Raw genomic sequence first — 60,948 nt, forward strand, 5'->3', positions numbered from 1 at the left:
GGATTGGAAGAATAAACATCCAAAGAGTTGAGCAAAAAGACAAAGAAACACAAATAGGAAAGAGACTATAACAATATTAGAGGACTGGTCCAAAAGGAATTATAGAAAAGGAGATCTGAGAAAGCCAAGGGGAAGAAGGGTGGAAAGAGTCTATGAAATGACTTAAGAGAATTTCCCAGGACTGAAGGACATGAGTTGGCCAATCAAAAGGGCCGTCACTTAGTATATGGGAGGCAGAAAAAAGATGCTCATAAAGGTTTATCTTGAGATGTCTGAATATTGGGACAAAAAGATTCTGTGAGTTTCTGGAAAGAGAAAGCACATTATATACAAAGGTTCAGGTATCAGAAAATAGCTGCATCTCTAAAATTTCTAAAGGGAAATAATATCCAAATAATAATTGTATGCCAAGCCAAATAATGAATTATAACTGAGCGTAGAATAGCAATATTTTCAGATATTTAAGGCCTCAAAAATCCATTGAAGGATGTACTATAACAAAATGAAAGAATGAATGAAGAGTGAGAGAGACGCGGATATGGCAGACAGCAGAGCCGAAGGAGCAGTGGGGAGTGGACCTCGCAGGAGCATGGTGGGGACCTGTCGCAGGATGGCAGCTGTGTCTCCGAATGAAAGGAGAACCACCAGATCTGAGCAGAGGCAGACCCACTGATTGCTGTTAACACCAAAGTCCTAGCTAACCTGGGGATAGAACACCCAGCAGAGCCTGGTCTGGACTCTGAACTATACCTGGCTTCTCTTGACCATATACTGAGGAAATTCTTGCTTTCTGCTCTATACGCAGCTGCTTGGATAAGCTGAGGACAATCACTTCACCCGGAGGAATGTTCTGCTTTGACCTAACTTTGAGAGCTGGACTTGGGCCATGTAAATTCAGGGCAGCCCCCTCTTCCTGACTATATTCCTTCCATGTGTCCAGTCCTTGGCCCTCACTGCAACCTTGCCTGATGAGCTGCAGAGTTCCTGAAGTGAGCTCTACGTTCTTGGGGGCTTGCTTGTGAACTCGTCCAGTGACTTCCCAGAGGGGCTCTTGGAAAAGCTCGTGCAGGGATGCTGAAGCCAGAGCAGGACCTAAAGACCCAGCGCAGCCTTTCTGCTCCTGTAGGTTTGCGCTGCCACCCAATTTCCAAAACTAAACATATTCTTTGGATCTTCATGCATAGGTGGGACACCAACACCAGAAAAGCTGGGGAATGATTAACACAGAAGGTGGGATTTTAGTCACTTCTGGGTTGGGGTGAAGGGCTGAAGGGAGAGGCATGTGACTGGGAAGGGGTACAGTGAGTGTCTAAGGGACCCCGAATGTTCTTGTTATTAGCTGGATTATAGTACGTAAGTACTTCATTAGTATCATTGAAACTGTCCTGGATATATGATCCATTTCACAATTCTGAAAAATGAACAGTTGAGCCAAGTAATTGTCAGGTTCCTTTCAACAGTGATGAGCCCTGAATTTATGAGGCTGTGAGTGGGATTAAGTGGACAGAAGGGATCGGATGGCACAATGCACTGCAGTTTATGCAGTGGCCCTGGTGGGGACAGGCTGATTTGGTTTGCAGGTCCTAGAGAGAAGGGTGACCTGCTGATGGAAAATAGGGGTCAGAGAAAACCCTTGGGAGGTAGGCGGTAGGCTGATCCTAAACTGACTTCATTCTTGCATTGCCTTCCCCTCACCTGATCCACCTTTAATAGATTGTCCAGAAAGATCCTTTAATAACTTAAGTCATATTGTTCCGCTTCTCTGCTCAAAACCCTCCAAAGAGGGCCTGTGTATTACAGTGTAGAATCCTGAAGGAGGCCCTATATTATCTAACCCCATGCCACCTGTGTGACCTCATCTCCAACTTTTCTTCCCCTCCCCCTACTTTCACTCTGCTTCAGCTACTGTAATCTTCTACTCCTTCTCAAAGAGGCCAGGCATGCCTCTGCCCCAGGGCCTTTGCACTTGCCTACTTCCCCTACCTGCTGAAGCTACGTGCTGATGTCTCTGGGGTTTGCATCCTCATGTCCTTCAGGTTCCTGCTGAAATGTCACTTTGTGAGGCCTTTCCAGACCTTCTTTGCGAAATTTCGGCCCCTTCTTTCATCTCTAACTTTTCTTTCCCGCTGTATTTTTCTTATTTAATGTATTTTATTTGTTCATTTGTTATTGCCACCCTGGCTCCCGTGACCCCTCCCTCCTAGAGTATATAGGCTGCAGGAGGGCAGGATTTTTGTCTGCTTTGTTCATTGTAGTAGTCCTGGTGCATAGAAGGAACGACAAGGCAACACCTCAGTTTTCCTGTTGGCCTGCCTGTCCCCAGGACTCCATTTTCTGGTCTGCAGTGTTCCCTTGCATAAGGAATAATTAATGGTATGGCTGACAGTTGATGCTGATAAAGCATCTTTACCCTGAAGAGTGTGAGGAACATCATGCACATGCCAAGGCTTTTTACCATTAGAAAAACACAGAGGCCTCTGAGAGGCCTGGGAATGACTCAACCTTCTAGGCTCCAATGCCACATTCAAGAGGGCCTGAGCTGCCCTGCTGGCATGCTTTGAGCCCTCCCAGACATAATTTAACCAATTACTTGACGTGCACACTCTTATTGCCTTATAATGCTTTCATCGAGTTATAACTTACAACAGATCAGGACAAGCCTAAGTAAAAACAGAGATTTGCTCTTGGGGTGGAGTGTGTCCAGGCTGACAGCAGAGCAAATGCCAAAGACTACTCAGGGCTTAACAGGAATTATTCCTTCTGTTTGATTTGGAAGGCTTTGTTGATCCCGAATAAGAAAATTCAAAGACTCCCTCAAGTCCCGAGATTGAGCTTTTGCTCCAATGCCCCATGAGAGATGGAAGAGCTGGGCTGAGTTTTTTGGAAGAAGACATGAAAAACAATAGTGAACTTTTCCTAAGCAGGCAAAGGGAAAATCTGCGACCTGTGAAACTCTTTGAATGGACCAGTAGGTTTACTATGTATGCAGCAGAGACCGTAGTTATGAAGGAGGGAAGAACATACCTGCAAAACTTCTTCACCTTAAAGTTATTCACTCTGAGCAAAATGTATACCTTCAGAAACGAAAGGTCTGGGCAAAAGCATTCTGGTTTCTTGGTGACAAAACAAGGCTGACGATCTTTGGTAAAGGGATTGGTCTGGGCTCTTAGACAGTCCGTAGGTTTGCATACTGTTTTGTATTTGACAAAGCACGCATACCACTTTGGTTTACCTTCCCAATGGTCCCAGAAATAGGACAAGACAAGAAATATCATCTTTGCTTTTCCATTGAAGAAATGAGGGCTCAAGGACTTTTTTGTCCAATGTCATCTATGGGGCAAAATAGTGTTGCCTAATTTTCTGTGACGATGGGAATATTCTATATTTACCATGTTGTCTAACATGGTAGTCACTAGTCACAGGCACTATTGGGCACTAAAGATGTGGCAAGTGTGATGTAAGAAATGAATTTTTGATTTGTAGAACATTTTAATGAATCTAGATTTAAATAGTTGTTTGTGGCTAGTGGCTTGAGCAAGTGACTAAGTTGAGACTCTAATCAAGAAGGGCTGGTTCCATGCCTGTGGTTTCTTAGTCTGGACAAGTTCGAATTAATTATGCAACATGAAGTGAAATTTGCTGAAAGTGCCGTAGCTTAGGGAAAGGGGTAAAGCGGACTCGGTCACAGGGGCCCCCGAATCCAGCACACCTGGGCTCAATCCTACTGCTGTTTTCCATGCAGGCAAATGCCTGCAGCTTGGTTTTTACAGTAAAGCACAGGATGAAATCTGGCTGCCATCATACTTGCTATATGATCTTTTTGTGGTTTCTATCTTCTTAAAACAAGAAAAAAGGCCTTTGCCTCCCAAACATATGCTAGGGTGATAAGCACCTATTTCATCTCTGTCACTGCGAAAAGAGCAAACTATCTCCTTTGAAGTGAGAAGAGTTGCTTTGTGAATTTGGGCAATTCTCTTGGGCAGGGGTGGAAGAGGTGGAGGGTGAGGCCAGGCCTCAGGCTTTCCGGCAAAATCCCAGATCTGAGACTGTGCTGTTATTCCATGCTGTGGGAGGAGAGGGGGAAAGGGGGGCTCCGTCTTAGAGGGAGCGAGTTGTTCATCTGTTTCTACATCAGTTTTGTGGGTTTGGAACTATTATTATAAAACAGTTTCTCAGCCTCAGCACTATTGATGTTTTGGGCCAAAACTTTTTTTTTGCAGGGGGCGGGTGGCAAAGGGCTGTTCTGCACATTGTAGCATGTTTAGATGCATCTCTGGTCCCTGTCCACTAGAGTAGAACCCCATTCCCGAGTTGGGACAACCAAAAATTGTCTCCAGACATTGCCAAATAGCTCCTGGATGCGCCCAGGTTGAGAACCACTCTTGGAGAGTCACCCTACATAAATCTGTCCAGTCTCACACAGCTAGAATTTTGCTTGGAGTATCAGGTTCTTTTGTCCCCCACCTCCAAATCTCATCATTTTTATGTTGTTTTTAACTCTTGGTGGAGTCTGGGAAAAGGCATTATAGAAAATTAAAACCAGAAAAGAGAGTAAGAGTCCTTAAGTCCTTCCTTTCTTCCCCAACCCAGTGACCATGTATCCCTAGTGTCTCAAATAGGACCTGTATAGAGAATGCATTAAATAAATATTTTCTAGACTGTGAGCATGGATGAATCAAGTTCAAAGACATCATGTCTTCCAGTTTGGGACAGTGGATGGGGCAGACAGGGCCAGGCCTTAGGTTCTAAAGGATCAGAGAGTAGAAATAGAAAGACTTAAAGGCGTTTGAATGGGGGAAGTCCTATGGGGTGAATTCAAATTAGAATCTTTGGAAGATATTCTAGAATCAGGATCCCAGAGATCAACTACAAAGACAAAACTTAAAGGGTGAGCATGTGAGGGGTTAAGAGCGTGAAATGGGAATCTGACAGACCTGGAGTGGATTCTGGCCTTTTCGACTGTTTGATATGTTACCATCATTTTTTTCTAATCATGAAGAAAGGGTAGATCCAAAGGTCAAGAGTCAGAAGAGAAGGGAGCAGAGCTGAGCAGGTCAGGAACCGAAGAGGAGATCCAGAGGGACCGTTGTTATAGACGGGCAGGGGCAGGAGAGGGGAGTGTGCTGGGCTCCCCAAAAGCATCCTGAGATGACGCTGTGTGCACAGTTTATGAAGGGTGTGCTCCCAGGAGGAACTGGAAAAGGGGTGAGGAAAGCAGGGCAGAGAAGAGAAAGAAGTTGATTACGGTGCAATTTCAGGCAGAGTTCTGGTCTCAGCCTGCTCTTCTGGGGAACTCTGGGATATAAATTTTGTCTTGAAAGTTGTCCCTTTGGTAAGGGCGCTGGGCTACTCCAGCCCGTCAGCTGTTGGCTAGAGGCGTCTGGAAGTTTGAGAACTTTCGCTTTCTGCAGATATGGAAAAATTGGCTCAAGCATATTTCCCTAAAGAAAGTTCTAAATAAAATAAAATAGAAGTGAAGCACACAGATGCTGGGATAGATGTATAAGCCCAGGATAAAGCAGATGTGAATACATCTGGGGTAGCACTGACAGGGTGTTCCTGGTGTTGAGGGCTACACTGAGTAGTTGCTCCTTGATCAATATAATTCATAGCCTTGTAAGTGACTGAAGCTGATGGGAACAAGAGAAATGGAGGTATCCAGGTGGGTGGGGAAGGCGGGATTGAGGTACAAAGCTTTGGAGGTAGTGGGACCTGGATCCGGATTCTCTTCAGATATTCCTGACCTGCTCCAGCTTCAGGCCCTCATAGCCAAGCACCCTTGGACTCTTGGCTCTCTTCATGCATTCAGGACAACGGCCTTTCTGGGCCCCAGCGATAGGCTTACAAGGCTGGTTCACAGGCCCACAGACATAGGTGGTTCACTGGCTAGTAGGAAACAATTTCCATTGGCCCAGTGAGCAAGATGAGAAGAACAATGACTGAAAGACACTGGAGCAGCTCCTAATGCCAAGCAATGTGCTGTGGACTCACTGTGCATTAACTCCCTCCTTTTTGCCATTTTATAGATTAGAAATTGAGGCTGGGAGAGGCTGCTCCCCCAGTTATACAGCTCTTGAACCAGAGCGCAAATCCAGCTCTGAATCCAAAGCTCCTTTCCTTAACTCCCAAGAGACAAACATCCTCCAGCTGTCACAGCTTTTACTGAGACTCTCTTAACACTCTCAGGGCTTTTGAAGGGTTCGTGATCTAATCAGAGGCAGGGGCAGATAAACAATTACCTGAGAGCTGACATATGTGCAGTAAATCAGGGCTCAGGCCCACGGCGTTAGACCCGTACAATGGTGTCAGATGAAGCTCTTGAGTTAGTGTGTGATCAGCAGCCCGCAGGAGCACAGCCTGTACAAACGGAACACCTCAGCTGTGACGTGACGGGGCAGGGAGGGGAGGCAGAGTGGGTCAGGGGCAGATGGGGACGAGTTTAGCAACCCGGGCTGGAAGGGAATTTGAGGACTAGCTCCCTTTCCCCTTTTTGAAGTGGTCCCTGGGAGGACAAAGAACATCTGGCCTGGGGTACAAAGAGTCCTGGAGCTGCTGAATGGGAGAGGCAGGCTCCCACAGTCACTGCCTGCCCCCCCCTTGCCTTTGCAGCCAGGGCAGGGACAGTCCCCTACCCTTGGCCTTGGTCTGTGAGGGTGCAGGTAAGTGGAGAGAGTGCCTGGACTGGTCTAGAAATGGATGAGGCATCATGGGGAGAGCACTGATTTTAGAATCCAGTGATTCGGGGTGACTGACTGACTTGTCACTTGCCAGCTGAGTGTTCTTGGGCAAGTCACTTAGCCTTTGGGATCCTCAGCTTTCGTATCTTTAATAATAATAGGGTAGCTAACATTTATGCAGTACTTACTAAGCCCCAGGCATTGCTCTGAGAACTACACAGGCAATATTCCACTCAATCCTTACAATGACCCTATAAAACAGGTTCTATTATTATCACCGTTTTATAGATGAAGGAATTGAGGTCAAGGAGGTTAAATAGAGGGGAACTGCTTGTTCTGCACCGTGTGGGGTTGTCCCCACCTACACCTGCTGTCTCATCCTCTCACCGCGAATAACATTTGCTCTCACCTTTCATGCTCAGAAGTGTGGATATTAAATTACATGGTCACGTAGGTTGAATAACTTGTCAGAACCATAGAACTGGTGAGTGCTAGAGTAGGTATTTAAACCTGGGAAGTCAGATTCCAGGGTCCATACCTTTAATCACCGAACTGTAGTATCTGGACATTTCTGTTTCAAAGGGTTATTGTTTTCCTACCTTCCCTTCTTCCTCCTCCCTCCCTCCATATCCCTTCCTTCCTCCCTCCCTCCCTTTTCTTCTTCCCTCCATCCCTTCCTTCCTCCCTCCCTCCCTCCCTCCATCCCTCTTTCCTTTCTTCCTTGCCTGTCTCTCTCCCTCCCTTCTGTCCTTCCACATTTTTTGGGTGCCCACTACTGTGCCTGGCATTAGAGGTACAGGAGGATCTGTGCTCTCAGTAAGTTCATGGTCTGGTGGGAGGGCAGACACATGAATCAGTACCTGCAGTACAATGCAAGAAGTGCAGTGTAACAGACAGGATGCCGAGTGCTGCAGGAGCGCAGGGTGGGCGACCTTAATCGTGGGTGCAGCTTCAAGGCGAGTAGAAGGACGAAGTGACTTTTCAGCTGTGTCTGGAGGATGGGTGGAGTTGTCTCCAATCTTCCCACGGCTGCTAAGGAAGGGGTGAGGTGCAGGGCCAAAGCAATCAGAGGAAACTGTTTGCTCCAGTGCAGACATGGTATATTGGTTGCGTGTGTTCAGCTACACACAGCCAAATGCCCAACTAAAATGGTTTCAAACTTAGACATTGTTTTCCTTGTACAGTAAGAAATGTGAAGGTAGGCAGATCTGTACTGTTCCATTTTCCTTCAGAGACCCAGGTGCCTTCCATCTCTCTGCCAACCTTAACTATCCTGGCTCTTTCTCCTTGAGTTCGTCACCTAATGATCCCGAGGTGGCCTTTGGAATCCGACAGGCCAGCACTCATGCCTGATTCAGCCACTCATCTCTGGAAATGCGGACAAGTCACATGGCCTCTCACTTTACTTTCCAGCCAAGTAAGGCCCGACCTCACAGGGCTGTCGGGCAGATGGCATGACATGGGCTACTGTATGGGCCGCACAAAGTAGGCCAGCCAAAGACAAGAGGGATTTGCTTTCCTCTTTCATCCATATTTCTTTCTTTGTCTTTTGTTCTCCATGCATTTGCATTGCTTTTGGGGGAGGGCGGGGAGAAAAAGAAGAAAGGAACCCGCATTTTGGGTTACTTTTAGGAACTGAATTTGTAATCATGGTAGTCAGATTCATCAGAAACCATCTTTACTTTCTAGGTAAGTATAGCTTGTATAATTAGCATGGCAGGCCAAGCCAAGCCAGCCACAACTGCTGACCCACTGCAAAGCCTGCCATGCGGTCAGCATCTTAGAAAGTAGGGCAGGCAGAAGGTTCTGGAGAAGGCCAAGGGACATCTGGGTCCCTCCTGGGCTTTTACCTTACGTGGGTGGTAAAGGCAGTTCAGCACTCTGGAGATTCATATCCAAGTTTGTTGGATTTCTGTTCAAAGCCAGAACTTGAGAACAGCCACAGTTAATATCGGAGAGATTAATATTTCATTAGGAAAGGGTGGCCATTAATTAAGTTCCAGAGGCTGTCAGGATGAATTATGGTCCATCAAAGGGGTGGGTACATCCTGCTCTTAAAGGAGATGGAGAGAAATGGAACTGGCTTTCTATGCACTTTCTGTAACTTTACTGGACACGTCTTATTTGCCCTGATTTACAAGAGCTTTATTTTTTCTTAATAAGTTTTTGTTTGCAAAGTCTATAAAAGCAAGACAATTTATTATTGGTTTAGCTATGATGGTGATCCCTGAGCCAATGAGTTCATTGTTTGGTATTTTGAAGAGTCAAATATGAAAGAACAAGTATTTTCCTAAATGACCCTGTTCTCCAAGTAGGTGATGTATATGTAAGATCTTATTTTTAATGGGAGCCTAAAAAGAGTTCATTTGAAACAAAGGCAAACCTGTGGTGCCGTGCAGAAGACACGGGGGCCAGATCAGTCTCTTTAGCTGCCAATGCTGGAATCACCAGGACCATATGGGAATGTTATTGTCATTAAAAATTCTTTAATCAGTCTTGCAGACCCTCAAGAGGAAGCTGAGATTCTACAGGATGAACTAGGTTCCCCTAGTGTATGTATAACTATCAATCAGACTGTTCTCTGGAGGGCCAGGCAGTATTTAGGTGTGCAGGTCTTATAGTCTCTTTTGTAACTACTCAAATCTGCCATAGTTGCACAACGCAGCCATGGACAACAGTCAATGAATGAGTGTGGCTGTGTCCCAATAAAACTTTATTTACAACAACAGGTGGCAGCCTGATTTGGCCCATGCCATTGTTTGCCAACTCCTGCTATAGAGGGCATATTGTAAAGGTGATTATAAATTAATGACACTTATTTAAACACCAACAGTTTTATTGGGTTAGAAGCAATACTTCAATAACAATCAAGCTACCATAATAATAAATTTAAAAAAAATTACTCTTTTTTAATAATAGAATACTCTTTATTATTGACAAACAGGGGAACATGTAACCTGTGGTGGTTGACAAATTGAGTTGGCTAATCTGATACCCATCCACCGGTTTCTTCCTTGGTACCCTCTATTATAGTAGTTGGAAAGCCAACACATTCCCTTTCCAGTTTCTCTACTGCTCATGATAGCCATTTGGTTCATAAATGCCCAGTGGAATATACAGGGAAGTCTATATGAGGGTCTTGGGGGTGTAGGGATGCCTCTAGGATAATTTTTCCTTCACTGATAAAAGGGGAAAGTCATTTCAGGAAATTTTCCTCAGCCCCCTTTCTTGTTTGTACTTGGAAAATGGATGTGATGTCTGGAGATATAGCAGCCAAATTGTTGCCTTGTGGTGAGAAGCCAATAGACTAATCTGACTGAGAGACAAGAAGGAAGGATACTGAGTCTATGGTGATATCACTAAACGGAGGCATATTGTCTTGTGTTGCCTGCCACCTTGCAATTCTTATCACATGAAATAAAAACAAAACTATTCGTTTCAGTTACTGACAGTCGGCTTTTTGTGAAATGCAGCCAAATACATGCCTAACTCATACTCCACGGAATTACTAAAACCTTGCAAAACAGCTCACATTGGGAAACCCTTGTCTAAAGTCTTCTTCATGTGTGATGTTCAGAATTAAACTTAATATTCAATGCATGGCTAAGAGTTATTTGCTTTCAGTTACTATGAAATGGATGTCTGTTTAATGTACTTTAAGCTCAGAATAAAAATGCCTTTGCATTTGGGGAGGGTTTACTTTAATTAAATCTTTAAATGGGCGGGCCCTAACGTTTAGTACATGCCCTGGGAGTATATACTGAAGAAAATTGTATTGCTTTTCCACACTGTAGCAAAAGTTGCCTCTCCTATTAAATGTATGGCATCCAAGGTAAGGTAAAAATTTAATATCATGATAAATCACTTGCTTGAAGGAAGCTGAGGTTCAGAGAAGCACTTGCTACCTGGAAGAAGTGGCAACAGGGTCATATTTCCACCTTGGACATCAAGGCTTAGGCAGCAGGAAGGCAGCCCTGTTGTTTCCTGCAGCAAGAACAGTTCAGACTCTCTGAGCAGGTAAATTGCGCCAAGTTGTGTCATCCATGTAAATTCGAGAAATGGCTGTCCTCCCCAGAACAAAGGAAACTTTTAGATGTCAGATTGGTTTGTTGCATTCTCTTTTCTTTTCCAGAGCCATTCCACACTCTCTAAAACAACCCCTTTCAAAAGCAATGATGATAATGCTCATTTGGAATCTGTAATTGTGGCTTTCCTGAGCTGCATTTAAAGCATAATATCTAAGAACAAAGACCAGTCACAGATGCTGAATTGCAATCCAAAATAGGGTTAAGGGTCAGGGAGGCATCTGGAAGCGAACTTCTGGTTGCGTGCAAGCCTTTGCTTGACAGTTTGAGTCATCTTGAATATTTTTATATGTAAGAAGAAACTTCTAAAGGAAAATGTCCAACTGAAAATGTGAAATTCTGAAGAATTTGCCCATTACCTATGACCTAGTTTGAAAACTAAATTATTTTGCAGTTTTATTTTACATTGGAGAAGTTTATTTTGGAGCTTTGGGTGAGACTGTCTTCTCCAAATTAGGCTGATGGAAATATTCATGTATTTCCTGAATTTGTAAGACAGAGACTGGCAAATTACAATTCATGGGCCTACAGTGGTCCACCATCTTTTTTTATAAGTAAAGTTTTATTGGAACACAACCATACTCATTTATGTGTTTTCTATGGCTGTGTGCTACCACAGCAGAGCTGAGTAGTTAAGACAAAGGCAATATGGCCTTCAAGGACTAAAATGTTACTCTGTTGCCCTTTACAGAAGAAATGTGCTGTGTCTTGGTTTAGAAGAGAACTAGAATTAAAACTTCTTGCAACTTCACATAAAGGTGGCTGAGTGGAGTATAATTGTTAGTAAGTGCTCAATAAATAGTTGATGAAAAAATGAATGAGGGAGAAGAAATGCAAAAAAACCTAGGTTTTTTGCTTCCTGATGCACTGTAAACTTACTACCTTTTGGACAAGGGCTGCCTGTGTAAGGGAAGATGATCTGTCATTTATTGAGAACATCTTAGGCATGTTACATCCACGATCTAGTTTAGGTCCCATGACAACCTGGTCTGTGCTCAGAGACTTTTTCAGTTCTCTTCTAGATGGTTGAAGTTGCTGACCATCTAATTACCTGATAAGTAATACAACTTTTTAAAAAAGTGTAGGTAGCAATTATGTTTTATTTGCACAGAAGTTGCAAAAGTAGGACAGAGTTCCAGTATACCCTTCATCCAACTTTTCCTAAATTAACACCTTACTTTCAGAGTACAATGATCAAAATCAAGAATTAACCTTGAAACAAAGCTTTAACTAAAACATAACTGACTTAAATTTGACCAGTTTTCCCAGAATTCTTTTTTCTCTTTTAGGATCAAATCCAGGATCCCATATTGCAGTTAGTTGTTATGTCTCCCTAATCTCCTCTAGTCTATGACAGACTTTGATATTTTCCTTGTCTTTCATGACCTTGACATTTTTGAAGACTATGGACCAGTTATTTTTTAGACTCTCTGGATTTGATTGTCTGATGTTTTTTCAAAATTAGATTGAAGTGATTCATTTTGTTGAGAATGCCACAGAAGTAATGTGCTTTTCTCACTGCTCCTCAGGGGGTTCATGATATCCATTTGTCTTATGACTGATGATCTAATCTTGATCATTTGGTTAAGCTGGTGCCTACAAGACTTCTCCACTTAAAGATATAAAACACCTAGATACAATTAGATGTTTCACCCACTCAACCTCTTCTAAATAACTACTTACATCAAGCCCAATTCTACCTGAAGCCTTGAGCAGGACGATCTTCTTTTTAGTTTATCTATGAGTCTAAGAGTCTAAGTTAGGTTACCCACAAAAATCCTTGGAAGCTGTTACTGGTTTTTTCTTTGAAGTTGACTCTAGAAAGGGAGATCTGACTACTGTTTTTTTTCTCTTTTTGCCATCCCATACTTCCTCTTACCTATGGTCCAAGAAAAAGAAAAAAAAAGTTCCTTTGCATTTTACTGGTATCCACACATATTCTTTCTTTCTGGAAGAAGTGTCTTTCCTCCTATGTAAAGTCAGCTCCTCACTGTGTGTTGGATCCTGTCACCCACTCCCTCCCCATCTCATCAGGTTTAAATAATGGGGGGTGGGTACTTAGGATCGAAAACTGTCCCACTGGTGAATGTTCAGTTGTAGAAACTATTGACACAGGGAAGTGTCCACAATACATTCCCATGTAGTTACCATTTCCAGTGCTTTCATTCCTTTGTGTACCTCCTTATTTCCATCTGGCATCATTTTCTTTCCATCTGAGAAAGGACTTCCTTTAACATTTTGGAGTGTATGTCTGGTGGTGATGTATTCTTTCATCTTTATATGTCCTCAAAAGTTTTTATTTTGCCTTTTTGGAAACACATTTGTTGAGATATTATTCACATACCATATAGTTTACTCCTTAAGAGTGTATACTTTAGTGGTGTTTAGTGTATTCACAGAACTGTGCAGCCATCACCATAATTTAATTTTAGAACATATTTTCATCACCCTCCAAAAAAGAGCCTTGTACCCATTAGAAGTCACTGTCAAGTCCTCCCTCCCCTTAATCTGCACAGCCCTAGGCAACCACTAATCTACTTTCTGTCTCTAAGATTTGCCTATTCATAGAAATGAATCATACAATGTAGGGTCTTTTGTAACAAGCTTCTTTCTCTTAGCATGTTTTTCAAGGTGCATCCATGTTGTAGCATGTATCAGTACTTTATTTCTTTTTATTGCCAAATAATATTCCATTGTATTCATCTTTGTTTTTGAAACATGTTTATGGTGGAGAAAGAATTTTGGACTGATAATTTTTTTTCCTTTCAAAATTATGTTGTACTACTGTCTTCCAGCTTCATTGCTTCTGAAGATAAATCTGCTGTCACCCTTTTCCTTGTTCATCTGTATATAATATGCCTTTTTCTCTGGTCACTTTTCATATTTTATTTTTTTCATTGATTTTGAGCAATTGGATTATGATATGCCTTAATGTATTGTCTCCCATATTTCTTGTATGTAGGATTCATTGAACTTCTTAAATCTATTTATAACTTTCATCAAATTCAGAACACTTTTTGCTGTTATTTCTTAAAATATTTTTCCCTAATTCCCCACTACCACACTTGAGATCTATTGTCAGCAAATTTGAAGCATATAATACATTATTTTAACTACAGCTACTATGTTGTGCATTAGGTTTCCAGAATCTATTCATCTTATAACTAAAAGTTTGTAACCTTTGGTCTTTTATAAACCTTCCATGCCTTTTTTAAACTGTTATAACATACAATATATAATGAAATATAGTTACAATCACTTTCAATGTTCTTATTTGCTGATTCTAACGTTAGTGTTAGTTCTAGGTTTGTGTCAATTGATTGATTATTATTCTCATTGTGCATCAAATTTCCTGCTTCTGCATGCCTGCTAATCTTTGTTTGGATGCCAGACATTGTGAATTTACCTTCTTGGTTGCTGGATATGTTTGTATTCCTATAAATATTCTCGAGTTTTCTTCTTCGACACAGCTAAATTACTTGGAAATAGTTTGATCTTTTCAATCTTCCTTTTATGCTTATTAGGAGAAAACCAGGAAACATTTAGTCTAAGGCTAACTATTCTATTCCCTAGTCCTGAGGCAAGATCCTTCTAAGCACCCCACCCAGTTGCCTGTGATTTATGAAGTTTTCCAGTTTGACTCTTGGGAATAGATACTCTTCTCTGCCTTGTGTGAATAGTCTATGCTGTTCCCTTTTGTGTACTTCTTTCCACGGCCTCAGTGATTTTCTCACGTGGCTACACTGATCAAGTGTGTACTGAATACTTAAGAAGAGCCCTCTGTAGATTTTTGGAGTTCTCTTTCTGTGTGGCTCTCTCCTCTCCGGGACTCTGTCCTGCCCTATCTCCCTAAGTCTCCCTGGATTCTCAGCTCTGTGCCTTCAATTCAGGAAATTCACTGGGCACTGCCTGGATTCCCTCTCTCTGCCTCATGGCCTGGAGGCTCTTTCAAGATAGTAAAGTGTGGGAATCAATGGCTCACCTTGTTTGTTTTCCATATAGTCTTCATTGCTTGATGCACATTGTCTTGGAAAGCATTGTTTTATATATTTTGTCTGATGATTTAGGTTGTTTCTGACAGGAGGTGGATCCAGTTCCTCCTCTTTCATCTTGGCTGCAAGTGGAAGTCCTTCATCTTAGAGTTGTAAAGCCACCAAGAACCTCAGATCATTTAGGGCAATTCTTTTCATGGATGAGTGTACTGAGGCTGAACAGATTCCTATGGTTTAAATGAGAAAGAGCCCTGAACTTGGTTGGGATGCAGTGTTCTAGTCTTGGTTCTGTTATTTACTAGTTGTGTGTTCTTAAGTAACTTGCTCAAGAAATAAATGATTTACTCCTGCAACTTCTCCTGTTTGTCATCCTTCCCCTTCTTGGGAATAATTGAAAATAATTTTAACAAAGACTATTGACTTTAGTGTATCAACAGTTACTTCCTCTAGGTCATAATTCAGAATTGATGAGCAAAGAGTGTGGCTCTACTGATGTTGCTCCACTAAGAAACAGGAGTGGACAGACAAATGGAAAAAAAGTGAGTCATCATTTAGTGTGATCATTGAGTACAGATCTGATAGCCCTCCAGACCTTACTCACATGGTTAATAAAGCAGTGAAGTGCACAATATTTATTAAAAATGTCCATCCAAACAGTATTTTAATGGTAATCTAAGCTCTCTAAAATTGAAGCTTATAGGTATCAGAAATGTTGGTTAATAGAACCCCACCATATGTATATGTATGGCCATGATACTCTTTGGAGGTCCCCATAAATAGTCCCCTGTGCACCTTTGCTTAGTTATTTCCTGACAAATCACCATTTTCTTCAGAGCATTTATCACAATCTGAAATGATCTTGTTTACTTTTTTCTTCCAATCTATTCTCTACCCTTACCCCACCATTTGGGCATGAGCTTCATGAGGGCTTGGGCATCCCTCACTGCTGGTTTTAATACTTCACATAGGGCCTGGCACATAGTAGGGCCTCACTGAAGAGTCCTTGAATTGATGGATGAAAGAGTGAAGTTCCTATAGGGATCCAGTGCAGCCAGGATAGAGCAAGACAGCAAGAAACGGAACTCGGAAAATTTCAATCCAAGATCAGTTCTGACATGAACTGCGCCCCTTCATTTAACATGTGTTTACTAAGGACTGATTGTTGAAGGCTCTGAGCCATGCTCCAGATCTTAGACAAGTCACTGAAACTATGCGGACCTTATTTTCTCCCCGTGCAGATGGAGCCGAGCTCTACCTCACAAGATAGTAATGTATGTAAAACCATCCCACCCACTGCAACATTCTACATCATTGTAATAGTGTTGACTACCTATTTTTATATAACTTTATTTTGAATTTCTAATCCTTCTAGAAGTGTCTTCATGATCTCAGTCTGGGAAGGCTTAAACATTTTCCTGTATTTATTATGTAAGTCTCTGCTGATCAAGCAACTATAGTGACTTTTCTTTACCTTTTTTTCTTTTCTCTAGTGGGAGCATCCTAAACGTTTTGGATTTTCTCAGGGAATGATAAGATGTCTTCATCCTCTCTTGACACCTCTCCCTGAGATATACAAGTGTAGGAGGCCTGCTTGGAAGTTGGTCACTGGGGAGGAGAAGAAGAGAAAGGAAAAATTGGTGTTTGCCTGTTGCCTTGGTTACAGGCATCCCCTCCCTTCTGATTAGGGCCTGCCCGCCTGGAAAGCCTGGTTTTAATTTCCCCTTTGAAATGGGGCTGGGTCTTGTTGCCAATTTAGATTTCACTGGTCAGCTGTTTGGCAGATTCTGGCCCCCTGGGGCCATTTCTTTTGCTCGGGTTACTCACTGGCCTTTTTGCAGCCACATCTCCTGGCTCTGACAGTTCTGATTGGGGTCAGGATGAATGGCCTTATTACTGCCGCTCCCTGATCCTCCAAAAAAGAACCACTCTGGCCACAATTGTGGGGTGGAGTGTCACCCCAGGAGATAAGAATGTGATGAAATCCGATTCTACTGAGTGAAATAGCCCACGTCTGGCTAAATGCATTGCACGGCTGGGATGTTGCTAATATCCTTATAAGTGAAAGGTGAACTGTGGGGGGAAAAGAGTGAAGCTAGGTGTAGGGGGGTTCCAACAGCTCGGCTTCACATCGATGGGACACAGTCTGGCTGGTTGTATGGGTCTTGGCAGGTTCATCATCTGTCAGATGAATTTAACTTCCCAGGTTCCATCCCCGAAGGTGCGGGGAGCTGCTTATGGGACGATGTACCAAAGGAAGGTTTTGAGAGCCGGGGTGAGTTGGCAGAGAAGGTCCTAGAAGGAGGGGAATATACAGTCATCATCAGGCTAAAGAGGAGAGATGAAAGCAGCAGCCAGGAGGTAGATGAGGGCAAAAGCTAGGGACAGAGTGAGCCATAAATTGAATTGACGGGATTCAAAAGAATTAAAGCTGAGAATGAGTGGTTGGTGATTACAAAGGTGAGTAAAAGGACTTGAGGGCAAGATGTGGGGTGGAGAAGTATCCGCGTCTATAGGTGCTGGAAATCCACTAGGGCATTTCTTGGATGGAATCGCAGGCGTATCTCTCCTAGGTGTATTGGGGGTGGGGACACGGCTCCCTCATGCTGAGAAATGAGGTCAGACCATGGTATTGTGAAGACAGCATCAATGCTTGTGACAATGCCTTACAAACTGTAAAGTAGTTCCAATATTACCGATTATTGATGTTTACTTATGACAGTAACAACGTGTAACATTTCCCTTCCCAGGCCTCTGGGAGGATCCTTTCCTGCCAGCTGACCTCAGTCAAGTCTATATCCAATCAGCAGAGAGGTTCTAGCATGGAACTTAAAATAAAAGGAGTCAGCCCCACCAATGTCCTCTCAGTGGTCCCCTTGCCTTTATGCAAAACTGGAAGAGGCTTGGGAGAAGTGAATTTTTTAAGCCATGAAACTATCCTATTGAGCTTTTCCTCCAGAGCAATGGGGCTCTTCTTGTCCTACAACCACATAACCCAAAGGGGCCTTTGAAGAATTCTTCCAAGAACAAAATGACCTCCTGGAAATGATTTGCTATCTTCCCATTAGAGATCCAGGCAGTTGGCAACTCAATGATAGCCTTCCTTGATAAAATGAAAATCATAAATTTCTGCACTCTAATATGCATGCAAAGTGCCAGGCACTACTGTCAGTGATGATAAGGTGAAGACATTCAGGCACAGAGCAGTTGAGTAACTTGTCCAAGGTCACACAGCTAACATAAGACAGAACTAGGTTTAGAAGTCAGGCTCTGGACTTCAGACCCCATGCTCTTTTTTTGCATCTAAAGTGTCATACTACCTTTGGGATGTTATCTCAATGACCCCCACAGCCTCATCCTATTTCTGGAAGAAAGAGTATGTCCTTAGTGCTATTTAGTATTAATGAAAGAATTTTAAGTCTGGGGCATATTGTGCACAGTGTTTAACATTCTTGAACTTGAGATCTGGCCATCTTAGCCTCCTTGCTTTGATGTCAAGTTAAACATCAAGGCTTTAATAATAGACTCTGCATATCTTAATGGAGAATAAAAATTGGGCATTTTACATGTGCACAGGAAATTCTTTAAAAATAACCAAATATTAGGAGTTTATTTTTTATTCTTAAAATAAGAAGTTGATTTATCTTAAAAATTACTCTCCAGAGCTCTTCTTAAACAGTGTATTTTTCAGATGGCTGTAATGTTAATGTCTGTTCAACCTGCATGAGTAAGACACAAAACCTCATATTCACTCACGCAACATCAATCCACCGTCTCCTTTCCCCTGGATCATTGCAGAAGCCTCTTAACTGGTCTCCCTGCTTGTGTCCTGCCCATTCTGCCCTCCACAGTTCATGGGTGTTTCTTCACCTAGTACATAGGAACAAACATTTCAGAATGAGTATCAGAATAGTTCACTCCCTCTTTGCTTCATTTTTTCCCTTCTAGGTCATTTCTTCATTCAACAAATATTTGCTTATGGGGGTGGGGGTGGGGGCAGGAGCTCTTCTAGGTGCTGGGAACATATCGGTGAGTAAGACAAAGATGCCAGCCCTTGAAGAGCTAGGAGAGGAGACAGAATAATAAAATACAAGTAATAAGTAAGGGGAAATAAACAGAGATTGTAAAATTAAAGCAGGGTGGGAGATCAGGGGGCAAGGGCTAGAGATGGGGTGAGGAAAAGTCTTTCCAATTTTAAAGTAGGATAGTCGCATCATTTGAGCCAAAACCCATCTCATCCAGAGGAAAAGCTGAAGACCTTACCATTGCCTATAGGAGGACCCTACAGGCTCTGGACCTCCCCCAGTTTGTCTGTCTTCTCACTGCTGTTGCCCCAGACCCGTGGTCCTCAAACTTTAGTGAGGATCTCCTGGAAGGCTTGTTAAGCCACACATTGCAAACACTGATGAAATCTAAAAAGAGTTTGCAGTTTAGTTAGTAGTGTTGTACCAATGTTAATCTTAGTTAAAAATGTGTCATGACTATGTAAGATGTTAACACGAGGGAAGCTGGGTAAAAGGGAACTCTCTGTCCTATCTTTGCAATCCTTCTGTGAATCTTGTTACTTCAAAAATGTAAGTTCACATACATGCGCTGCTGGGCTTCACCCGAGTTCCTATTGCCACAGATGTGGATTGGGCTTGAGAATTTGCACTTTTCAAACTAGCCCCCAGGCGATGCTTGTGCTGCTGGTCTAAGGACACAACTTGAAGAACCGCTTCCCTCCATCACTCAGCTTCAGCCGCAGTGACTTCCTTAGTTCCTCCCAGCACAGCTCTCCAGGCTTCACCCCAGGCCATCTGCATTTGCTGAACTCTCTGCCTGAAATGCAACTCCCTTAAGAACAGGATTTGCAACGTCCACCCCATCACCTCCACGTCTCTGTTTAATAGGAAAGCCTGCTGACTTGGTTTAAAAGGTACCCCACTCCTCAACCAGTATCCCCTGTTCATGTTTGCTCCATGGCACTCATTACCATGCGACATTATGTACCCTACTATTTGTATATTTCTCTGTCTCCTGTCACTTCCGTCCTGACACGTAAACTCCATGAGGGTTGCTTCTCTACTTCATTCTCTGCCACTCATTTTCTTCAGCACTTAGAATGATACCTGATCACAGTATGTGCTCAAGGACTTCATTTCTTGGATGAGTGAAAGAAGGGATAGAAAATCAGTCCCTGGGGATGGTGCAGCAGCATGGCCAAAAGCTCAAATTCAAGAGTCTGAAAGATTGGGGCTCAAATGCCTACTCAGCCATAAAATTTTGCTTAATCTTCAGCAAGTTACTTTCCTCATATAAAATTGAAGGGAGTCCCAGTTGTAGTATATCCTAGGGAAATGAAAGACTAAATGCAAAAATGCAGATAAAGCTCTTAGCACAGTGCTGGGCACAGAGTAATTGAGAAATTACTCCTTCAGTAAATGTCAGCTAATGTTATTGTTGCTCTACAAATTTGGTCTTGGTGATTATTCAAGCAGGGCCCTGCATTAAAATTGAACTTTGTATAGGAAACTATTTCTCCAGAAGTGGTGAAAAGTGAATAATGCTGCTATAACATGAATATTTGTGCTTCTTTCCCCAATTCAGCCCTTGGATATTAATCCCTAATGTGATGGTGTTGGAGGTGGGGCCTTTGGGAGGTGATTAGGCCATCAGGGTGGGGCCCTCAGGGAGGGGATTAGTGTCCTAATAAGGGGCTGAAAAGACCAGTTTTCCCCTCTCTCCACGTGAGGACACAGAGAAAAGGAGGCCAGGGTCTTTGAGCCAGGAAGTGGACTCTTACCAGACACCAAATCTGCCAGTGCTTTGATCTTGGGCTTCCAGCTTCCAGAACTGTAAGAAATAAATTTCTGTTCTTTATAAGCCATCCAAGCTATGGTGTTTGGTTATAGCAGCCCAAACAGACTAAGGCAAATCCTATGGGTAATATTTAAGCTACTAAGAGAAGAAACTATCTTCAAATACTTTCAAGTATTTTCAAAGTATCCAGTTGGTGTTCAGTTACAGACATAATATATATATATGTATATATATATTACAAATAATTCTATATTACCATGAAACTAAAATCCCTAAGAATTGCTCCGAATTGTAATTGGAAATGCCTTAAATAAACGTTATTGACCTAGTTTATGTTAAAAATTATAAAAATGTATTTCTGTATTTATACTTTATTTATAAATATATAAATGTACCTATTTATATACATCTAATTAATATTTATTGGTGTAGTATATTAATTGTATTGCATTAATACCAATATTATACATCAATAGTATATGTAAATATTATAATACACCTTAGCATGTTAATATATCCCTTTAAATTGATACAAATATTAATATTTAAAGCATTTCATCTATTTATATCTTTACAAAGGTATTTATTTATAAATATTTGTATTTATTTGTAAACAAGTAAATCGTATTCCATGATTTGAAATCCAGATGGGGCTATCTTTAACTAGTCTTGATTAACACAGCTTTTATGTAGCTCCGTGCCTGCGTGAGCACAGCTCCTCATTCACGAGCACACACGTTCCTCCACATCATCTTCCACCATGTGCAGAAGGTAAGCCATTTCATCCAGGGACAGCTGAATCAGGTTGGAACCTTCCTACCTTTCTCCATTGTGCTCCTTCCAACACTCCCATCCTGGCTGCCAACTCTGCAATAAAAGCTTCATCCATGGTCGCATCCTGGTCAGCAAACCTCAGAACTGGAAAAGATGAGTAATAAATTGGCTGCCACTGGCCTCATAACGGTCAATGGCAGACTCAGAGGCAAAAGTTTAGGAAAGAAGAGAAGTACACTTGCAATAAGTGAAGGGAGTCAGACTTTTAATAGGACCAGCTCTCGAAATTAAAAACACAAAGGCATTTAAAAAACACAAAGGCATTTAAAGAACAAAACCACAAGCTCATCAAGGTTACCAGGCATACGTCAGTGTGCTCATGGTGGGGAAACAGCAGCATTCTTACACGATTAGCATGTGCAGGAAGGTTGGACATAATCTTTGGCTATTAGCATTGCACAAATCAGGAAGATGGTTGATTTTGCTAGGGGGTCCATGCTAATGGGGAAATGCTCAAAGTTTTATTTATTTGGGGTACCAGAACCAGACGTGATTTTTTATTACTTTCAGGGTACAAGGTTTGTCTGTATGTTTTGCCCTCCTGACTGCAGAACATGTTGTGTGTATTTACTGATAATGGTGGTTGAGCAAGATGTCAGTTCTGCTTCTACAACATTTCCTTGGTTGCAAAATTCAGCTTTTACTCAGGATACAGCCCTTGCTGTTGTGTTCTGAATGAGATTCCTGTTTTCCTCAGCTGACCAGCCATTTAACTAACAGCAGCTGCCACTCACTGAGTGTGCACAAAATGCCAGGGACCAAGGTAAGCCCTTTCTGAGAGAACAGTTAATACTTATTGAGCTTTACTCTGATCCAGGTTCTTCTGTTCTAAGGACTTTACATGCATTATCTCATTCAATGTTACAACACAGGAGGTAGCTACTATTTTAATCTCCATTTTATGGATTAGGAAACTGAGGCACAAGAAGATAAGCGAATTCCCTGCTAATCACCCAGCAGGTGAGCAGAAGAGCTGAGATTTGAACCAGACTCCTTAGTCCCAGCTGTGCTGTGCTATTCTGCTCCTAATATATTCCCCATTATTTCATTAAAACCTCACACTATTCTGTGGCGTGGCCATTATTACCCCCATGTTATAAATGAGGGACAGAGAGTTTAACTCATTTGCTAAAACTATACAGAAAATGGCAGCGCGGGTTTAAATTTGAAACTTTTTGTCACCAAGATTTTCTGGTACATGATGCCTGTAAGACATCTTGGTTCCTCCTGGACACTGTATGGCCTTTGCACAGTCCACGTGGCATGGCCCTGTGATGTCTGACTCACTTCATTGCTCACCCTGGTGCTCAGAGATGTGAAATGCAGGCATTCTTTGACTGTTGGGATGAAGGGCGATTATCTTTTACTACAAGAATTCATTATCTTCCAGTGATCGGTTACATATGTCGATTCAGTTCGGCCTTCAGTAAGAGACTTCAGCGTGCCGAGTCCTTTGTTGTGGGTATGTTTTGGGGTCAGGGAGAGAGAACAGTTTTGTCTAAGGTACAGCTGCCTCTTTCATAGAACTTATGATCCGATCGGGCCAGTAAAGATGACATTGAGACACGCATGTGCCTTGTGCTGTGTGCTACTGATGGAATGTTACAGAAGTTCACAAACAGGGGTGCTGGAGCTCCTGGGCTGGCCTCTTGGGGGATGAGGACCTTAAAGGACATGTGGAATCTGGATGCAAGCAGGAAAATTCACCAGGCATGGACCGAAAGGTTGAGAGGAGGCCAGTGGGAGGAGGGAGAGGGAGCTGCATTTCCCGCTGTAGGTGTAAGATGCAGAGCTGGGCACTCAATATATATTACTTCACTGACTGCTCAAGTTAGCCCTGAAAGATGGGAGGGATTACCCCATTTGACAGATGAAGAAACTGAGGCTCAGTGAGGTTAAGTTGTTTTTGGCCATATAGATCTTAAGTGGGAGAGTGGGGTTCAAACTCAGTCTTGACTGGTGCCAAAACTCATGTTCTTCCCACACTTCTAGGATTTTATAGGACTCCTAACTTCCCTGGGAGCAAAGGTCAACACAGGCAGCCTGACTCCTGTGATGGTAAATTTTGTGTCAGTCTGCCTGGACCGTGGGGTGCTGAGATATTTGGTTAAACAATATTCAGGATGTGTCTCTGAGAGTGTTTCTGGATGAAATTAGCTTTGGAACAGATAGAAAAGAACCAAAAGGCTGAGAAGGGAGAACTTGCTTTCTCTACCTGAATGTCTTTGTGCTGGGACTTCGGTCTTCCTCTGTCTTTGGGCTCAAATTCAGGTGAGAGTTTGCACCATAGTCTCTTCCGGTTCTGAGGCCCCTGGACTTGGACTGGAGCTGCACCGTCAGCTCTCCTGGGTCTCTGGCTTGCCAACTGCAGGTCTTGGACATCTTGGCCTCCGTGATCAGGTGGGCCAACTCCTTATTCTTTCCTCTTTCTCTCTCTCTCTTTACTCCTCTCTCCCTCCTTCTCTGCTCTGCCTCCTTCCCTCCCAATCTCTGTATCTATATCTCTATCTAATCTCAACATATCCGATGGGTTCTATTGCTCCTTGAACTCAGAACGAATACACTCCTTTCTGACCTCATGGCAAAGATACTTCACTTCTGCTTTTGATGAGGCCTGAACTCTGCCTGGCCCCTTGGAGGTTGGTAATGGGACAGCTGCAGTGCGAGGGCCTCGAGCATGACAGGTCAGGAGGCTGGGTCCCAAGGGGTGAACACAGTGGCCAGGGCCATGGCATGGGTTAGCCATCTGGGCCCAGCAGAAGACAGAGGCAGGGTCTGGAAGCAGACCCTGAGGATGTGGGCGTAGGAGGGCTTGAGAAGCTGATGCTTCCCAAAGAATGCAGCCGACCTCTCAGAAGCCTGCAGTGGGCACAGTCGGTTTGAGGCCACCACCTACGTGACAGGCAGGCCCGCGCCAGGAGGTGGAGATACCGAAGGGAGTCAGACACACACCTGGCCCTCATCAGGCTCTAATTTAGTTTGCAAGGATGGGCAAAGAGATCATTTTAATACCATGCTATATATGCTGCTATTCCTTCAGCCAGCCGGCCTCTGCGCTCAGCCTGCATATGGTTGGCTTTGCCTTGGAGAGATAGCTGAGTGCCTACTGCAGCATGGTCTCTGGCACGTGGGTGTGTCTGTGTGAGCTGCCACCCTGTGATCCTGCAGGTTACAGCACGCCCACCCCATGGAATAGCCGCATCGCTTGGATTTATTGTTCATTCTTGACGAATCATTTTCATATAGAGGATCACAATCTGGGTATATCCTGGAATGAAGATTCTCCTTACGTGCTTTATATATTGAAATTCTATCAGCCTGCTAGAGCAAAATGGATACTTGTTATTGCAAAATGCTATAATAATTAATAATGGCAATAAAAGCTAAGGATTTTAAATATAAAACAGTTATCAGACCTTCCAAATAATTATTAAGGAGACAGTGTGATGCTAATATAGATATTTTAAAGGCAGTGGGTTAACTAGATAACTTAAAAAACACGTTAATAGCCTTTTTGAACCAATAAATGTTTATGAAGTTTGTATAATACATGACAGGATAATAGAGATAATGGAGATTAGACTAGAATGATCCTGCTTGTAAAGTTATTTGGTATGCTAGTATTTGTAACAGTACTTAACTAGCCTCTCAGAATCAGATTTAATTTTTTGATTTTTGTTTCCCATTTAGGCCATGAGTCTTTTGACAAAAAGTTTTATTCAGAATGCTTCACCTCTTGTGAAGAGGAATTTAAAAAAACTAAAATGCCAACTTTGCCTCCTAAAAAGGGAAAAACTCCAAGATCGTGTGCAACAATGCCTATGATAAACCTTCCCCTAGACGTGAACGATAATACAAAATAGGAAGAAAATAGGAGCCCATGAGAAAACAGTGTGACACTCAACCTGCACTTTGGTCTGGTGGGTCAAACTGTTAAAGACCAGACTTTACAAAAGTCCAGTTTAGCTCTGAGGCCATGGAGGCTCTCGTTGGTCCGTCCTTATCAGGGTGGAGAGCAACTTCCTCACATGGTGCCCACATCCGTGCGAGCAGCCCCTTTACCGGCCCTGAAGGGCCTTACTCTCCCACTGCCACAGTTGAAAGTATAGTGACTTTCACAGTTGAAAGTCCATATAGTGACTGCCGGAGTGGGTGGTGCTGAGAAATTACTGGACCAGCACTGTAAAGCCAAAACTTTACATTTCAACTGCTAATATTTTAATAATAAAGTTGTAAGTCAATGGTTGACTGAATTTCAGATTCATGTTGTAGCCTGCTACGCACAGTTTCAGATTCTTCAGGCTGCATCCGTCCATCTGGTGCCACTGTGACCATCAGCTCTGCCAGGCCCTGGCCAGCCTCCTGCAGGTGCCTCCTGATGGCGCCTGGCCTCAGGCCCCTGAGGGGGCCTCTCACCTTCTGCCTGGGCTTCCCTGTTGACACCAAGGGACTTCAAGCAACCTGAAGACTTTTCAACTCTTTGGAAGGTCTGATAACTGTTTTATATTTAAATATAAATTTATGGCATTAAGCTGATTATGCCTCCAGTTGAGAGGCATTGACCAACTAATGATGGGAACTGGTGGATAAATTCTTTCCTTTCTCCTTGCCACACAAAGTCCTGAGACTCAGGATGTATAGCTCTCCCGGGATGGTCCCACAGGATCCAACAGCCAGTCATCCTTAGCTGTGGCCAGTTCATAAAGCCTCCTCCCCCGCCTCTCCCTCTGGGGTTTAAAAACAGGAAGACACATTCTTTGCTATTCTTTCCCTCAACAGGTTCTTCTCTGCTTGGGTGTGGGCTGGACTCAGCACCTGCTTTTAGAGAAGAGAACTCAGCAGAAGTCACGGGATGTCGCTTCCATGGTTAGGTCATAAAAAGACTGTGGCTTCTATCTTCGCTGTCTCTCTGGTGTTGGCTGAATCGTTTCCCTGCCCCATGCACCCTCAATTCATATGTCCCATCCTTAATCCCTGGTACCTCAGAATATAACTGCATTGGGAGAGAAGGTCTTTATTTAAAGAGCTGATTAAATTCAAATGAAGCCATTAAGACGGGCTCTAATCCAACAGGACTGGTGTCACTATAAGAAAAAGAGACGCCGGGGAGTGTACACACACAGAGAAGCCATGTGAGGACATGGGGAGAAGGTGGTCTCCATGCCAAGAGGGGTCTCAGGAGAAGCCAGCCCTGCCAACACCTTGATCCTGGCCTGCAGAACTGGGAGAAATAGCGTTCGTTGTTCAAGCCACTCAGTCTGTGGTATTTTGTCAGGGCAGTCTAAGCAGACTAAGACACTTTCTTTTTCTTTTTCAGATTGCTGACTCAGGGGGCTGCCTGTTTCCAGAGGCCGGGAGAGGTTGGCAGGCCTTGTGGAGCACTGCCAACTCCACATGGGAGGCAGATGGGAACAGCATCAGGACGGCTGTACTCCATGGCCGAGGTACCTGAGAGCAGCCCCCATATGGGCCCCCAGACTCTTTCTAAGGAAGTGTGGTCCTCACACCCTACGGTGCAGAGCAGGCCTTTTGTAGACCGGCCGAAACTCAGTCTCTAGAGCCGAGAAGTCCTCGCATTTGATGCTGTATGTTCTCACTGCCCACGTGACCTTGGGCTAATCCCCAAATCTCTGCAAGCCTCAGTCTTCTCATCTGTAAAATGGAGACAATCAAACTACTACTAGCGGTAATAATAATAATAAAAACTATATAATACTTAACTGAGCACCTACCACATGCACGGACAATTCTAGGTATATTTCAGTTACTCTTACTGAGATTCATTCTATGTAAGGACAGTCCTCTAATGGGTTCCTAGTATTACCCCCATTTCAAAGTTAACAGGACTTACAGGGTTGAGTTGGAAGGTTTAAGGGAGTTGCAACTTGTAGAGCTTGTAAGGTGCACAGCAAGGTGCACATTAAAGTTCATCCATCTTTCATCTCTCCTTCCCTCCCTGCCTTCCTGCCTTCTTCCCTCCCCTCCCCTTTCTCTTTCTTTTCCTGCTGAGAGCTAGCCTCTGTCAGCTCCATCCATTCCTCCTGTGAGCCCCTCCAGGGGCTGTGATTCCAGCACATGGGCTGGGAGCTGCTGGGCCGCTACAGCCTGGGTTTACTTGGTGTCCAGCTCGGGGCTGGGCACATGGTCGGAGCCAGAGCAGCGTGTCCTATACTTTCCGTGGAAGATGTGTGGCCCTTGAAGCTCTTTCTTAGATGTGCCTGCTGGTCACCTCTCAGACTGACCCATAAAGCCCAAGGGCTCTTCTAAATGGCAAAGGCAGTGATCAGATTTGTTTTTCTTCCTGAGCCCAGCAAATGGCTTTTCAGTTTCTGTCCCAGGTGGCCGGGATGTCCAAAATTGTGTGGCTGTCACTGAGACTACTGAAGCCCAACTGAAGCTGGCTGGTGTCCCAGATGCAAACATTGCTCTCCCCTGAGAGCCGAACCCAGCCACCCCTCAGGAATGCATGGCTTCTGAGCAATGCCCGGCAACTTGATTCACAATTTCTTTTGATCCAACAGTAGCAGAGCCCCACCTTGGAAGTAACACTGGGTGCACTACTGACTGGAGCAAATGTAATGTGCTGGTAAGTGTTCTGAGTGCCAAAGAATACTGGCTTCTTACGAGAACCTGGGCATTCGCTAGTCTCTTGAATGGTCCCATGGGGAGTCCACCAGCTTGACCCTCCAGAATGAGCAGGGCAGGCTTCACCCTCTCCAAATGGGTTACACTTTGAGCATCTGTCTCCCCAGGGTTCTGCGGGAAATCCTTTCCAACCTGAATTCTTATCAGCTGACAATCCACGTGCTGTCAGCCCTGATGGAGAGGATGGTGGGAGAAAAGCTACCACTGCATTAAGGGCACAGGTTAACTGGGTGATTGAGTTTCCATAGTGCTGAGAGAGCCTACAAAGCCTTTGTATAAACACTAGTTTGATCGTGAAAACAGTTCTCCCTTCTTCCACTGAGGGCAGCAGACAGAGTAAATATTGACAAACGGAGAAGTTTACTTTCCTAAGAGGCCCACCGCAGGTAAACGGGGCAGGGGAGAAAAGCTCTGGTTGACTCATTATCAACAGAAGGAAAACCGTTCTCTCTGGGCACCTTCTTTGACGTGGTCTTTGGTGTGGCTGGAGGTTTATGAGGCTGATGTGCTACGCTGAAACTTGGCAAGGCAGCAGTCTTCACCCTGACTAGGCAGCAAAGTCATCTTGGCCTTGTTGCCCCCACCCTGGCCCTGGATTCTGATGCAGGAGGCTTGAGTGCATCCACCTGCATGTTTACGAAGCTCCCCAGGGGCTCTGAGGTCAGCCAAGGTGGTGAGCCTCTCTCTCTCTCTCCCTTTGTTTTCCATGTGCAAGTCACTTTATTTTATTTTTTATTAAAGTACCATTGATATACAACCTTATGATGGTTTCACATAAACAACACAGTGGTTTCAACATTCACCCATATTATCAAGTCCTCACCCTCTCCATTGCGGTCACTGTCTATCAAGTTGAACCTCTGTCTTAAGAGGAAAATGTTTGAGCTAAGCATGACCCTTGATCACCAGCCATCTCCCAAACATGCTGTCTGGTCGTGAGAGCTTGAGGACGGTGTAAACCAAGCTAAAGCTTTCAAAACGTGCAATTCGGACATTGCTGGGAAGAATGTCTCACTAGGTACAAAGGCAGCTGCCCACGTTGACTTCCAAAAACCCTCAGTGTAACATCCAACCCCTGCCAGGGCCGCCTGCCCCCCCTGCCCCTCTCCAGGTCCGTCTTGCTTGGCTCTCCCCTGCTTGAGCCGCTTCAGCCTCACTGGTCTCGCGGTTGCTTCGTCCTCACAGTATCCCCAACACCCGAAGGCTCTTTGTCCTGCTGTGCTAGAAGGCCCCCTCCGAGCCCCACCCCTCGGAGGGGCACCTGCTACTCTCTCTCCTCGCCCTTTGTTCGTTTCCTTCTTGATCAAACGTTTTTGGTCGTTTGTTTGTTGTTTCTCTCCCCCATCAAACCATAAGTCCCCTGCGAGCAGGGCGCTGTTTTTTTCCCCCGACGGCTGCACCCTCACAGCCCCGCGGAGTTGGGGGCAGAATGACCCCGCGCGGAGCTGTGTGCCCTCCCGGGAGCCCGGGAGACCACAGCCTGACGTTTCAGGAGTGGAGGCTGTTTTCCTAAGAAAGACACATTTCGGGCCTGGAGACAGAGGCGCCATCCCTTCCTGAGTAGATAGGCCTTGAAACCTTGGGGCATTTCTTTTTCCCGGTACAGCCAGCTCTCTGCTACTTCATTCTAGGCCTCAGTGCATCAAGGAGACCAACATCCTGCCTGGGGCCATGGCGGCTGTAGGCTCGGTCCTGGAACGCATGCTGACAGGCACCAGCACGGTCTTCGTGTGACCCCCCGGCTGAACCCCCAGAGGAAGGGAGCCCCCAGGAGAGCTGCGCCGGGAGAGCTTTCGCTAAAGTCAGGGCTTGGGGGACCCGGCCTGGCTCCTCTCCGTTGGCACCCGGCCCCGGGGCTACCGTGGGTGGGGTCGCAGCTTCCGTGCTGGGCGCTGCTGCACAGCGAGGCCCGCGCCCACCCGTGGCAAAAAAAAAAAAAAAAAAAAATTGCCTCCCCTCTCTCGGGCCACCTATTGTTTCCTTGTTTAGGGAAAATCCCAGGCTCCTGGGGGAAACCTGTCTCCGTTCCCTTCCCTTTCCTCTTTACTCCACTGGAAGTTTACTCCGCTTCAAAAAGAAAAATCAGTGGGGAAAAAAAGGGACAGTTCATTTTATTGTTAAGTGGAAACATTTAAAATATAAACCAAGCTGAATTAACACAGTATGGAAACGGCTTTTAAACTATCCAATTAGGTTATTAGCACAGTAGAGTGGGATGGCGGGAAAGATGGGAAGGCAAGGAATTTGGAATCGAACCCGATTTGGGTCTTGCCTCTACTTACTAGATTTTGGTAAGTCACTTAACCTTTGATCCTCAGTGGTGTAGTCTGAAAACGAGGAATAATTCCTAAATTTCTGAGGACTAAATGATATTCTTGAAGTGCACAAAGAACACAGAATAATATTTGGTAACACACATTTGGTGCTTACTGTGGGCCAGCAACATTTGTAACGCTTTGCCTTAATTAACACATTTAATCCTCACAACAGCCCTGTGGATGTTATCCCTACTTTACGGATTTGGAAACCGAGGCACAGAGAGGTGAAGGAACTTGCCAGCAGGTAGGGATCTGCGGCCGCCTGTGGAGGCTGTGCCTTAACTGCAATTCACCACCTCTCTGTTGGTAAAGACCGCGCTCCCTGCGCTTCAGTCATCCGGGTTCTTTTCCTGAAATGGAGGAGGTAGAAGTAGCATCACTTTAAGTCCTTTAGGGTGAGACTGGCAGGTGAAAGCCTAAGGGTCTGTGCCAGGACTGCAAAAGTTAAGTTGAGCACATTATGCTTTTCAAAGTATTTTGACAGGAGAGGAGTGGAGAGTGTTAGAATTACAAGGGTTGGCCTTTGCCCTGTAAGTCACCCTTCTCCCTCCACTGGGACTGGCCCGTGATGGCAGCTCCCACCTGTGTGGGGAGCCCGCTGCGCTTGTGTCTCTCCGTCTTTCAGACAAGTGCTCCCTCCGCACTTGCGTGCTGCTCCTGAAAAGTGCCTTTCTCATCAGCAAATGGCTAGAAGGTTAGACTTACACGAGTCAGCATTTCCAGATGTTTATAGCTCTAGATATCTCCAGTCGTGCTCACTTCACTAGGTATTTGCTGTAAGTGCCTAGGTCCAGGAATGACATTTTGATGTGGGCAGCAGAGCTGGCCTCAGCTTAGTATTTTCTGTCTTAGCTTAGTGTTGCCATTGCTCAGTTGCTAACTGTAGTGTTGTGGAGGGTTTTGGCATCCAGAGGACACCTCAGAGGAAAAATATCTGCCTCCCCTTCCCACTCTCTGGCCCTGAAGTTACTGACACCTTTGACACCATGCCTCATCCTTTATAACTCTAAACAAAGTCTTTCTGACTCCAAAAGGTTGGAGTTTAATTGTTTCATTCATTTCCTTGTCCATCCATGCATCCATCCATCCAACATAAGCACTTACTGAGCATCTGTTGTGAGCCAGTCCTATTCTAAGTGTTGGGGTATCAGCAGTGATTCAGATACTCAGTTCAAGTCTCCAAGAGGCCACCTGTTACACCTACCATCGTTTAGATTGTATCTGCTCATGCATCATCTCCATGCTTCCCAAACGTGACTCACTCATCATCTACACAAATTTTGCCATATTCACATATAACTTGTGCTATTATTTGCTTAGTATTTTCCTTTAAATAGCCTAAAGTTAATACATTTACTTAAAATAATATAAATAATACAAATAAATTCAAATCATTTATTTTCAATAAATCTACTTGGAAAGGAAGCTGTATATCACTGCCAAAGTTGCATATATTTCATATATTGTATTTTCATGTGTTAAATTTCAAATTGTGTATATGTTCATAAGAAATTAAAAGAAGTACATCTGTGCACTTCCTAAAACCATCTCTGGTGCCATGAGTGGTAAACACACCATGTTGAGGAACTGAATTCTTCATGTGTCTCCTTATTTCTCCTTCATTATTTTCCAAATGAGGTTGCCAGATTTAGCAAATAAAAAGTCATTCTAAAATCATTAGGATTCCCATTTCCAGATGCAACTCTCAAATGAAGTAATTCTCCCAAAGATAAACTGTTGGTAAGAGTTGGAACTGAGACTAAAACTCAGATATCTTGGCTCTAAGTCCAGTAATCCAGGAGCTGAGGCCCATTTGAAGATTATGAGGTTAGTTGTATTAGTTGCCACCAACATTTCAAAAAAACTAAGTAGAATTTATCTAAGAGTATAGAATATCTTGGAGCATATCACAGTAGGTGAGGTGAAGTATGGGTTTGTGAATCTTGATTGTGATATAAAATGTGCATCTCACTCTAGGGGTTATGGCCAAACATGTTTGAAAGCTACTGCTCTGCTTGGTCACACCATCTGAGCCCTGGGCTGCCTTGCTGGTACTGCTGGCTGGCAAGGATCACTGCATTACAACCCTCTTGGGGATGCCCTTCATATTCACCAAATCTTCCCCACTGCCTGCTTTTCTAAAGAAAATTTTACTAGAACCAGTCATGCCCATTCATTTATGTGTTGTCTATGGTTACTTTCACACTACAGATAAGGTTACCAGATTTAGCGAATAAAAATACGTGATGTCCTGTATCTCAGCTGACCATCCAGCTATGAGAGCAAAGTTGAGGAGTTGTGACAGTGACCATATGGCTCTCAAGGCCAAAAATATTTATTATCTGGCCCTTTGAAGGAAGAGTCTGCCCATCCCCAATCTGTATGGGTGGCCTCCTGTGGGCTTATATGGTGCCCTGGGCAGCTGAACGCGGTAGGGCTGTAGCCGGCTAGTGGCCCCTTGGCAGCTGGGCTTCCTTTCAGCTTCTGGTTCTTCCACTGCATTTTAGTGTTTGGTTCTCTCCAAGGCTCCAAACCAAGGTTGTGTGAACAGAGAGAGCTGAGCTTTCCCTCCTAGAAGTTTTCCTGCTAATTTCTCCCCAAACTGCCTTTTATGCCTGCCCCTGGCTTCCCCCTTCACTGCTGCTATTCTTCCCAAGCCTCTGGCCCCTTAGGATATATGAATGGAGGCGTTTGGACCCTTTCTGTAATAAACCCTGAGTGACACCCTTAAACAGAGAAGTGGGGTTTGGGGATAATGTGAAAAACTGTGAAATTCTCCCAGTGTGCAGGGCCCAGCCCAGTTTTGGACAGTGAATCATGGCGTTGGCCAAGATATTCTCATTACAATCTCTGCTGACTTCCTTGGAGGAGTGAAAGCTGTTGCCTGCAGAAATAGGCAGCTTTTCAGCCTCCTTCTCTAATGGCCCTGCCTCATCCCTTGGTGGTCTTATCTGCACATTACTTCTATCTCTCTGAGCCACTATCTGTCTTCCTGAGCCACCACTTTAGCTCAATTACTGGGGACATGAGCCCAGTCTGAGGCATACCCATGCACAAGAACTAGAATAATAGGGGTAATAGCTCAGCCACTTACCATTTTAATTTCCTTGTTATTTCTCTTATATATATTTTTGAGTGTAGAGCATGCCTAGAATGACACATTTCTCTGGGACCTCATGTCCATTTGAACACCAGCAGCTAGAATGGTCCAGGAGAAAGCCAGAAGTGTGGCAAGTGCCTGGACACTGTTTCTTGATACATGTTTGAGTAAAACAGAATTTATAGAACATTAATATTGGATGGCATCTCTATTTGTTATCATACAGAGGTCCCTCATTTTATACTTGAGATCAGGGGATATGAAGAGAGCCCACCCAAAGGCACAGTGGAAAGGGGGCTACATGGTACCCTGAGAACTTGGCTGTGATAGTAGCTAGTCTTTCCATGTGTCCATGGACACAACCAATAAGCTGTCTTTGTTTTCCTTTTGTAGATTTATCATCATTCTTGTTTTTGATGTCATCATGATCATCAATGTGATTTCATCTTCGTAACTCTCATTTGTTCAGTGCTCACCGGGGACCAGCTACTAGGGTAAGCGCTTTACATATCTTACCTCATTTAAACATCACAACAAGTCTATGAGATAATTATCATGCTTCTTTTATAGAGGTGGGAACTGAGGCATTGAAAATTTTAGTTACATAGCGAATATCAGACTAGCCCTTGAGCACAAATTCGACTTTAAGGCCTTATTTGTTTTTTTTGTCTACTGCTTGTTTTCTCATGCCTACAATGTGTTGGGCACATAGTAGGTGCTCAATAAATATTTGTGGAGTGGGTGGATGAATATATGGTACCAAGCTGGTGCTCTTGACCATTTTGCTAGTGGGTTTCAAACTTGGCTCATCACTAGAATTCCTTCCAGAGCAGTCCAGATTGCAAATGCTACAGGTCTCTCTGGAGATTTTGAGGTGAGGCCCAGGAATCTGATTTTTAATACACTTCCCACCAAATTCTGATGCAGCCAGCTCAGCCCCAGGCTGCAGACAAAATTTGGCATCGACTGCTGCCACGCTATACTGCCTCATGAAAACTTTGCAGTTTTTTTAGTACTTTTGCAGAACAAATAAAACCACAATTTATATTTCACAATTTGTGTGGCTGATCTCATGTCCTTCTGACAGACCTTTCACATTTCAGAATGTTACAAATTACTTTCTTTTCTGGGATACCAAGACATAACATTGGATCTTGGGAGGCAGCTGGCCCTTCCAGATGTATCTCTATCTACCCACCTCACACACACATATCATGGCTATTCTTGTTCTCGGTCCAATTATCTTTCCGCTAAAGAAATCATCCTCCCTTGTTCATTCTAGAGGAGAGAAGAGTTGGGAGTAATTCCAGGGCCTTTAAATGTCAGTGACTCTTAAGGAAGGGGGTTTAGAATTGTTCTAGTTGCCCACAGGGTAAACCTAAGATTGGGGCAGTCTTATGGCTTGTTTGGCCAAGAGAGTTCCAATCTATCCCAACTTTCCAGGGGTAATTATGAATCGTGCCCCTGTTTAGTCTCAAGCATGAAACTGGGTTTGCACAATACATGCTATGGTCACTTTACCTAAGACCAGAAAGAAAAGAACTTAAAGAAGATAAGTTTCTGCTTATTTTAAGGAAGGAATCTCCATGAGACATGCAAAAAAAGCCCAAAACTCCCCAAAATGTGCAATCAGGCTGCTTAAGTTAAGGAGTGAGTTTCCTGTTGCTGGACGTGTTAAAGCAGAAGGCACATGGCTAGTTGTTGGGGATGATGGGAAAGAAGTCAAGCATCAGTGGATGACCTTAGAAGTCCCTTTTGACTAAATATCAGAGGACAGCGGAATCTGTGGTGCCTGAGCTGTGGTATGAGCCTGTGTCACACCCACACCCACATGAGAAGAAGCTGGGAACAGCAGAGCCTGTCCCTCTCGGGTGGAAGGCCATCCCATGGTCAGCAAGTACAAGATGTCTTCCCAATACTGTAGAATTGGAGAAGGCTCACGGTATTTAGAATTTGGCTCTTAACATCACACCCAAGCTCCAATGGCCTCTGCTGAGGAGGCTGGGCAAATCCTCAGGAGGTGAGTGCACTAGACAGGCTTCCTTTCCTGGGAACCAGAGCCACATCTGCTCCCATTCATCTTTGAAAAGCACATCAAGTGTAGGCCACCACTCTGCTCCCCCACCCCTGATAACCCCAGGTCACCAGGCAAATGTCCATGTGACCTTTGGTGGAGTTTGACCCTTGCTCACTCTGAGTATCTCAGAGCAGTGCGTAGTGCTAGGGAGTTCCCCCACATTCTTCAGGGGAGTTATCACATTCAGCCCTGCCCTACTTCCTATTCCCTTCCATCGTTACATACTAAGGGACCGGCCTCTGTGAATTTCTCCAAGATCACACAGAGCATTGGCTGCAGGGCCAAGGACCCAAACTCAAGATACCCCAGAGGAAGGCTGCTGCACTATGATACATCTTTCCAAGAGGATCCAGAGGAGCAGAAGCAAGTTGTGCAAATCCCCAGGCTTTTTTTTTTTAAGTCAAAGTTTAATCTTTCTACAATTTAAATTAGGAAAAAAGTGAAGAACTCACTGGGAGCAAGAAGAAGCAAGAGTTCTTCCAGAGTCTGGTGTTTGATGAGATAGATACTCAGTTATTGTGCATTTTCATTGTTTTTCCATGTAGAACATATGGCAGAGACTTGGGAACACCCACGGCTGGAACCAGGTTCCATAACTGGGTTGCTGGCAAAGCTGTTGTCACCACAGTAGTTGACTGTGCCCCAGACATATGAGATGCTGGTCTGTCCCTACAAGTCTTTATCCTAGTCTTCATCACAAGGAGGGCCTTGCCATATGCTCTTAGCTAGAGTCTGTTACACCAGGTTCCTGGCTTGATTGACAACATCCTGTTCAATATAAGTTTTGTCATGGCTTCAGATAGGGTGACTGATTTTGGCCCAAGAACCTGGGGGTGAGCACCAAAGGGGCATGTAGCCACTTTGTCTGCCACATCAGGATGAGTCCTAAGTTTCTGCCATGTTGGAAATGAAGAAGCCAAATCCAAGCACTAGGTGGAGACCTCCTCTCCAGAAGTTGCCTTCACCCCACATCTGTGCCCCAGCAATGCTCACTTCCGGCCTCCAATGACAGAGGGTGGGGCCCCCACTTCTTATATTGGATGGTCTCAGCTTGGCTGGAAGCAAGTTGCTATTAATTAAAGAAGTTAGCTGTTAGTCTGACTGTTGTTTCTTTGGAGGTTATCTTTTTCTTGTCCCAGTTGTTTTCCTAACCTTTCATTATGATGTGTCTAGATTTCTTTTTTAAAATCAAACTTTGGATTTTTTTGAACTTTTTGAATCTGTATATTAATATCATCATTTTGGAAAATAGCCCTAAGTTCCTCAAAGATTGCTTCTGTTTTATTCCATTCTTCTTCCCGGAGTGAGATTTCAATTAAACATGTGTTTGACCTCACAATGTCTGCTGACTCATTCCCTTATCTATATTTTTCATCATTTTTCGATGCAATTCATTCAGTGTTGCAACTCTTACCGCTGTTCCCCTTCTCCTGTCTGCTTTACCTGCTTTACATGTGGTAGATACTGCCTTCCAAGAGACAAGCGCGTGTTAGTCCCCCTTGTACTCCATACCCAGTTGTTTGGCAGCGTTTCAGTCTATGACTGGATTTAAAAAGAAGACAGTGACCCGGCATCTCTTGAAAGCATGCAATGGGAGGAGGCATTCCCGCTTATTTTCTGGTTAGAATGATTACAGATAACAAGTAGATTTTAGCTTGTATGTCAATCAACTGGTTGTGGCAACTGAACAGCTGCCAAGGACCAGAGTCCACATCTGAACTCAGTAGGACAGAATGCTCCCATAGGTGAGTGATACTCGCCATGGACTTGAGGAGGAGACACAGTGGCACTCATGCCGTGTGCTTGCCAGCTCTGATACATAACTTACGTTTCTTACCCAGGCACACAAAAGTGTGGGATGGAAACATGCTATTCATACCTACTTTCCAGTAGACATGATATTTGTGATGCTACTGATTTGTTGTTGATGTTTTAACACACTTCTACTGATCCCATTGTTAATGGAAATTCTGCCTGTTGGTGGTGATATGAACTCAGATCATGACACAGGTGATTTCCTATAATAGTGGGTGATAACTTCTCAGAATTCATAATACATGAAGATTTAGATTCGTTGAGCTTGATACATCCAAGCTCAGGATCGTACATATAAGAAAGTCCTCACTTAAATATATCAGAGTGAAACTATGGAACACAAAAAAACAAGAAAGACCTAAGAAGAAACAGATCCTTAATGATATTGTTGAGATAATGAAACTACCAACTTCCCAGTCTGCCCTACTTGTGAGCTTCCTGAAATGTGAAAACATAAATGTTCTTATTGTTTAAGAACATCTCAATTATAATTTTCCATTACTTCCTCCAAAAGCATTCTAACTGATTGAGAGGCCATAAGTAACGCCTAACTTCTTCAAAATGTTGTTCACACTGTGTCTGTTTCATTAGCTCTCATTCATATCTTAATTCACCTTGAGTCAGATTTTTCTCTCAGAATTTGCCCAGAACATTTTCTCTAAGGCCTCCCGTGTACTTCACATTGCTCAATCTAATGGATATGTTTAAGTCTCCATTTGATTTGACCTCCTAACAATATCCATAATAGTCAACACTTGCTCTGTGTGCCTTTGGGCAAGTTATTTAACCTTCCTTGATTTTCTAATCTGTAAAATGGGCATAAGGATAACTCACCACCTAGGATCACTGTGAGGATCACATGGAGTGTTTAGCAGAATACTGGCACATTGTAAGTGCTCGGTAACTGTTAGCTATTGTTAATATAATTCCCTCTTTCCTTTTTTGAAACACTATCATTGGGTGCAAGTATTAAGAAACTCCACCCATAGTGGTTCAGTAATAAAGGGCATTTATCAGTCATTCTAACTGAAGACCTCATAGGTTGTACAATGGACTTCAGACAATGCTTGCAGAAGTGGGTCAGCAATGACACCAAACCACATTATCTTTCATTTCTACTCTACCTTCTGTGGCTTCTTCTCCATTCCAAGGGTGAACCAAACCCCCTCCTGAACTAAAAAGTTCCTGGAGACCACAGCCATCCTGCAGGAAGAGGGCTGGCTCTCTCAGAAGTTCTCTTAAAAGAGTAATAGAGCTTCACTCCAGGAAGCTTCCAGCAGCTCTCTCCTGAATCACACCAACTTGAACTGGATTACATGCCCTAAACCAATGATTCTGTTCAGAGAGATATGGGATGTGATGGTTGGCTTCAGCCAATCAGGACCCATTCCTGGGCTGGAGGTACAGCTAGTTGTCTGTAAGATGAATACTCAAATAAATGTTTATTTTTAACGTTATCAAGAGGAAGGGAAATGGATCTCTGATGGCTAAAAGCAGTAAATATCCAATGCTTTTGGTTTACGATGGCTATCCCCCACAGTTTCCTCCCAAATTCTATGTACATTTCTCTAGTTACACTGACTCTTCTATATTATAGTCATTTATCCGTCTTTCTCCCATTAGAGAATGAGGTCCTTGAAGGTAGGATCCATGCCTCACTTATCCTCAGCCCCTAACACAGACATTGGCATTTGCTAAATGTGCATTAAATGCATCAATAAACATATAATTGAATGAAGAATGTTTCCTTTTTGCTTAATGGAAAAATCTATTCCCATAGCAGGGGAAACAGAATCCCCGCTAGAGACTAGAAGTTAATCTGTCTCTATAAATTTCAATCCCAATGCCCAGGATTTCCACCCAACAGATGCTTTTTGCATTGTGAAACACCCAAGCATGTGGGCTGCCTGAATTCACGTGTTCGCCCCATCCTTCATCACTCCACTTCCTGGGAAGAAGCCTGTGGGGGCCCTGTGTAGCTGCACATGTTTTCCGTTTCGTGTTTCAGCCAATAAATGAGACGGCTCTCTCACGGGCCACTTAACATGTATTACAGACGTTCCCTTGGACAAATGGTCTGTCCTCCCTCCTCTGGGAACCCAAAGCCTGAATGATCTGCAGACTTGACAGGGATAGAGAGCTGGGCTTAGAACACCCAGTGGCTGAAGATGGAGCATCCTTTATTTAGCACAGGTGGGTCTGTCTGGGGGTGGATAAGGCTGCACATCTAGAGGAACTATCACCTACAGGATGCCCACACCCCAGGAACGATGCTGGTATCAACTGGGACTGGGACATGGGGTCCATTCTTTTCTTGCTGCTCCTTTGATTTTACTTTAAAAAAGTTCAGCTCTTTCTGAAACCAGACGAGGGCCAATTTTAGCGGTGATGGAAGTGAGGGTTGTCTCTGAGTCCTGTTTCATCTGCCAGACTCATCATTACCAGCCAAAGGAATATGAAATTAAAACTGGGGCTTGGCTGTCCATGGCAACAAGCAGAAATCCAAGACCGTAATACATAAGACACAACCTCTTACAGAAATAAAAATCTGTGCAAAGCCACAAAACTCAGAAATAGCATTTGGTCCTTCTGCAAAACTACCACTTTTTTTCTTCCCTGCCAGATCAAACCCTACAGAAAACTGACTGCATTCTTACTGCCGTCCTTCCAGATTGGAAAAAGAGGAAGCAGTGAAATAAGGAGAGTGAGCCTGATAGTCTAAGAATAGAAAATATGAAGGCTGAAATTTTTGGTGTGGGGGGAATGCTCTGTTTAAAGGAGAAGAATTCAGAGGAGGACATGTTCAGAATGATAGTGGTACTAGGCCTGTCTGGCAATATGGCTTATCTCAGGAGGCACTTGCTTCCAGACCTCAAAACTGGCCACATTTTGCCCCAGAAATTTCTGCATTTCATTCTAAAGCAGAGCTTGTAAAGAGAAGTTGAAAGTGACTTTAATGTGGTTGTTTTCTAAAAAAAAAATCTCTTCTCTTCAACAGATGAATCTTAGACACTTAGAAGCAGCAAAAAGTTCAAATGTTATTGGATGTTTATGCAAACCTTCCAAACCCCTAGTGTTTATAAAGTGAAATTGGAAATATCCAAGAACAGTTTATCTGTCTAGTGGAATCAACATTTCCAGTTTTGCTTACCTTTGGAACCAAAGGTTAGGGATGTTAGAGCATCAGTAAACCCACATCTCATTGGAACTCATGTCTCATTAGGTAAAAAGTATTTTGGAGAGAAAGATTGGGTTTCTAGTGCTTATAAAACTCTGGGTGGAGTTGGGTTTCAGAAATGTTGTCCAGAAATCATTCAAAGGTTAGTAAACATACTGATCAATCAGAGCACTTATTAAGGGTTTGATAGATAACAAATGTAAATCACTTAGCACGGCACCTGGAAAATAATAGGAATTTAATACTATTAGCGACAATTTTTATAATGCAATTATCACTCTTTTGAATGAAAATGCATGTGGTCCCTAAGCATCTCATTTAACAAGTGTTATTAATTTTTCTATTTGTAATGTGTCTTTAGTCTCTGACTGGTCTAGTGGTTCAACCATCCATTGGGTTGCCCAAATTGGTGATAATGATAATACTAATTATAGTTTTTATGATTATTACTATAGGTAGGTAGGTAAATGTTATGAAGGATAGAGGGTGAAATTGGGCATGGTCATTCAGAAAAGAAAAATTATGTGAAAAAAATCACCCTCTCTAGTAATCAGTGAAATGCAAATTAAAACATAAAATGCTTTTTGCTTACTGACATTTTCAAGGTTCAAATTGGTAATTTTTAATGTTCTGAAACACTCTTTGGAGTAGCATGATTTGGCATAATTGATTCTTGGAAAGTAGTGTGATAATGTAAATTAAGTGCCATAAGCATGTTCCTATCCACTGATTCACTTTTAAGAATTGATCTGGAACCTCTAGGAGGGAAATTGAGTCCAAAGATTTAAGTGCAAAATGTCAACTGCCATCTGTCAGGATCCTGTCAGGAAACTACATGCTCATGCTGAGTAATTTGAGGGCAGTTTAATTTTTAAAAAGCAAAACAAAAGGAAAGAAGAACACACCTACTCACAAAGTGTGGGCAGGGTGTGTGGAGGGCACAAGGGATAGTGGGACAGGGGGGCCATCACAGAGGTTCCTCAGTGCCCGCTGAAGGCCTGAAAGAGTGGAAAGTGAGTGGTTCCCAGAAGGCTGGAGAGAGGAGCTGCTTAGTGAGGGCGTCTATGTGGCCAACCTGTGAGAATAAATAGCCCACCCTCACCCTCCTCCCAGCCAAAGGCAAGGGAGCCCTTTGACAAAGTCCATATGCACCCAGGGTGAACGGCGGCTCTGCAGAGACAAATGAAAAATAATCCAGCACACTTTGTTATTTTTAAGAGCAAGAATAAAAATGGAAGATGATACAAATGTCCAGCAACTGGGAAATGAGTCAATAAGCTATAGTCCTTTTGCAGTGGGATATTATGCTGCCATTTAAAATAATGCTTTTGAAGAAATGATAACGGAAGAAAATATTTTCAATATAAAGTCAACTGAAGGAAAGCAGGGCAGAAAGTAATATAGGACTCCATTTATGAGAAAAAGAAACAAAGAAAACCACACATGGCCCAGTGATTAAAAAAAAAAAATAGAGGGAATAGGCCCAAACTTAAACTATGGCTATTTTTGATGTGGGAAATTAAAGATTTTCTTTTTTTTTTAGTTGTCAGAATTTTCCAAATTTTACATGAGAATATATTACTTAGAATAACATTATTTAAAATACCGATCTTCTGCCTTCTGTAACTTAAAATGTGGTGGGAGAGAAAGATTCGGTTCTAATGAGTGACAGCAAAATGTAATTGAAGAACAAAGAAATAACTCATTGATTCCAGTGGGTAGGCAGAATCAGGGAAACTTCCTGGAGTAGGTGGCATTTAAACTGGGCCTTCAGAGATGAGAAATATTTCCATGGGTCAAGAAACAACAGAGGGGAACCAGGTGAGAGGGCAAGAAGAATCAGAGATTTAGTGGTCAGGAAGGTGTCAAGTACCCAGGGCACCAACAGCACATGGATGATTCTAGAGTAATACTTTGGCAAAATTGGAGGAACTTTTACACCATACAGATTTCTGTGTCCCTCTCTGGATCTACTGAATTGGCATCTCTGCTGGGAAGCCCAAGACAAGTATTTTGAAAATACTTTCAGGTGGTTCTCAGGCATGGCCAGGGTTTAGGAGCACAGGTGGGCAAAACACAGAGACGAGTATGCTGGGCCCTCGTGGGGTGGCTGTCCAGAAATCTCTAGCTGTCTCCCTCCCCTGAGGGGAAAGGGGTCCAGCAGCCTCCTTAGAGGAGTTCACTATGGATGGCAAACCTAGGGGGAGCCTGAAACTTCGGTGCTAAGGTGTGGCGGTAGCTCTGTGGTGGCAACTCCCCCCTGCTCTGTGACCTGGAGCAGCACATGGGGGAGGGGGCACAGAGACAGAAGGGATGAAGCAGTGTAAGGAGAAGAGAAGGGGTGGGAAACTGGCAGGATCCTGTCACCTTCCCATCCCTGGTACCCAAGCGCTCTGAGGTCCCATGGCCCTTAGTTTATTGAGGCCTCCTTTGTCCTTATGACAGAGCCCAGCTTTTTGCTGCTGGCCTGGAGGGAAGTGACCTCAGTGGTCTGCAGAGATAGGCAGGGTAAGCTTCGCCGTCAGACACAGCTGCGTTGCACTTCGCCAAGTCCCAGCTGGCCTCTAGGCAGCTCTGCTTCTACCTAACTAGCTAGTGCAGGCTCTCCCAAAGGGTTTTTCCCAGGACAATAGATGTTGCGGAATTAATGGGTGTTAAGCACAAACAAACATGTACATAAAAGAGCTATCCTTGGTCCAGAAAATTGGGACTTTCTGAATTAACAAAGTTAAACGGATTTCTCAACACACGATATACCTACACTTAAACCGTGTTATGTATCAATTACAGGTCAATAAACCTAGAGGGTGAAGAGAACTTCCAGGCTTAAATGATAAGCACATCCCCAGAAAACAGACAAACTGGTTTCTTTACTAGAAACTTCTCAGAAGCTTTATAGGTGCTTGTGCTTTGTGAATCTCCAGTAGTAATTAAGGATGTAGGTTTCCTCAAATTTATTTGTGTAGGGTACACTTTTTTTTTTCAAAAGGCATATTTCAGAGCTGGTTGTTGGCCCATAAGAGCTAACTCATTCAGTCATCTCTTCATTCAATAAACATTTATTAGAGTAGCAAAAACAAGAACTATTTCTCAAAATGAAATGCTATCTTATGAAGAGAACACACTAGCCTCTTGGGAATTGTGTGTGTGCATGCATGTTTATTTGTGCCCGTGCATGTGTGTGTATGCATGTGTGCACACATGTGTGTACATGTATATGTACATGTGTATTGCCTGGTAGTGTATATTAAGACAGGAATAAAGGGACAACCAGACAGAAAGACGGATGGGTCCTTGGTTTTGATGTTCACCTACAGGCTTCCAGATGTCCATTAACAAAGATAATATCTCAGTCTCCAAACAGAATTACATTATGTTGAATGGATTCTCGCTAGTTGCTCTGATTAATTTTGACTTCAATTAAAAGAAACCTCCAAATTGTTTGTCCTCTAGTGCATCAAATGAAAGTCGGCCATAGCAAGAGGTGCTTATGCCCAAACCTATTTTTAATTTGTGAAAGTAACTGGTCTTTCTCTGTAATCATATTCCATTTTTCTTTTCTTACAAGGCCTTGATCAAAAGAAGTTTCCCATGTTAATGATGATGATTTGTTGGGGAAAGAAGGTGGAAATGACATTTATTGAGCATCCTGTATAAGCCACTAAGAGGCTGAGCATTATACATACTCAATCTTATTTGATTCTTCTGGCAATTCTACAAGGCAAATGTTTCATTTTTTTCCTTTTTATAGACAAGAAAATTCTGTGAAGGTAAAGACCCCAGGTCTTCCTAGTTTTTGGTACCTGACCTATAGTTAGGCTTCTGTATCATTTTTGTTGAATGGATGAATGAATGAGGAAATGGAGCCAAAGAGGATTAGCTTAGGATCACCCAGCTTGTCAGTGTCTAAAGCCAACTTTGAACCCAGGTCTGCCTGACTCCAAGGCCCAGCTGGTTTCCTCCTCCTCGTTTTAGAACTGAACAACATGCTTTTATGTACATCTTTTGGTTTAATTCTATAAGCAGTGAGGTGGGGAGGCCATGCAATACCGTTCTCATTTCCTAAGGGAGAACCCTGAGGCTCAGAAGAGTCAAGAAACATGTCCCAATCACCCAGGTAAGAGAGGGCAGAATCAAGACCCTCTCTCAGGTTTTCTGATGCCCATTCTAGTGTTCTTCCAGCTACACCAGAGGCATTTTGAAAGCAGCTGGAGATTTCCCTTGAAGGGAGTGGTTCCTGAACTGATGTGCACAAGGCAGACACCTCAACCCCTGCTCCTAAGGTTCTGGTTGTCAGTCCTGCAGGGTCAGGCCATGCTCATGCTGGCACCCTCTGCCTGGAGTTTCCAGCCCTGGACTGGCTCTGGGAGAAATCTGCTTTAGAGATGGCTCAGCCCTGTCCCTGCCTTCTCTACTTCACCCTTGATTCCCATCAGGACCCCCACCTGGCCGTTTCCAACCTGCAGTCCTCAAGCGGCAAACCCACCTTCCCTTGAGGGACAGGTGCTTCTGTTAAGACCACTCTGTTTTCCCGTGAAAAGAGCCTTTGGCAGAGGACTTCTCCATCAGTGTCCACTATAAACACGATGCACATGTGTCTCTGGAATGTTCTCTGCCCTCATTTGCTGCTCTGCTGAGGGGCCTGGAATCTTCCTTCCCTGGAACAGGGAGGGCCGGGCACAGGCTATAATTTCTCAATTCCACTGGTTGCTCTCTAGGGCAGAAATGTGTTATTTTTTCCTTTTACCCTTCGCCATTTTCATTTTTCACTTTGCTCCAAACTCATAATATTTCTCTCAGCTTCTGTCTTCACAGTGCCAACACTACCAAGTGAAAAGTGAATAATGTCCTCAGAAAATCCCAGTGTCCTTCATTTCTAGACACAAAGCCAAAAAACTGATCTGACCTGGCCTTTTCCCTCTGCCACATGGAATAGTTGTTTAGGGCATTTGGGGAAGACAGTTTCTGGGGGCCATTAGAAGTGTTTAGAAAAAGACTGTTTATTAATAAGTCTCTCTCCTCCACTCTCTTGCTTTAGACTCTTGTCATCTCTCTCCTAGAGGATTTTGATAGGAGGTTGTTCTGGACTGTGTCGTGTCCCCCCAGATTCATATGACCCCCAGTACCTCAGAATGTATTTAGAGATGGGGACTTGAAAGAAGTAATTAAGGTAAAAGGAGGTCATATGGGTGGCCTTAGTTCCATATGACTGGTGTCCTTATAAGAAGAAAGCTGGACACAGACATGTACAGACAAAGACCGTGTAAAGACACGGAGAGAAGACGGCCACTTATAAGCCAAGGGGAGAAGTCTCGGAGGAAACCATCCCTGCCCACACCTTGATTTTCAACATCTAACCTCCAGAACTGTGAGAAAGTGAACTTGTGTTGTTAAAGCCCCCCAGTCTGTGGCACATTATTGTTATCCTAGTGACCTAGTACACGTTTGGGTACCAAGAAGTGAGGTCCTGTTGTAGTAAATACCTAAACCAGTGAAAGAGGATTTGAAACTGGGGAATGGCTGGAGGCTGGAAGAGTTTTCAGATTTTGGTTAGATAAAAACCTAGGTTGCCTTGAAGAGACTCTTCCTATGCTATCAAACTAATACTGCTGAATGGTAAATGATAAAATAACATAGTAGTTCAGAGCACAGGCCCTGGAGCCAGACACCTGGGTTTAAGGTGCAGCTCTGTCCCTTTGTTTCTGTGGGGCCTTGGGCTAGTTCCTTACCCTGTGTGAACAACAGGTTTATCATCTATAAAATGATGATAACAATAGTTTCTGCTCCACAGGGTTATCAGGAAGGCTGAAATAGTTAATATATATGAAGTACAGACACTCAGGCTAGAGCCTGACCAGATATGTCCCAACTCATTTTAAATAGGGGAAAACTAGGCCATGGAACTTGCTTTGGCTAGGAGAACACGTGGGCGTGACAGTGTCCCAGGTCCAAGCCTGGGAGTCAGGAGGCCTCAGACACTTTTACACACTCTCTTGAAACCATCTCCTTGGTGTGCAAACAAGTCTGGATTAGCTGAGTGGAGGAAATTGGGAGGGAGGTGGAGTTGAGTCCATTCAGTCTGGCCAAGCTATCCTAGACCAGCCGATAGCCAGTCAGCCTTCAAACGTGAAAGAGCCCTGCAAAGATCAGCAGAACTGACCCACGGTGACCTGAAATACGTGAAGGGTCACAGCCAAGACCAGAAGGACCACTGAGGGGATGTATAGACTCAAGAGCAACAGTAAAATGCCGAGTCTTGGAGAAAAGTGTTACACAGCATTATTATGGAAATAGATAACTGATACACAGGGAAAGCAGGATCAAATTTTCAGTGGAAACATTCTACAAACTATCAAAGTATAATGGAAGAAAGATGTCTTTGTCATAAGTTTAGGGATAGGGTTTTGCTCAGTTATAATGAAGAGGAGCTCATTTGTCAGGCAGGCTTTGGGATGAAATTTGGTATTCAAAGTTCATATTTTGAAACACACAATGCAATGAGATTTTCCAATGTTTTCCCCTTGCTGATGAAGCTTAATAACATACACTGCTTGCCATGTCCCAGTGTCCTCTGCGGCCCTCCCCAAGCCTAACAGCCATGGGCACCCATACAAGACTGGGTGGAGTATTCTAGGACCAACTGCAGGTTGCCTCAACTGTGGAGCTGTTTTCAAGAAACCATTTTCTGCAACAGCACCTCTACATACTTGTGCTGATGGACTTTCCCTGTAGGGATGGGGAGGGACCCAGCTGCAGCCTGAGTGCCCAGTACCAGAATGTAAAGGACATTATTCTGAGCTGCCCGATTCCAAAATAGGCACATTAGCTCTTCCCAGATTTCTGCCTGGGGTGGAATCCAGGCTGCTGGTTTCTCTGCATTGGGAGTGGGAAAGAGAGGCAGTGAAACCAATTCAAACAACTGTGCAGCATAGAGATCTTTGACCTTTAGGGCAACCCCTGCTCCCACTCCCACCATCCCTGGCCCTTGCTGTCCCCAAGGGTCTCAGGTGTTTCACCTGGACGATGGCTCAACACTTCCCCTGTGGTCCCTGTGGTGGCATATTCTGGGCAGTGACTACTTCTTTCTTGGCTTCATCTACCAACACATCTTCAAACTGATTGGAAACTTGTTTGCAGAGAATCCTTCTTTTCACGCTGAATAAGTGAGTTCTTTCTACCATCTTCAACCAGAAGCCGTCCCTCTGGTGTTGAGAGATGCTTGCCTGGGCTCCCCACCCATAGACATCCCACCCACTGCTCTTACAGTCAGACAACAGACACCGGGTTTTCCCAGGAGACACTGCCAACCCTAAATGATACATATTTATTTTTAACCACTTTCCCAGGTTTACATGTTGTGGAGTAAATATATTTTGGGGAAAATGTAAATGAATGAAATAAAGATGTAATAATACCATCATCTCAGGTGCCATGTGCCTCCAGTGTCTTAAGGGCTGCGGTGGGTCCTTTTGTAGAAGCATCTCTTCATTTTTACACTGTCTGGAGAGGATGTCCCCTTCTCCCAAGTTCTTAGGTGAGGAAAGGGAGGCTTCGAGAAGTCAAGAACACGTCAGGGTGGCAAAGCCAGCAAGTTGCAAGACGGTGACTGGAAATGAGATTTTCTTAGTCTGAGTTCAGTGTTCTGCCCACCATCAGGCTATTCTGTTCATTCTTTCTTTTCTCAAAGGGGGACTATTTAACAATAATACTCTTCCCAGCCTATGAAATTTAGTCAGCTACACATTTTATTTATTAAAATGTTATTGCAATACATACATCATTTCATTAAAAGTATCAAACACTGTATAACAATACAGCTAACATTTATTGAGCACTTGCCACATTACTAGTGCTTTATGTGTATTAACTATACACATAACATAATCCTTTTTGTCCACATATCATCCCCATATAACAGATGGAAAAATGGAGGTAGAGAAAGGTTAAGTAACTCTCCCTAGTGACACCTCCACCCTAGAGCTTGGCTCTGAACCAGGGCAGTCTGCCCCAGAGTCCATGCTCTTAACCATTTACATGGTGTGTTTTGCTATATACAGTAATAAGCAAATACATTTGATCTACTAATGAAGACCAGCTAATAAGTGAAATGCCAATAAGTACGTCACTTGCAATATTACTACATGATTCAGAGTAATAGGTGAAATCAGCTAAGTGCCTCACACTTCTAAGCACCTGATAAATGTTAGTTCCCCACTTCCCCATCCTCTATAGGAGAGGGAGATTATTCCTTCACCTATTTATTCCAAGAACATTTAGTGAGTATGGTCTGTGAGTTGGATCCTGTGCTATTTGAGGTGCTACAGATGGATCAACACAGCAGGGCTTTCTATTAGCACCTTGGGGGGGGGACACAGAGAAAAAGGGTAATGGACATGGTTTGTGAGTTAAGGGTCACTTTACAGAGTGGGTCTTGTAGGCTGACTCAGGGATCTAATATGTAAAGAACTGGGGACTTCAGACAGGAGAGGTCAAGTTTAGGTGGTAATAGTTAACAGCTTATAGGACGTATTCTGAGTGATGTATATCTGTATCTGTCTACTAGTCCAATAGTCATAAAGAGGTAAGTCACTTGTCCAAAGTCAGAAAGCTAGTGGGTGGTGGGGCTGGGATTTGAACCCAGGGCAGTGTGACTCTAGAGTCTGTGCTGTTGTATTACTGCTGAAGAGGTAGAAAAGTTAGGTGACATAGATCATTTGGAACCGAGCAGGTCGAGGCACTTCTTGTCCATATTCGTTAACCATCCCAAAATAGCTAACGATCTACAGCTAGAACCCTCACCTCTCTGAATGAGCAGAAAAGGAGGAAAATGCAGACAGCTCATGCTTACAGCTCTACTGCAAGTGGTAAGAGCTCTACTTCTGCACAAAGCTTAGACCTTTTCTAGGAAAATCACTAGAAAAAGAAGTCGCGGCAGAAGCCATCATTGGGCTAGTGGGCCCTTTGCAACCTGGATTTCTTGGAAAACTTTCACATGACGTTAGGCCTCGGCAATCTCAGCAGTGCCTGCACTTAAGATTCTTAAAGTGATCTCAATAAATCACCCATAATTCATGCAGGGCTGTGTTGAATGGTTTGCATTAAGCTGGACGTCTAAAGCCGTGAGTCTAAAGAGATTTGAGTAAACTGGAGATATATCAAAAATGCTGGAGAAAGGACAAACATAAGTGTGTCTGGCTCTGTTTTTTCCCAACTGCCATTGACCCAATGATTCCTGGTTTTCATTTGACTTGTGAAGAGTGTTCAAGGGACAACTAAGTAGGGAGCCATCAAAGCGAGCCCTGCCCTTGAAAGAAGAAATTCTCCTGAAATGCAGTAGGAACCTGTTATAGGCTGAATGTTTTCATTCCCAGGGGGCCAGAGGGAGCTGCTGCTGTGTCTTCTTGCCTGCATCCCATCCCCACCCTCTACACAGCCATGAAGTTGCTCTGTTTCTTCTTTACCTGGTGTAGCAATAAACTGGAAATTAGGATTTACAACCAGAACTCTCTTGGGGGAAGGGGTGGTTGAATCAATCCTGTCCGGTGTTCAACTGGGCTTGGGCTTTGTGTTTACTGTAGTAACTGTCCACCCGGTCCCCCTGCGGGGGGTTGCTGCTCCTTGGGGTCCATCGTAGGGCAAGAGGATGGAGTGCTTTCCTCCCTGTTCCTGTTCCAGCCCAGCTCCCAGCAGGCCCTGCCTGCCTGTGTCCAGAGCTGCTCTATATTAGTCTACTCTGGCTACCACAACAAGACACCTTAGACAATGTGGTTTAAACAACAGACATTTCTTTCCTCACAGTTCTGGATGCTGGAATTACAAAATCAAGGTGCCAGCAGGGTTGGTGTCTGGTGAGACCTCTCCCCTGGGCTTGCAGAGGGCCACCTTCTCTCTGTTCACAGGGCCTGTCCACAGTGCCTGAGCCTGCAGAGAGAGAGCTCCATGGCTCCTCTTATAAGGTCACCTATCAGATCGACTACTCCTATCAGATATGACCTCATTTAACCTTAATTGTTTCCCTAGAGGCCCCATGTACAAATACAGCCACACCGAAGTTAGGGCTTTGACATACACATTTTGGGGAGACGCAAACATTCAGTCTGTAACAGTTTCTCTCCCTCCATGCCCTTGGCCTTCACAGTGTTGCCCATTCCTCTGTTTGAGCTCCTGGTAGAGACAGGGGCTGTCGTGTTGCCCTGGCCCAGCCTCAGCTGTTCTCAGGACCTCCATGCCTGGGCCCTGGGAGAGGGGCCTTCTCGGCATTCCTGCCTCTCCTCTCTGTGGCAGCCCAACTCGGTGTAGTCTGCGGGTGATCTGGGGCAGGAAGTTACCTGTCCTCTGTACTGCCTTGGGTAGTGTCTCCCCAGTCCCCTAATTCATATCCACCTAGACCTTTAGGACATGACTGTATTTGGTTATAGGATCTTGGCAGATGTAATTAGTTAAGATGAGACTATATTGGATTAGGATGGACTGACCCTAAAACTAATGACTGGTGTCTGTATAATAGAAAGAAGAGGGAGATGCAGACACACAGATACCGAGGGAAGACCCATGTGACAGAGGCAGAGATTGGAAGGATAGAGCTACAGTAAGCCAAGGAGCTCCAAGGGTCGCCAGCGTCCGCCCGAACCAGGAGAGGGGCATGGCACAGATCCTCCCTCAGAGCCTCAGGAAGGAACCAATCCTGCAGGCACCTTGATTTCAGACTTCTGGCTTCCAGACCAGTGGGAGAATTCATTGCTGTTGATGAAGTCACCCACTTTGCATACTTTGTTACTGCAGCCTTAGGAGACACATACACTCTCCTCCAGGGCAGCCGACTTCAGCTTGGTGCCAGGTCCCCGTCCTGAGCCCATGGTGCCCTCCTGTTCCTTCCCCAAGGGCAAAGAGTTATGCTTCTACCCCTGACCTAGAGCAATGGATTTTTGTCTGGGCCCTGAGGACAAGAGGCCTTCCGCTGATCCCTCAGCAGCTTCTGACTTTGCTGTCTAAGGAGATGGGTCTGGGAAATCAGTGTCCCCTTCCTGCCCAGCAGTGCCCCCTCTGGGGCCCTCAGTCTCCAGCCTGACACTCATCTTTCTAGGAACACACCGAGGCCTGCAGAGCAGAGCATGTGAGTGCGTGCCGTCTTCCTCTGTCTGGGCTCCTCACTGTCCCAAACTCACACACTAGCTCACGTTGGCCTCTAACAATCTGTTACCATCTTAGCTGGTTTTTCCCCCGGCTTCGGCTGTGGCCCAGTCTTTCTCCCCTTCTCCTCCCCACGTGAGCAGGTTGTGTATCCTCTACCCCTGGAGGGGCTTGCCTCCCATTGGAATGCGACTCACCCAGTAGCTTTGTAATGTCAGCTGAGAGCCTGAAGAAAAGTGATGATTTTGTAAATTATGCAGCATTTCCTTCCTCATTAGGGTGAGATCACTGTTCTCTTGGGGTTTCAACATTCTAAGCAGGAGTGGAATTCCTTAACTAATATATCCTAAATATAAAATAGTGCAATTTCTCAGGGGCTTGGATTTAACTCTTGGCTCAGAAACTCGCTAGCTCTTTGGGAGTTGGGACCTGTGGCAAGTTGCCTGAGCTTGCGGAGACTTTGGTTCCCTCAGGGTTAACATGAAAGCTTGACAGAGTCCCATTCAGGCCTCATAGCCCTTTATTTTAAAGGAGGTACTAGAGTAATCTCATAGGCTGGACTATTCTTAGTTTTGCCTTACTTTAACATCATATTTTCAGGATGCCTTGGCTTGACTAGATAAAATGTGTTTGTTTGCTCATTTGGTTTTTTTCCTGAGGCAGGAATGGAAGGGTGGGCAGGTCAGGGGAGTCTCATTCTGCAGGTTGCTGGCTTTGACCTTCTTCCTTCCAGTCACGGGTGAGGTGTTGCTCTCAGAGCAGACAGCCCAGGAGCCTTGCACACCTTCTTGAACTTACCGAAGTCATTAAGGTACTTATTTTAAACTTATTTCCATTTTATCTCTAGCAGAGAGGGAGAGTTGTCTTGGTGCCAGGTAAGGGGAAATCTGTCAACAGGGAGTTTTTCATTTTCTGTCACTCCTGAGACATTCAAGTGCTTGAAGTGGCACCAGCAGTGCCAGGGCCCTGGAGTGAAAGGTGGAAGTGGGGAGAAAGCCTCCCCAGGAAGATGCCATAGCTCCCCTTCTCTGACTTGAATACTGGGGACAGGCCAAACCCTGGCTCCTCCCTAAATTAAGGGAGCCCTGGGAGCTGGGGCTGTTTACAGAATGTCTGCAGTCTTTGACCTTCCAGGATTGTCTGTGGTGGGGTTAGTTGGGATGAGAACAGTCTTCCCAAGAGTCCTTGGGGGGCTTTATTAGGAGCTGCAAGAGCGGGACTCAGAAATACGAAAATCATGAAGGGGGTGCAACAGGACTTTAAAAAATTTTTTTGGTTATGCCACTAAGAAGATATGTAAGTCAGGAAAACCATTTTGCTTGCATGTACATGTGTTCATTTCACTTAACACATATTCATTGGGTAGCTATTATATGCCAGGTCCTGTGCCAGGTGCTTAGGACATTGCAGTGAACAACACAGACAAGGACTTTGCCCCAAGAAGCTTGTAGCCTAGTTGAGAAGAGATTACATAGATGTTTACATAAAATATTTTAAATAATATCTAAGATAAGTACTGGTAATATGAAGTATAGGATGTTGTAAGAGTTCATTACAAGGGCCCAAAATAAAGTCTGGAATATTTTGAAAAGCATCCTTGATGAAGTGACATTTTGACTTAGTTTTAAAATATGAGTAGGCTCTGAGTAGATGGTGAGGGGGAGAAGAGTATAGAGGAAACAGCATGTGCAAAGGCTCTAAGGCAGGAAAGAGTTTGGAGAAACCAACCTGTGTAAGAGAAAATACTTAAATACATTGATGTTTGGGGAGTCCTATCAATTAAATGCATATATTGGCTCTCTAGACAACTCTTATTAGAAAGCCTCCCACGTGGCAAGTCCTGTTTATGCATACAGTACTTCCAGTCAGTGTTATAGGACTTCATTCTTAAGTAGGAACAGACAATTAAGGATCTACAGACCTTTGAGAAAGTCCATTAACATGAAATTCAGAACCACAGAGAAAACAAAGAAGGATGTGGAGAAACAATCTAATTTTCAAAGAGCAGAAATTTTAAAGTAGAACAAGACTATACTAACATGGTCAGAGAGATAAAAGAAATCATTGCATCCACGACAAAAGAGCAAGTTAGTATAAAAAATAACATTCAGAAAAAAAAAGAAATAAAGAGCTCTTTATTAGTTATGAATTAAAGTTATGACAGCTGAAATGAAAAAAACAATAGAAATTAAAATTGAGGAAATCTTCTAGAAAGTATAAATAAGCCAGAGATATAAAATAAGAAGAAAATAAAATAATTCTGTCAACCCCAGATCAATGGGCTACTGAAGGAAGTCCAAAAAGAGACTAATAGAGAAGAAAAGAAATTAAGAAAACAACATAGGAAAAGGTCTTAAAGATATGCAAAAATGATCATAATACTGATATAAAAAGGTCGAATCTATTTCTCTACCCCTTGAATCTAAACTGAGTTTATGACTTGCTTCATCCATAGAATATGGCAGAAGTTTTGAGCCTAGGTTTCCAGAAGCTTTGCATACTTCCGCTTTTGCTCTTGGACCTCTGCTAACTACTGCTAACCATACGAACACCCTTGGGTGCCCTGATGGAGCACAGACAGGTGACTCCAGCTGAGCTCAGCCTAGATCAGCCAAGCCTGGCTAGATCCCTGGAAGTGCTCGGCGGAACCCAGACCAAATCATTGTCAACAACTAAACTTTGGGGTGGCAGGTATACAACAAAAGCTGATACAATGAGTTTCTAGAATGAAAATTTCCAACAAAGCCCATCTCAATAAATGAATTAAAGGCCTGCACAAAAGGTACTGTTACCACAGTTTTAAACATCATGGGATAAGGAAAAAATATCTAAAGAAAAAAACAGATCACATTAAAAAGGAACAGAAATGAGAATGGCTTGGAAACTTTTAATAACAATACTAGATGCTGGAAGATATTACAGCAATGATACCTCTGAAGTTCAGAGGGAAAAATATTTCTAACCTAGATATTTTCTATCTAAATAAGATGTATTCGTTTTCCATTTCTCCCACAACAAACGATCACAAATTTTGCAGCTTAAAACAACACACGTTAATTATCTCCCAGTTTTGGAGGTCAGAAATATGGCAGTCTTGACTGGTTACTCAGATTTGAGTCTTGAAAGACTGTGTTGGCAAGATTGTATTCTTTTCTGAAGGCTCAAGATTGAGAATCCCCTTCCAATCTCATTCAGATTGTTGACAGAATTAAGTTCCTTTCAGTTTTAGGATATAGATCGTGGCTTCTTTGCTGGCTGTTGGCCAGAGGGGTTGTTCTTAGCTTGCAGAGGTTGCCAGAGTTCCTTGACTCACAGCGTCCTTCCTTCATCTTCAAAGCCAGCACTGCTTCAAGTCCTTCTCATGCTTCAGATCTCTCTGCCATCACCTCCCCCTCACCTCTCTTCTTCTCAGAGAGAGAAAGTTCTCTGCTTTTATGGGCTCGTGTGATTGCATTAGGCTCTTGTGGATGATCTAAAATATTTTCCCCATCTCAAAGACCATAATCTTCATCACATCAGCAAATTCCCTTTTGCCATATAATGTAACATATTCATTGATTCTGGAGGTTAGGAAGAGGACATTTTTTGGGGGTGGGGATTATTATTCTGCCTACCAAGCTATGAAAAAGTATAAAGGTAGAATCAAGACATTGTTTCAAAATCTTCTGTTTCTCAAAAATCTATTGGAGGATAGCTTTTACAAAACAAGGTAGTAACAAAAAATGACCAAGACTTGGAACTGGAAACACAATGATGGTGAGGGAAAGCCCCAAGACAAGCACTTTGTGGCAAGCCTAGATATGAAATGTATGAATGCCCCATTCAAGAGGGTGGGAGAAAAATACTGAGCTAAGTAACCTGGGAAATGAGTGCGTTGGTAGGACTAAAGGCAAAGAAAAGTGTATGTAAGTGCTGTTCTCTAGCAGATAAAGTTGAATTCCCATATCGGTACTGAAACCGCTCTCCACGTATACTGGAACTGAACAACTAAGCAAGTGGATGACAGATGCTAGGAACCGGGTTTCTCACTGTTGGAGTGAGAGATTGCAGGTAAGTAAGGGGAGAAGGCTAGAATAATCCACGCGGTATTGGATTCAAACTGAAGGCATCAGTAAGAACTCATGTTTAGCTTAATACAGACACACATGGTTACATATAGAAATGTTTATAGATATATATTTATACACTGGTTAGTATACACACATGGATCTTCTTGTTTGTCAGGTGAGAGGGCCTAGAAGCAATGACACCCTGGTGGCGGTGAGCAAACCTCACGACCAGGGGTTAGTTCCTAAGACCATTCTCCAATAAAAGGATACAGGACTCCTTGGAGAAAAGGCTGATTATAGGACTGTGACCTAAGAAATGTACAAGATGATTTCTTGTAGTACCAGAAAAGAAAGAAGTGCTCAAATACAAACACAAACAAAACCCACAATGGTAAATAATAAAGGTATGCCAAAGGTGTACAGGAGCCAATTGAAAGTTCACCCACAGTTGTTGAAGCAGCTACATAATTAAGGTAGTAAAAGTAGTATTGAATTATAACCCAAAGGCTAAAAAGAATCCCTGAATCAATACCGATGGAATAAATAAGCAATGTAAGGAGAACAGACAAATCTCCTATGCAGGAAAATTATAAATAATTTATGTAGATACTCCATCTTCAAAGTGCTACAACATCACTGCCCACTCCTTAAGTGTGGGCTGCACATAGTGACTTACTTCCAAAGAGTAACGTATAGAAAGGGAAAGAGTAAGTTGATGGTGGGAAAAGCTGAGAAACGCTACCTCAAGGCAGGTGATGCAGGCCCATTAGCATCAATAATCATAAGTCATGTAGACAAGGGGATACGTATCCTGGGTACTATATGATGAGAATGGCCCTTCACCTCGTGCTCTTCCTCCCTCAAGTCCACAGCCCCAGTCTAATCATAAGAAAAACATCAGACAAACCACAGTTGAGGAACATTCTACAAAACATCTGACCGGTATTCTTCTAAACTGTGAAGGTCATCAGAAACAAGGGAAGTCTGAGAAACCATCACAGCCCAGGGGAGCCTAAGAGACATGACCCCTCAGGTCACATGGCTGCTGGAAGGAATCCTGGAACAGAAAAAACACACTAGGAAAAAACTAAAGGAATCTGAATAAGGTATGGACTTCAGTTAAGTTATGTATAAATATTAGTTCCTTAGTTGAGGAAAATGTTTCATTCTGATGTAAGATGCTAATAATAGAGGAAACAGTATGAGATGTGTGGAAACTTTCTGTAATACTTTCCCAATAATTTTGTAAGTTTAAAAACTCTTCTAAAAGAAAAAAAGTTTATTGAAAAAGAAGATATTAGAACATATTGTAATGTACTGTAGCAAGAAGGGTAATTATTATTTCATGACATTTTTGTTTCCTTAACTATAAATGTATATGTAAACATAGATACTTGATCTTGATGTAAAATTGTTTTTGTACTGGGGATTATGCATAAAAGGTTGAAAAACACTGAAGGATTGTTGTCAACTCTAATATTTCCAAAAAGTATTCATTTGAAGTTGTGAGAGGTTTCATCCATTCAGCCAACAACCATTCAGGGATTAATCGCCATGTCCCAAGTAGGGTGCTCTGTACTGCAGGGGATGCCCCAGATGAATGAGACACGGGATTTCATCTGTTGCAGACAGAAGCAGAAAAAAGAAATACTGTGTCATGCAAAAGGCTGTGAAATAATGCTAAATGGAGGTTTATTAAAGTGCCATGGAAGGGCAGAGGGAAAAGGAGTGAGAGTTGACTCAGAGTGTCAGGAAAAGCTGAATAGGACCTGGCATTTTTGTCAGACTTAAAAAACAAGAAGAAAAAAACCCCCACAATCACGAATGTTTGCTCAGCACTTCCTGTGTTGCCAGAGTCACTGCAAAGAATATTACAGGGACCACCTTATTTTATCCTCACACATCCTCCTGGCTAGGAACTAGTTTTATTCCCCACTTTACAGAAGACAAAACTGAAGCTCAGAAGTTGAAGGAATTGCCCAGGGATGCACAGATGTGAAATGGTGGAGTGAGATCCTCGCCATGTCGTATGCCTCGGAATTGCTTACCCCACCTTACCACTCCCACAGCCATCCCCTCCTATTTGCTTTCCCTACTTTTCTTCTACACCCAGAGTATGATTTAGGATTCTTCACTTCCTCAAAATATTGCCCACTGACCTCCCCCTTTGTCCTTGCTGAAATAATCCTACATAACCTTCTTAGCCCAGCTCAAGTGCTATCTTCTGTCTGTAGCTATTGTTCATTCCCATCTCTTCCAGCAAAATCCATTGCTCCCTTTCTTTTATTAAAGCTTCTGTGGAAAAGTCTATCTCCCCCACCCCTACCCCAGTCACTGCACTCAAATCAGGGCCAGTCCATTTTCTCTTTGTTTCTGCCTCCCAGCAGAGTGTCTGGCATTTGGTAGTTGCCCAATAAATGAGAAGAGAAGGAGGAAAGAAGTGCAGGATTTCCATGAGTGAATGAGGAGAGATAGGAAGCCCACACTGAGGAGAACAACACAAGTAAAAGAGGGGAAGGGAAATGGTGGAATGGTCGGTGGGGATGGGGGGTATAAGAGCCCAGATGATGGCCAATGATGCCAACCTGGGGCCAGAATGGGCAGAGCTGGGCTGCTTTGCCAGGCAGCTGGGCCTTTACTCTGTAGGCAGTGGTGAACTATGGAGGGGTTTCTGAGCTGAGGAACAAGATTTGAATTGAGTGACACATTCTATTTTATTCTGTTTTCTCACCTTGAAAGAGGTTGGTGGTCAAAAGGAAATATGAAAATCAGTATTTATTATATATCTATTATGTTTCAGGCACTGTCCTAAAATCTTTGCACAAGTGTTCTCATTCATTCTCAGGATAACACAATATGCCAGATAGTTTCCCTCGTTTTATGTTTGAGGAGATGAAGCTCAGACAGATGAAGTAACTGGTCCAAGATCTCACTGGTAAGAAGCTGCAGGTCTGGGCTCTGAACCCAGGTCTGTCAGATGCTAAAGCTCATTATTTCCCCACTGCATCATCCCGCCTGCTTAAAAAATCTCTTCATAGTGTCTCCTCTTCCTCTTACCCACTTTCTTTGTTCTCTGACCTCTTTCTCTTTACCTTTTCCCTCCTGTTTCCCTGGACCTAAGTGGCAACTGGCTGTGGGCAGGGTGATGTGCACCCCAGCATCAAGAATCCCAAGGATGGCTTTATTGCCCTCCCTGCATTGCCATCCCGAGGCCAGGGATGCTGTGTGTGGAGCAGACCAGCGGGAGGCACTGGCTGTGAGCGCTCCCTGGAAGTGCTGCCAACAGCCCTGGCTTCTGGGAATCCTTCTGCTCTTTCAAAGGAGACCTTCCTTCTAGCTAATGAGTAACACAAGACAGTGAGGTTACCCATTTTAGCTGCTTGGATGTCTGCTGATCTGAAACCTCCTTGTGAATGTACTTTTTGTTACTTTCTTTCCTCCAAGCGTATCAGGCTAACCAAAAACACAGGAGTTATGAACTGAAAAGAAGAAAAAAAAAAAAGCCAGTTCTTTCTTTCTTGATAATGGTATTATGATCCTGGCACTCCCATTCAAGCTTCTCTGAAGTTTTCAAGCATTGTATGCTTTATGTGTGTGCTTGTGATTAAAATATGATGTACCTTAAAAGCCATTCCAGCCTCTTGTGATGTGGTCATAAAAATTATTTCAGCATTAAATACCTCATTCCCATCATGTCGGTTTTGAGACCACTGGTAGATGAATCACTGGAGAAATGAAATGCTTAGCAAAATATTTTTCTTTCTGATTGCAGGGCTGAGGCTTATTCGATTAAAGGATAAAGGTAAATTGATCAAATATGTGGACCTTCGGAGTTTATTTTTATCACTGCCAAGCCAATTTTGAAATGCAGCGATCTGATTGGATTTTCCTCTCTGTGGTCCCTGTGAAGGACAAAAAGTAGATGAGAGAGAGGCCTGATGCCTGGCCATGTGGAGGCACGGTTGGCCAGTTTCCATTTTCAGTTTTCCTGAAGCTGCTATGATCTGGAGAACTCAAACCAGCATCAGGAAAGCCCCTTCTAATGGAGCACCCAGTGATTTCATGACAAGCTGACTTTGAAGCTCGCACAGAGTTAATAAAAAGACACTTAGCTTTGCAGACTCAACCTGCTCAACCGTTTCCCATTAACATTCCTCCTTTCAACTTGGGGTCCCTGTGGCCTGTCCCCTTTTCTTACCTCTGTGTCCTTCATTGTCCCATTACCCAGGTGGTTGAGGTTTCAGGAGAATGAGAAGGGGTGGAGAAAAAGCTGAGGGATGTAGGGGCAGAAGAGGGACCACGGGTTTTCATTTCAGCTGTGTGCCTAATCCCACCCCCAGCTTGTTTCCAGAGGCTTCTGTGGCTGGGGAGAGGCCAGCTGCCTTCCTGCTCCAAAATGCCCAATATTCATCACAGTTTATTGTTTTGGACTATCACCAGCAACAAAAATCATAGCAAGCGGTAAAATTGAGGGGCATTTTCTGTGCCCAAAGTGCACTGAAGCCTTACATTCCTTGCTTCACTGAATCCTCACGACAACCCTATATAGTAAGTGTTATTATTGCACTTTGAGATACAGGGTAACTGAGGTATGGCAAGTTTAAGTAACTGGCACAAGTAGTAGAACTTGGATTTGACCTTTCCTTTTGACCCTGGGCCCTGGGTGTGCAATCATGTCATTAAACTGCTTCCCACATACTTTAAGTGTAATATTATGTTGTTGGAATTCAGATGCTATAAACATGCAGCAGTGTTTAAGGTTAAATGTGCATTCTCCCCTCCACCAATTCTTAACTTCCAGAACATTCTAGCCTGGATGGCCAGACTCTGTTTTGTCTCCTCCCAGCCTCACTGAACAATGATCTTACGAAGGCGCCCTGATTCTGTAAGGAGCCAAGGTACCTGGGGGCAAGTGGTCTCTGTGAAGGGTCACCTCCAGAGTATCAGGCAGAGCTGCACCCATGGAAGGCGAGGCCAGAGGTGTGCGCATGTGTGTGGGGGGGAGTTTCTTTCATAAGCCAGGTATGGGAAATCCCTGAGCAGCCAGGCTAGGCAGTTCTACTAGAAGACAATGACCTTCACAAGACCTTCCCCCTGGCACACAACATAGACTGTCTCAATGGCCAGCTGACCTCTGAGGCTGAATGTATGTCCTTGGGGCTGAGTAGGGAGAACCTTCAATATAATGTAGTGGTAAAGAGCATGGGCCTTGGGGTCAGTTCACTCATGTTTGAATATGGTTCTGCCAC

The 60,948-nt window shown here is 43.7% G+C and overlaps 2 long non-coding RNA genes across 2 annotated transcripts; both read left to right on the forward strand.

Annotated features, from left to right (window-relative positions):
* Positions 1-23,471: 23,471 nt before the first annotated feature.
* Positions 23,472-27,973, forward strand: LOC118915564 (uncharacterized). Its single transcript, XR_005026118.2, has 3 exons — positions 23,472-23,787; positions 26,705-26,831; positions 27,909-27,973. It is a non-coding gene; the product is annotated as an uncharacterized LOC118915564 (long non-coding RNA).
* Positions 27,974-33,850: 5,877 nt separating this feature from the next.
* Positions 33,851-60,468, forward strand: LOC118915562 (uncharacterized). The gene is made up of 4 exons (XR_008991920.1): positions 33,851-33,944; positions 39,399-39,535; positions 56,663-56,805; positions 59,472-60,468. It is a non-coding gene; the product is annotated as an uncharacterized LOC118915562 (long non-coding RNA).
* Positions 60,469-60,948: the final 480 nt, after the last annotated feature.

This window comes from Manis pentadactyla, chromosome 10 (assembly GCF_030020395.1).
Source record: "Manis pentadactyla isolate mManPen7 chromosome 10, mManPen7.hap1, whole genome shotgun sequence".
Taxonomy (NCBI): Eukaryota; Metazoa; Chordata; class Mammalia; order Pholidota; family Manidae; genus Manis; species Manis pentadactyla.